The sequence below is a fragment of the Bubalus kerabau genome, chromosome 14, assembly GCF_029407905.1.
Source record: "Bubalus kerabau isolate K-KA32 ecotype Philippines breed swamp buffalo chromosome 14, PCC_UOA_SB_1v2, whole genome shotgun sequence".
Lineage (NCBI taxonomy): Eukaryota > Metazoa > Chordata > Mammalia > Artiodactyla > Bovidae > Bubalus > Bubalus kerabau.
This window is the reverse complement of record NC_073637.1, coordinates 72594184-72666272: the sequence shown is the minus strand read 5'-3', so window position 1 is coordinate 72666272 and position 72089 is coordinate 72594184. Positions and strand designations below refer to the sequence as shown.

At 43.9% G+C, this 72089-nt stretch overlaps 1 protein-coding gene and 2 long non-coding RNA genes across 9 annotated transcripts; 2 read left to right on the top strand and 1 right to left on the bottom strand.

Moving 5' to 3' along the window:
* Positions 1 to 35474: 35474 nt before the first annotated feature.
* On the bottom strand, positions 35475 to 46046 carry LOC129627070 (uncharacterized). Its single transcript, XR_008702405.1, has 4 exons — positions 45699 to 46046; positions 43470 to 43631; positions 39088 to 39402; positions 35475 to 38392 (listed from the first exon to the last, which is right to left on the bottom strand). It is a non-coding gene; the product is annotated as an uncharacterized LOC129627070 (long non-coding RNA).
* LOC129627071 (uncharacterized) lies at positions 44171 to 50669 on the top strand. The gene is made up of 3 exons (XR_008702406.1): positions 44171 to 44607; positions 47019 to 47110; positions 47323 to 50669. It is a non-coding gene; the product is annotated as an uncharacterized LOC129627071 (long non-coding RNA).
* An 8147-nt stretch (positions 50670 to 58816) lies between these two features.
* On the top strand, positions 58817 to 67351 carry PDP1 (pyruvate dehydrogenase phosphatase catalytic subunit 1). Of its 7 annotated transcripts, XM_055546664.1 has the most exons (4): positions 58820 to 58975; positions 59777 to 59811; positions 62558 to 62694; positions 63268 to 67351. In XM_055546664.1, exon 4 carries the CDS (start codon positions 63312 to 63314, stop codon positions 64926 to 64928), a length of 1617 nt encoding a protein of 538 aa, XP_055402639.1. In that variant the 5' UTR covers positions 58820 to 58975; positions 59777 to 59811; positions 62558 to 62694; positions 63268 to 63311; the 3' UTR covers positions 64929 to 67351. The 7 variants fall into 7 exon arrangements, with proteins under 7 accessions (XP_055402637.1, XP_055402635.1, XP_055402639.1 ...); XM_055546660.1 differs by lacking the exon at positions 62558 to 62694 and having other exon boundaries at positions 58819 to 58975; XM_055546665.1 differs by lacking the exon at positions 59777 to 59811.
* The last annotated feature ends 4738 nt before the right edge of the window (positions 67352 to 72089 follow it).

Sequence of the window (72089 nt, the reverse complement as noted above, 5' to 3'; positions counted from 1 at the left end):
GTGAAATCAAACGAATTCCATTTTAGTTTTTAGACATAATGGGTCAGTTAACGTCTTAGGGGATCTACATTAACACTTGCAAGAAATACAAAGTTCTGAGAGGTTCTAAAGAGTATCCTAGCAACCTAGAAGTGTTAAGGGAATTTCCAACAGACTATTTGGAGAAGGAAATGGCAACCCACTCCAGTGTTATTGCCTGGAGAATCCCATGGACAGAGGAGCCTGGCGGGCCATGGTCCGTGGGGTCTTGGAGAGTCAGACACGGCTGAAGCGCCTAAGCACGCCTAAGTTGAATATCAGCATCCCGGTATTGGAGCTGGTGCTGCTGCGCTGCCTTTACGTCACATGACCTGAGACACGAGGTACACGCGGACAAAGGATCAGAGTCCCCCGGCGGGGGAAACATGCGACTTCTCATAACACCATCTTCCGTCCTTCTGCCACAAGCACTGACCACTTGGCACTCTGCCCAGTGCAGTAGCATCCCCGGGCCAAGTGGGCACAGGGCGGCCATGCAGGGTCTCGTGGTTCCCGGCTCTCTGCGGCTGCCTCCACAGGACAATCGAGGGCACTGTTTCTCTGCTGTTGGCTTCAGACAACAAGAATTCTTTGTATGGAGGACTGTGGCCAGTTCATCCAACCCAAATTGACTCTTGCTTTGCTCTCTCTCTCTCTCAGATGCTCTGGGGTTTGCTTTTTTTTTTTCCCCTCACTTTTTCTGGTATTGGTGTGTCTTACTTTAATATCTCAGCAAGCCTAGAACTGACCATAGAGGCTCGCCAGGGGCATGCCCACTCCGCAATCAGTTCTCCTTGCTTAGTTTTGCTTCACAGCCCTGGCGCTCCCATCCTCCCCCTCAGCTCTCTTACTAGAAAGTGTGCTAGTGTTTGGACTCTTTTCTCTTCCTGGTACCTCACTTCCGGGCTGCCGCGAGCTCTGCCATCTCTTCCTTCGAAGAGCCTCTACTTTGCTCTTGCCTCTTCTTTCCAGCGCTCCCACCTGCTGCAGCCCCTGGTTTTGCCTTCCAGGAAGCTGAGGCTCCTCCGACAGACCCCTTTGCCTCGGACACCACCCTGAGCGGTCCACACTGTATTCTGTTGCAGGAGGTCTTCCTGAAACAGCGGCTCTGCTCAACCACGCTTGTGTTTAGGAACCCCCGTTGCTTCTCTTCCCTCTATGTGGATGATGATGCTGGTGATGGTAGCAACGACCTCTACTGCATATCAAGCGCTTATTACACGCCAGGGAAAACTCTTTATACATATACTATCTTTACTTCTTACAATAGCTGTGCACTCATCTCTGCTGTACAGGTAAGGAAACTGAGAATCTGTGTGCTTAAATGAATAGCCCAAGATCTCACAAGTCAAAGGCAGCAGAGATTCAAGGCCCAGCCTATCCCCACCATGTATGTGCTATGTCACACTGCTTTCAAAGCGCTCGCGTGGATTTCCAGTTCTGTTCTAATGTTCACAGGCCCTTCTGATCTAAACTTATCTCCCACTGTTCTCTGAGAGGCATCTTAGCCTCAGGAAAGTCCAGTCTCTGTCCCTCATATATTCTGTACTAAGTCCCTCCTCCTTTTATTTGCCTAGTATAGTTCTTATCCCAAGAATGCCCTCCATTCTAATTTCTGTTCACCAAGGCAATGGCACCCCACTCCAGTACTCTTGCCTGGAAAATCCCATGGATGGAGGAGCCTGGTAGGCTGCAGTCCATGGGGTCGCGAAGAGTAGGACAAGACTGAGCAACTTCACTTTCACTTTTCACTTTACTGCATTGGAGAAGGAAATGGCAACCCACTCCGGTGTTCTTGCCTGGAGAATCCCAGGGATGGGGGAGCCTGGTGGGCTGCCATCTATGGGGTCACATAGAGTCGGACACAACTGAAGCAACTTAGCAGCAGCAGCAGCAGCAGTACTCTATAATTTAATATTTCAGAAGTTAAATGTGAAAACTAGTGTAAGGTGCAAAGTTTAGGAAGTCCTTCTCAGACTGTCAGGTCAGTTTCTCTCCCTTAGTTCTTGTCTCATCACCACAAAGATTTGGAACAATGGACTAAAGGGTTTTAAACAGACAAGTCACAGCTCAAGCAGACAGATCTTTTGTTTAAGCAAACACTCCCTGATGTGAGAGTTGGACCATAAAGAAGGCTGAGCACCGAAGAATTGATGCATTCGAATTGTGGGGCTGGAGAAGACTCTTGAGAGTCCCTTGGACTGCAAGGAGATCAAACCAGTCAATCATAAAGGAAATCAACCCTGAATATTCACTGGAAGGACTGATGCTGAAGCTGAAGTTCCAATACTTTGGCCACCTGATGCAAAGAACTAACTCATTGGAAAAGACCCTGATTCTGGGAAAGATTGAAGGCAGGAGGAGAAGAGGGCAACAGAGGATGAGATGGTTGGATGGCATCACCAACTCAATGGACATGTGTTTGAGCAAACTCTGGGAGATAGTGAAGGACAGGGAAGCCTGGTGTGCTGCAGTTCATGGGGTCATAAAGAGTCAGACATGATTTAGCAACTGACCAACAACAATCCAGAGACTGTGGGCTGGCCTCAAAGGAGTTGTAACAATCCCTTTTGGCTTCCCTTTTTATGTTTTTTGTCTCCTCCTCTTGGTTCTGTCCTGTGCAAAATAGGGCTTGTACCAGCCACCAATCAGGAAAGGGAATGCAAATCGACAGAGGCTCAAGGATGGTTGACAGTTGCAAGTTAAGTAACAGCAGGTTCTGTTGCACATGTCTTTCCCATAATTCAGCCTGTTATAATCAGATGTATGTAGATATAGAATATTTATGAACCAGTAATAGGCTCCTAGGTGCCTAAGCTTACTTGAGGAAGCCCCTGTAGTTAGTTTGTATCCAGTGTGTGCCTAGGGACATGTGCAGGAGCCAGAAAAGTCTTTGTGGTTATTTTTGTAGCATATCTGTGAGCTCTCCTGGGCTGGTCTCAGGTGGGATTTAGACATCAGCTTGCATCCTTTTAGGCTAGGCCACCCCTTATTGCTCATGCCTAACTTCCTGCCTAATAAGACCAACAGATCTGTGTATGGATTTCATTTTCCGGCTGTGGGACCTCACAAACACTAAGCTTATTATCTTACGTGAAGCTGAGTTTCTTCATCTGGAAAGATAATAAGAAACGTCATTTGCCAGGGTCATTAAAAATTTAATGACACAGAAACATGTAAAGCTCTTTCTGAGGCCCAGCACTTGGCAGTCCCTATATAACAGTGAGTTTCCTTTCCTCTTTCATGTCAGCACTATGACTCATACTTAAAAAACTGCCACAAGAGATTAACATTAGTTCATGTGTTTTCAGTTGTATAACAGGATGTTGAGCTGTTCATTTTAATGGAGACTTAAAAACTCAAGAGAAAATATTCCAAGTATCCGGAACCAATTTCAGGACACTAAAACCTCATCCCAAAGGGAGAGAATAGAGAGTGAAAGATTTATGATAAAAATTTCTATGAAGTGAAGCTAGGGACTCAGATGTACACCCATGTTCAGAGCAGCATTATTCACAGTAATCTAAAGAAGATAGTAACCCAAGTGTCTGTTGACCAATGAACAAGTAGACAAAATGTAGTGTACACATATGATGGAATAGTATTCTGCCTTTCAAAGGAACTTAGAATGCTAACACATGCCACAACAGAAAGGAACCTTGAAGACATTATGCTAGGTGAAATAAGCCAGTAACAGTAGGGAAAATATTGCATGATTGTAGTCAAATGAGGTTCCTGCAACAGCTACATTTATAGAGACAGAAAACAGAATGCTGGTTTGGGGTTGCTGAGGGTAGTAAAAATGGACAATCTGTGTTTAATGGATGCACAGTTTCAGTTTGGGAAGATGTAAAAGTTCTGGAGGTAGGTAGTGATGTCAGTTGTACAACAATGTGAATGTACTTAATGCCACTGAATTGCACACTTGAAAAATGGTTATAGTCGGGACTTGCCTGGTGGTCCAGTAGCTAAGATTCCAAACTCCCAGTGCAAGGGGCCTGGGTTCGATCCCTGGTCAGGGAACTAGATGCCACCTGACACAACTAAAGAGTTCACATGTCACAACTAAAGGTCCCACATGCCACAACTTAGAAAGATCCCATGTGCTGCAACAAAGGTGGAAGATCCCACGTGTGGCAACTGAGATTTGGTGCAGCCAAAACAAACAAACAAAAACCTTCTTAAAAAAAAAAAAAAGTAAATTGTCGTGTACTTTAACCACAAGAAAAAAAATTTTGATGAAAATAGAATAATTCTATAAAGGATTTTTTCTGAAGGAAAGCTTTGGAGTGTAATGAGGACTTCCAGCAGTGGTTGGAAACATAGACTGGAGCCTGGCTCTTGCCTTAGGGAACCAAGGCAGCCTGTGGCTGCAGAGCAGAGGGCTGACTTTAGAAAGTACTTTTCCCCATCCAGATGCTGTAATCTCTGATGAAGTCCCAGAAATGTTGCAGTATAGCACCTGGGTCCAGAGCGTGCAAAACCATCACATAAGAACTTCTCTGTCTTCCTCTCCCTTCCCTCCTTCCTGAGCTTGTCCTGGACAGTTGTGGTTTATAGTCACAGTGCTGAAAGGCAGGAGGATTTGGGTAAGGAGAAGCTGCCCAGACCCCAGGGCAGAGAGCTGAGGTCCTACCTGGCAGGTATGGAAGCTAGACCTCTAGGAAGTCTTGCCTTTCGATGAATATTGCAGCGTTAATGTAGTGAACGAAGCTTCCTAAATTCTGAATCAGGACGGGGTTTTGTGATAAAGCGATCAAGGTATTGTCCATCCTTAAAAGGAATGAAAATAACCAAAAGGTGAAAAAAAGCCAAAATGTTCATCAAAAAATAAATAAAATGTGGATGTACATCGTGCAAACATTTTTTAATTTTTTTAAATTGAAATATAGTTGATGTACAATATTATGTTAGTTTCAGGTGTACTACATGGTGATTTGGTATTTGCATACATTATGAAATGATGACCACAATAAGTCTAGTAACCACCTATCCCCTACAAAATTATTACAAAATTGACCATATTTCTTTTGCTACATATTACATCCATTTGGATGATTTATTTTATAACTGGCGGTTTGTACCTCATAATCCTCTTCACCTAAGTTTGCCTTCCTACTCTCCCCCCCCTCCAAAGGCAGCGACCCTCCTTTCGTTCTCTGTATCTATTGGTGGTGGCGGGGTTTAGTTGCTAAGTTGCATCTAACTCCTTGTGACCCCATGGGCTGTAGCCCTCCAGGCTCCTCTGTCCATGGGATTTCTCAGGCAAGAACTCTGGAGTGGGTGGCCATTTCCTTCTCCAGGGGATCTTCCTGACCCGGGGTAGAACCCACATCTGCTGCATTGGCAGACGGATTCTTTACCATTGAGCCACCTGGGAAGTCCTGATGTGCATATATACATATTCTTCTTCCTTCCTTGACTTTTGTCCATCTGAAAGCTCTAGGAAGGAGAGATTTTCTTTCTTTAATCTATGAGTCTGTTTTCATTTTGCTTTGTCCTTAGATTCCACATACAAGTGAGATCCTATGGTATTTGCTTTCTCTGTCTGACTTATTTCTCTTAGTATTATACCCTCTAGATTCATTTGTTTTATTATAAATGGAAACATTTCATTTTTTTTATGGCTGAGTAATTTTCCATTGTAAATGTACATCACATCTTCTTTATCCGTTCGTCTATGGGTGGGCACTTAGGTTGCTTCCATGTCATGGTTATCGTAAATAATGCTGCAATGAGCATGGTGTGCATATCTTTTCAAATTTGTGTTTTTGTTTTCTTCAGATAAATGTCCAGAGATGAAATGATTGGATCATATGGCAGTTCTATTTTTAATTTTTCGAGGGACGTTCATAATGTCTTCCATAGTGGCTCTACCAGTTTACAATGCCACCAAGAGTGCACAAAGGTCCCCTTTTCTCCACATCTTTGCCAACACTTGTTACTGTTGTCCTTTGGAGGATAGCCACTCCAGTAGGTGTGGGGTGGTATCTAGTTTGTGGTTCTAATTTGCATTTCCCTGGTGATTAGTTATATTGAGCATCTTTTCATGTGTCTGTTGGCCATCTGTATGTCTTCTTAGGAAAAATGTCCATTCATATCTTCTGCCTACTTTTTGAATTGGATTGTTTGTTTTTCTAATGTTGACCTGTGCAAGCCCTTTATATATTCTGGATAGTGAAAGTGAAAATTGCTCAGTCGTGTCCAACTCTTTGCAACCCCATGGACTATACAGTCCATGCAAATCTCCAGGCCAGAATACTGGAGTGGGTGGCCTTTCCCTCCTCCAAGGGATCTTCCCAACCCAGGGATTGAATCCAAGTCTCCTGCATTGCAGGCAGTTTCTTTACCAGCTGAGCCACAAGGGAAGCCCAAAATACTGGAGTGGGTAGCCTATCCCTTCTCTGGCAGATCTTCCTGACCCAAGAATCAAACCAGAGTCTGCTGCATTGCAGGCCAATTCTTTACCAACTGAGCTATCAGGGAAGCCCATATTCTGGATATTAACTCCAGTTCCAGAAAAACATCTATTTCTGCTTTATTGACTATGCCAAAGCCTTTGACTGTGTGGATCACAATAAACTGTGGAAAATTCTGAAAGAGATGGGAATACCAGACCACCTGACCTGCCTCTTGAGAAACCTATATGCAGGTCAGGAAGCAACAGTTAGAACTGGACATGGAACAACAGACTGGTTCCAAATAGGAAAAGGAATACATCAGGCTGTATATTGTCACCCTGCTTATTTAACTTATATGCAGAGTACATCATGAGAAACGCTGGACTGGAAGAAGCACAAGCTGGAATCAAGATTGCAGGGAGAAATATCAATAACCTCAGATATTCAGATGACACCACCCTTATGGCAGAAAGTGAAGAGGAACTAAAAAGCCTCTTGATGAAAGTGAAGGACGAGAGTGAAAAAGTTGGCTTAAAGCCCAACATTCAGAAAACTAAGATCATGGCACCTGGGCCCATCACTTCATGGGAAATAGATGGGGAAATAGTGGAAACAGTGTCAGACTTTATTTTTGGAGGCTCCAAAATCACTGCAGATGGTGATTTCAGCCATGATATTAAAAGACGTTTACTCCTTGAAAGGAAAGTTATGACCAACCTAGATAGCATATTCAAAAGCAGACACATTACTTTGCAACAAAGGTCCATCTAGTCAAGGCTATGGTTTTTCCAGTAGTCATGTATGGATGTGAGAGTTGGACAGTGAAGAAAGCTGAGTGCCGAAGAATTGATGTTTTTAAACTGTGGTGTTGGAGAAGACTCTTGAGAGTCCCCTGGACTGCAAGAAGATCCAACCTGTCCATCCTAAAGGAGATCAGTCCTGGGTGTTCATTGGAAGGACTAATGTTGAAGTTGAAACTCCAATACTTTCGCCACCTCATGCAAAGAGTTGACTCATTGGAAAAGACCCTAATGCTGGGAGGGATTGGGGGCAGGAGGAGAAGGGGACGACAGAGGATGAGATGGCTGAATGGCATAACTGGACTTGATGGACATGAGTTTGGGTGAACTCTGGGAGTTGGTGATGGACAGGGAGGCCTGGTGTGCTGCGATTCATGGGGTCAAAAAGAGTTGGACATGACTGAATGACTGAACTGAACTGAGATATATCATTGCAAATATCTTCTCCCACACACTAGGTGGCCTTTCCATCTTGTTGATTGTTTCTTTCTCTGTGCAAAAGATTCTTAGTTTGATGTAGTCCCATTCATTTATGTTTGCATTTGTTTCTCTTGCTGTGAAGACAGATCCAAAAATATATTGATAAGATCAATGTCAAAAATTATAAACTCTTTTGCATGTAGCTGTCCAATTTTCTCCATACCATTTTTTGAGGAAGTTGTTTTTCTTTATATATAATCTCTTTGTATATAATTACCTCCTTTTTAACAAATTAACTGACCGTATACCCTTGGGCCATTTCTAGGCTCTCTGTTCTGTTCTGCTGATCCATGTGTCTGTTTTTGTCTCAGCCCCATACTGTTTTGATTACTGTGACTTTGTAATATAGTTTGAAAACAAGGAGCATGATACCTCCAGCATTGCTCTTCTTTTTTCAAGATTACTTTGGTTATAAGAGGCCTTTCATGGTTCCATACAAATTTTAGAATTATTTGTTCTAGCTTTGTGCAAAATGCCATTGGCATTTTCACAGGGATTGCTTGAAATCATAGATTGCATTGTAGAATGGTTATTTTAACAATATGACTTGTTCCAATCCATGAGCACACTATAGCTTTCCATTTGCTTGTGTCAGCTTTAATTTCTTTCATCAGTGTCTTATAGTTTTCCAAGGACAGATCTTTATATCCTTAATTAGATTTATTCCTAAATATTTTATTCTTTTTGATGCAATGGTAAATGGGATTTTTGTCTTAATTTCTCTCTCTTATAGTTCATTGTTAGCATGTAGAAAGGCAACATATTTCTGTATATTAATTTTGTACCCTGCAGCTTAATGAACTGGAAGTCCCAGTTGTCTCCTGCCTCTTCAAGAGGCTCTCCAAGATCAGAAAGTGGGTTTAAACCAGGCGCCTTTTAAATTGTTAACTCTTGTGCTGGGACTGAGTGTGAGATTATGCGTGTGTCCTTTAAAAATGGAGTCTCTGTTTCCTCTGGCCCTCTGGTTGTCTTGAACATAAGTCAAATGTTCTGGGGGCTGACCTTTCCAGTGTAAGACCCCTAGACTGAAGACCCCTTTATGGAGCATGGACCCCTCCCTCCTTGGTGAGGACTTCTATGATTATGTTCCTCCCACTGTCCGTCATTAACTTGGGGGTTTGGGTCCTGACCATACTGCATCTCCACTCGTTTTATCAGTCTCTCTGCTTCCTTCTTTATGTCTTTCATTGTGGGGAATATTTTCTGCCAGTCTCAGGATCATTCTTATTGATGATTGCTCTGTAAATAGTTATAATTTTGATGTGTTCATGGAAGGTGAGTTCAGGGTCTTCCTACTGTACCATCTTGACCACCTTCTTGAATCCATCAAATAAAACACTATTTAGCATTAAAAATGAATTAAATTTAGAGAAATCCTACAAAATACTACATCAATGACAAGTCTTGAAGACATTAGGCTAATGAAAATAAGCCAGGTACAGAAGAACAACTATTTCATGCTTCCACTTACATGAAGTATCTAGAATAGGCAAATTTTAAAAGCCAGAAAGTAGACCAGAGGGCTGGGAGTAGGAAGAATGGTCAGTTAGTTTTTAATAAGTACAGAGTTTGAGATTGGGAAGATATAAGTTCCGAAGGTAGATGGTGATATTCACAATACTGTGAATATAGTTAACACCACTGAACTGTACTTTTTAAAAAATGGTTTAAATGGTACATTTAATGTTTATGTCTATGTATATTTTGCCCCAATATACAAAATACAGGGGGGAAAAGGTAGAGAAAAGTTATGGGGCCTGTCCAAATTTCTACCTAGTGGTAAGAGAACTGCCCACTCTGAACAGGCTTACAGGGCCAGGGAGGGACACAGATGAAGCTGTGGTTGGCTTTACACCACCTGAGTCCTAGTGGTTCAAAGTGTGAGTGATACAACTTCTAGAAAATCCTACTCAAACTGACTTAAACTAGAAAGCAGATGTGTTGGCTTAAGTAACCACTGTATGCAAGTATTTCTCAAACTTTCATGAGCCTCAGAAGCACTTACAGGGCTTGTTATAACACAAATTGCTGTACCCCACCCTGGAGTTCCTGGCTCAGTAGGTCTGCAATGCAGGCTGAGAAGTTGCATTTCTAACCCATTGCCAGGTGGTGCTGAGGCTACATCTGTAATCACTGATGAGGGGCTCATGTATCATCTGTGTCACTGGGGCTCTGACTCAGACTCTCTGCTAGTCTCTTTTGTCTGACCTCCATCTTTCAGCTTATCTAAAGGCTGGTTTTGCCCACAAGAGCTAAAGCATCTGCCTCAGTTCCAGGCCTCAAGTTCATATACAACATAATCCAAAGCAGGAGAAATGCCATTTGTCCCAGCATTCCAGGCACAAGCCTAGTTGGGTCTCTTCAGATCTGATGCCTTCACAATGAGTTACTCTGCTCAGGGTATAGAATAGTGGGTTGGCTTCTACTCAACACTGGGCTGAGCGGAAGTATGAAGAGGGGACTAGATGATGGGGAAGTAGTCAACATACATCCACAGTCCCAGGAGAAGTGAAGCTCAAGGTGGGCAGAGGTTAGACCACATGTCTCCTGATAAGGAGCTAAGAATGGAACTTGGAATTAATGGGCAGCTACTGAATCATCTAATCAGAGGTCTGATAGAATCAATTTCAGGAAGTTCACATCAGCAAACGTTTGGAACATCGACTAGGGGGAAGCAACCTGGAAGGTAAAGAGAGAAGCAGGTCACGGTGGTTCCCAGCTAGCTCCGACTTGCACCTGTCCTTTAGAGCATTAAACTGGGTGTTTAATGGTGTTCCCCACCATGGTGTACCCCCGGGTATTCCTCACCTCCACTACTACTCTGCTTTTTCTTTCATTTTTTGTGCACGTCTCACCTTCTAACATGCCACATACTTTACTTGTTTTGGTTATTATTTCATTTTTAAAAAATTTGTTTATTTGGCTATGTTGGCTCTTAGTGGCAGGATACAGGATCTTCACTGCATCATGCGGGATCATTTGTTGTGGCACAAAAACTCTCTGGCTGTGACGTGTGGGTTCAGTAGTTGCAGCACAAGGGTTTAGAAGCTCTGTGGCATATGGGATCTTATTAGTAATTCCCAGTTGATGCTTTTGAATTGTGGTGTTGGAGAAGACTCTTGAGAGTCCCTTGGACTGCAAGGAGATCCAACCAGTCCATCCTAAAGGAAATCAGTCCTGAGTATTCATTGGAAGGACTGATGCTAAAGCTGAAACTCCTACTTTGGCCAGCTGATGTGAAGAAATGACTCCTTGGAAAAGACCCTGATGCTGGGAGGGATTGGGGGAAAGAGGAGAAGGGGACAACAGAGGATGAGATGGCTGGATGGCATCACTGACTCGATGGATGTGAGTCTGAGTGAACTCTGGGAGTTGGTGATGGACAGGGAGGCCTGGTGTCCTGCAATTCATGGGGTCGCAAAGAGTCGGACATGACTGAGCTACTGAACTGAACTGAACTAGAATATTAGCTCATTAGAGAGAAAGGGACTTTGTGTGTTGGTTTCCATGCTTTCTTCCAGTGCATGACACATAAGATGAGGCTCAAAGAAATGAACTTCATAGGAGAACTCACCCCTTTGCAAAGCCTGGTTCTTTTGCCTGGGTTCTCTGCTCCCATCCCGCCTCTCAGACTTTGCAGATTTTACCAAGGCTTCCCATTCCTGACATTCTTCCCTGATTCCCAACCATGAGCTGCCAGTATCTGCTCTCTGTGTTTCCCTAGCATCCTCTCATCATAGTGCTTTGTAACTGCTGCATCCTTTCCTGCCTTTCCCATAAACTCCCATCTCCTAGGGGGCAGGACAATGATCTCCATACGACACGATGCCTGATGTGTTAGAGCATCCATAGAAAGTGGTTGAATTAGTGAGCTGATGAACAGTTACAGAAATGAGGAAATACTGCTCAATTAATACTTGTTACATAAAAAAAGGGCTTTCCAGGTGGTGCTGGAGGTAAGGAACCTGTCTGCCAATGCAGGAGACATAAGAGATGCAGGTTTGATCCCTGGGTTTGGAAGATGCCCTGGAGGAGGGCGTGGCAACCCACTCCAGTATTCTTGCCTGGAGAATCCCATGGACAGAGAAGCCCGGTGGGCTACAGTCCATAGAGTTGCAAAGAGTCGGACATGACTCAAGTGACTTAGCACACACACACAAATGAAAAAACAGAATGCAAAACACAAATGTCTCTGCGAGTTGGTTGCCTATGTAGCCGTCCAAATACTCCGAAACAGCAAACAGAAAAGATGACGCAGCTTTACTGAGTTCTACCTGGCTTATGTCTTGTGCTCACAGTCACTTGCTCTCTTGACTCATTAATGGCAAAATGCTTCTCTCAAACTGTCATTTGAGAGTCTCTGACATAAGATCTGAGCTCTTCTTAGCAGCCACGATGCATTTGATGAAGGACGAAACCAAATCAGTTCTCTCTGTGGCTGCAGGACTGCAGCTTCCATGGAGCCAGGTGACACCAGGTCCATGCCTGCAAGGATAAGCCCGCTAAGCAGCCTCAGTGGGGCTGCCCATGCTGGAGCCGCCCATAACACAAAGACCATGCTCAGTACTTTCGTTTCCTCACCCAGTTGTATTTTCCACAATTCCCTAGGGCTTTGTTTCTTTCTTCAAACTGTACCTAGAAAGCCCATCTGGCAAGGCCAAGTGCCCTGGGTCTGTCTTCCTCTCAGGAAATTTTCTGTTTTCATGAAATTACAGATATTTTACAGCTGGAAAGAATTTTCAATACCAGGTCAACCACAATTTGTCACACATAATAGATAAAAAACACTAAATTGGAGGCTTTATGATGGCAACGCAGCATATTATCAGTGTTTCTGATTACAGAAAAACTCTCTTGTTTGTGGCCTGAATTTTACTCCAGAATTCTAATAGCAGAAGTTCGGATGGATCACAAAAAGAAGACTGATCCTGGATGGGGGAAACCGTTCTTTCCAGACACCAAAGCAGTCGGTGCCTTCAAAATCCTGCTCAAAGACATGCTACCCCAAGAAGCCTTCCCTAATCATTCCAGCCCACAAGGACCTTCCTGTCCCCAAGCAAGACAGTGCTCAGTTAGAACCAATTTATAATGTCGTAATATCTGGCATTTCAGCATTCTCTGCTTCACGGGCATGCCTTCTCCTCTGTCTCCTGAGTCGAAGTCTGAGCTCTTTGAGAACAGAAACCATGTAAATATTTATTATAATCCTCACAGTGTAAAACACAGCTTCGGACACAGGATAACTGCTCAATAAATACATGTAGATTGATAATCACTGGGGGAATAAAACCCCATGCAATGCCATGACCTGTCTGTGATGAGGCAGCCCCTACCCTCTTTGCATAAGGACATTTTAATAAATGATCGTGCACTCAGTACTGAAATTGATCTGCATTCAATATCAAAAATGATCTGAGACCTCTGAACAACTTACTCTACTGTTTTCTTTGGATTTTGTTTTATCCCCTAAAGAGTCAGACAAGATTTTTTACTTTATTAAAGATAATTACATTTTACTCTTTAAATGAGCAAAGCTTTGTTGAATGCCTACAATTTGCAAAAAAAAAACATGGTTTCAGGTAATTTGGGGATGCAATGAGAAATACAAACTAACCTCTGCCCTCAAAGAATTTCGTCTACCAGCAGAGACAAATGCGAAAATAAATCAATGTAAGAAAAGGCAGAATAAGATAAACTGCTTGAAAGAAGTTGAAGCAAAACACACTGGAAACAGAAGAATCATGAGAATATAGAATTCAGGATTAAAAGGTCTTTAAAAATTATCTAATATAACTCTCCAAAGGCTACTCGAATCCCTCTACAATATGATCAAGTAACCATCTATTTACCCCAAGTGTGAACAGCCCCAGTGATAGATCTCATTACCTCCCAGACTCATAGTTCTTTTTTTTTGGCTGTGCTGGGTTTTTTTTGCTGCTCAAAGGGGCTACCCTCTAATCGTGGTACACAGGCTTGCCACTGTGGTGGCTTCTCTTGTGGAGCTTGGGCTCCAGGGTGCACGGGCTTCAGTAGTTGTGGTGGGTGGGTTCAGTAGTTGCAGCTCCCTGACTCTAGAGCACAGGCTCAATAGTTGTGGTGCATGGGCCTAGTTGTTCCATGGCACGTGGGATCCTCCCAGCTCAGGGATCAAACCCAAGGCTCATATTGGCAGGCAGATTCTTTACCACTGAGTCACCAGGGAAGGAGAAGGCAATGGCACCCCACTCCAGAACTCTTGCCTGGAAAATCCCATGGACAGAGAAGTTTGGTGGGCTGCAGTCCATGGAGTTGCTAACAGTCAGACACGACTGAGTGACTTCACTTTCACTTTTCACTTTCATGCATTGGAGAAGGAACTGGCAACGCACTCCAGTGTTCTTGCCTGGAGAATCCCATGGACGGAGGAGCCTGGTGGGCTGCCGTCTATGGGGTCGCACAGAGTCTGATACGACTGAAGTGACTTACCAGCAGCAGCAGCAGCACCAGGAAAACCCCAAGACTCATAGTTTTAAGCCTAATGGTTTTTTTCTCCTATCAGTGGATACATGTAAGATCAAGTGCCTGACCGTTGGGGTGATTACTGGGGTGCAATCCACTGGGGTGCAAAGTCCTATTCTATATAGCCTGAGGCACACCTATCAGTGGGTTTCCCAGGTGGCTCAGCGGTAAAAGGATTTGCCTGCCAATGCAGGAGATGCAGAAGACATGCATTTGATTCCTGGATTGGATCCCCTGGAGAAGGAATGGCAACCCACTGTTGTATTTTTGCCAGGAGACTCCTATGGACAGAGGAGCCCCGCAGGCTACAGTCCATAAGGTCACAAAGAGACAGACATGACTGACGTGACTTAGCATGCGTGCATGGATGTGAAAAAAATTTAATATCGAAAATGTCTAACTACTATTGGAGTCAGAGACCTATCAGATAGAGGAATCATTAGGAAATCTGCTGGCCACTCGGGATCTCACAAGGTGGAATCACCACTGTTCAGTATCTTCCCTTTACATTTTCATGTCCAGCAACTTGGTTTATTCTGTTCTTTCATGGTGAAGCGGGCCTGGGCATTGTGAATGACATTAACAAAACTTAGAAAGGAATGGTATATAAATAAGAACGCCAAGTACAAGGGTAAAATACAAATCAAAAAAGAAAAAATAATTCCGTCATACAAAAAGGGAGACCCGCCACCCCTCTCCCTTTTGTTTCAGCACTTACTTTAGAAAACTTATAAATTCTTTTTCTGCCTCTCTGAGATGAGTATAAAAATTTTTTTTTTCTTTAAACTGAATAAGCCTCTTGCCAGCTTTAAGACCCAGGAATACTTTCTCAGGAACCTGGGAATCATTTCTGAAAAGTATTCATCGAGGAGGACAAGGCAGCCAGTTTCTGTAGGAGGGTAAGAGCCTAATTTTGGTGGGCCACCTGGCTCTGACTTGCAAACCTACCTCCGGTTACAAGGATGTGAGAAGTTTTATAAGTCCTGAGGATGTAACATAGAGCATGGTGACTGTAGCTAGCAGTACTGTGCTGGATATTTGGAAGCTGCTGAAAGACTAGATCTTAAAGGTTCTTATCACAAGAAAACAAATTTGTAACTATGTGTGGTCACGGATGTTAACTAAACTTATTGCGGTAATCACTTTACAACATATACATATATCATTTTGCCACAAACTGACACAATATTATATGTCAGTTATATCTCAATGAAACTGGGAGGAAAAGGAGATAAGACATTTATTTCTCCTTTGGATAAAGCCAATAGCTAACGTAGACAGTCACTGCAATTACTAGCTAGCAATTATTATGTGTGACAAATAGCATGCAAATAATGAGCTTCATCTGCTTAACTGCATAGGGCGAGGTGTCTCTGCAATCTCCTAGCAGATTGCCTGTGATATGCATCACATCCTGATTGAATGCTTAGTGATAAAAATGTTTCCATTCTCCTTTGCGATTGTGGACAGGTTTGTTTGTTTTTTTAATTGGAGGATAATTGCTTTACAGTGTTGTGATGGTCTCTGCTCTACATCAGTGTGAATCAGGCATAATAATACATAATATATATGTATACAATATATAATATATATGTATACAATATATAATACATATAATCATAGGTGTATATATATATATATATATATATATATATATATATATCTCCTCCCTCTTGAGCCTCCCGCCCCTGTGTATTCCACCCCTCTAGATGGTCACAAAGCACTAGGCTGGTCTCCCTGTGTTATAGAGCAGCTTCCTGCTAGTTATCTATTTCACATATAATAGTGTATATATGTCAATGCTACCTTCTCAACTTGTCCTAGCTTCTCATTCCCCCTCTGTGTCCACAACTGTGTATTCTGTGTCTCCATTTCTTCTCTGTAAATAGGTTCATCAGTACTATTTTTCTAGATATCATATACATGTTAACATATATATTTGTTTTCCTTTTTCTGACTTCACTCGGTATAACAGGCTCTAGGTTCCTCCACCTCACTACAATTGACTTAAATCCGTTCCTTTTTATGGCTGAGTAATCTTCCATTCTATTCTCATCAGGGGGATCGGAGTGCTGGGGGAGAGGGAGAGGAGAGAGAACAGCTGACTTGTTGGAAAAGACGCTGATGCTGGGAAAGACTGAGGACATAGGAGAAGAGGGAGACAGAGATGAGAAGGCAGGATAGTGTTCAATGAACGTGAACTTGGACGGATTCCAGGAGATGGTGAGGGACAGGGAGGCCTGGCATTCTGCAGTCCGTGGGGTCGCGAATAGTCGGACACGACTTGGCGGCTGAACAACAACAAAAATATTCCATTCTATATATGCACCACAGCTTCTTTATCCATGTGGACAGGTTTTGTGGGTTGACAGGGAGTTTTGGTTTCTGTCCCCAGCATGAGTCATTCATGAGCAGTGAGAAGAGCTCCAAGTGCCTGCTTCCCATATTCTCTCTGCATAGGAGAACCTTCAGGGAAGCCAGATTTTGTCTAGAAGATCCTTTGGTGAGTATTCTGGTTTGAGTTGTGTATCCCTCAAAAGATACGTACACAATACAAATGTCCTGACCCCTATAAAGAAGAGAAACAGGGTCTGTTCAGGGGTAATAGAGTTAAGATGAGGTATCAGGGTGTGCCCTAATCCAGTGTGACTGGCATCCTTATGAAAAGGGGAAGTTTGAACAGAGACAGGTATGTCTAGAGGGAAGATGACATGAAGAGGACTGCCTTCTATAAGACAGGGAGAGACGCCTGGAACAGATCCCTCCCCTACAGCCTTTAGAAGAAAGGAACCAACCCTGTGAACATGAAGTCGCTCAGTCGTGTCTGACTCTTTGCGACCCCAAGGACTGTAGCCTGCCAGGCTCCTCCATCCATGGGATTTTCCAAGCAAGAACACTGGAGTGGGTTTCCTTTTCCTTCTCCAGGGGACCTTCTCCACTCAGGGATCAAACCCGGGTCTCCCGCGTTGCAGCCAGACTCTACCGTCTGAGCCAGCCTGTAACCACCTTGATTTTGCAGTTTCTAGTCTTTTCAGAACTGTGACATGATGCAATTCTGTTGTACAGGCCACTTGGTTTGTGCTGCTGCATTATGACCCTAGCTAACTAATACAGTGGGTATCGAGTCAGAGCAAGGCAAGTTTATTGCAAGAGTTAAGTGAAAAATGGAGTTGGGTATATAGACTGAGGTCCTCACTTCATGATGGGAATCCTCTTAGCCTGAGAAAAAGACAGGAGGGGGTCACTGTCCACCATATGGCCTCCATTCTTACCCCCAAAGTACTGAGACACTGTGACTCATCTGCACTTTATGGGATCCTTTTTCTGGCTCCAGCAGACCACTCCCAGGTCATTTGCTCATTTATATACAGGTGTGAATTTATTACAAGTCCAGTGCAGAGCCGTAACTGTCAATATATAATGACACCTTGATAAAGAGTTCAGATCTGTGCTTAGAGATGGCAAGAAACTTTATTCTAAGGTCTCTGCCCCCAGACAGAATAACTCCGCTTAATTATCTGCAAATAAATTTAAAATTCATAAAAATATATAATACCCTTGAGCACTTTTGGAGAATATACTTTTAAATTGAGTTACATGTCTTGAAAATGAAGCGTCATCATACTTTTCTGGCACCTGCAGCATGGAAGCGTCAGGCCAGTTCTCCTATGGTCCCATATGGTGGCTTTGTGTTGGAAACAGGCCTGCAGAGGCCTGGCTTAGTAAACTCCAGCTGCCACAAGAAAAGACCACAGACTACTAGTTTAGCTTAAGGACAAAGGAAGTTTCCACGGTTTCGGAGGCTGGAAGTCCGAGATGAGGGTGATGGCAGGATGGACCTCTGGTGAGAGCTCACTCCCTGAGCCGGGGACGGTGGCCTTCTCGTTGTGAGAGCGTAGGTAAAGTGTGAGGCTGCCTCTGCTCAGAAGGGCAGTCACGTAGTCACCAGACTCCACCCTCATTACTACATCTAACCCTGATTACTGCCCAAGGGCGCATCTCCGTCTATGTCCCGCTGACCGCGGGAGCGTCAATGTTAAGAGTTGAGGGGTGCAAGGATGCAGCTGAGTCCATCGCAGCGCCTCTGAGCAAAGAATGAGCCTCCTCTTCCCTCTGGGCAGATGCAGTCCACACCTGGACGTGGCCTTGTGAGCTAGTTTTGAGTCTCCTTTGGCCCCCCAGCCCCCACCTCTGGGATGCATTTCGGCAGTGTGCAAATTATACCCAGACTGAAAACCGCCAGCCTCTGTAAAAAGAGGTTAATCCACCGTAGCGATCAGTCCTGCTTTCGGTAACAGAATTATGGGAAAGAGGGGTCTCAAGGTAGGTCAACTTTTCCTTGAAGGTTTTTTTTTCACATTGGCCAGGCGGTTTCGTAAGCCGGGTCTCCGTGAGGTACGCTATAGGCTCCAAGGCCATTTGAGGAGATTCTCCAGACCTGGCCTTCCCCGATTACCTTCACGGGTTCTTGTTCTCTGTCTGCCTTTGCTTCGATTTTGTCTCTCTTCAGTCCCCAGCTCTTGGATGTGACCCTTTGACTCGGCATGCACTTCCTCACTGGGGGCCTGAGGGTTTCTCTGGGATACTCTGACCTGACATGTCACTCCGGGCGGGAACTTTCCAGTCCCGGCCTCAGTTTCCACAATCCACACCCGGCTCCGGGTCAGTCAGTCTGTCAGCCGTGGATGGCCCAGCCCCTGCGGCCTTCCCTTCTTCCCTTCTCTTCCCTTCAGGGTGGGAGGCAATGCCGATCATCTCCAGGAGGAGTGGAGTGCGGTGGGACACTTGGGAACTCAGGCTGGTAGCCCCGCAGGTGGAGGTGTGTCTGCTCTGTGCAGGTTGTCCGACCCTGAGATTCAAACATTATGTGTGAGCCATCCTTCTATTTTTAAAACTCTCTGTTAGCTCTAGCACAATCACTATTGGGTTTTTCTGTATCTTTTAAATCCAATTCTTTGATACCCGATCACTGCCTAAAAGTCTTAAAACAGTGATATGTTTTGAAAATTGAGGGGGAGAGGGATAAGTTAAAAGTTTGGGATTAACATAAAAAAAGAAAAAGAAAATTGAAAGTCCTTTCACATACGTATTTTTTTATTATTATTTAATTGTCATAAAGTCTTTGGGAAGAAGGTATTATTGTTCCCTATAGGAGAAACAGATGCTGCAGAAGGGAATTTATAATTCCCATCCAACTTGAGGTTGCTCCCTTAATGCAACCCCCAAATTTTGACCTAAAATTCTGATCCAGTGCCCCTAAAAACAGCAACAAAATCACTGGTAGAGTAACTTCAAGTGCTTCATTTCAGGGGAACATGTATATCAAGCTCTACCTTCTGAGTAACAAAACTGATCTTTATGGAGGATGTATTTCAGATGAATCAGGAAAATGCAGCGTCCAAGGCTATTTCAGGTAGTCTTTCGTTTTTGCTTGTTTAAAATTTTTTCTAATATTGAGATGTAGTCAACATAGCATTAGTTTAAGGTATACACCATAAAGATTTCATATTTGTTATGTATTACAAAATGATCACCACTGTTAACAGAAAGAAAACTTGCACAATGTGAAAGCTGTGAGTTAAGTTTTATTTGGTACCTTACTGAGGACCACAGCCCAGGAGATGACCTCTCAGAAAGCTCTGAGGAACTATTTGAAAGCAGCAAGGGAGAAGCCAGGATATATAGGAACTTTTTTTTTTTCCGGGGAAAGCATGTAGTCAAACTTCAAAAGTACTGCTAATCACTAAGAAGAGGCATCTCAAGTTAATAATTTTACTGCTTTTCTATGTATAAGAAGAGGTAAGACTCTGTGGTCATTTGAAATTTTTCCTTAAATAGGCATCTTAACTATCTATGGGCAAGTATAATTATGGCTTTTTGGGGGGCTGCAGCTAGCAACTTGCATAATCTTTGTTCCTCCGACCAGGGATCAAACCTGTGCCCCCAGCAGTGGAAGTGGGGAGTCCTAACCACTGGACCATCAAGGAATTCTCAGGGAAAGTATATCCAAAAAATAGAATGTTTCCTGTTTTTCTCCATCCTGACTTCCCTTAAGGGCACACAGTCGGTGGGCAGCTGCAGTGACTAATGGCTTTATCCTTGCAGAACTGGAATGGCAGGCAACATTTTTTTTCTTAACAGTACAATAACTCCAGTTAACATCTATCAACATACATAGTTACAAACTTTTTTCCTCACAATGAGAATTTTCAATGTCCGCCAGCGCCCCCCCCCCTTTTAAGTATGCAATGCAGTATTACACACCGTACTACAATATTCACAACAGTCACCGTGCCGTATACTACATCTGCAAGACTCAACCATTTCAAAGCTGGAAATCTGTATCTTTGACCACCTTCACCCATTTCACTGGCTCCCTGCTTCTCAGGTGGTCTTTCTCAATTGTTATCATTTACTAAATGCCATGGGAAATAGATGGGAAAACAGTGGAAACAGTGTCAGACTTTATTTTCGGGGGCTCCAAAATCACTGCAGATGGTGACTGCAGCCATGAAATTAAAAGATGCTTACTCCTTGGAAGGAAAGTTATAACCAATCTAGACAGCACACTCGAAAGCAGAGACATTCCTTTGCCAACAAAGGTCTGTCTAGTCAAGGCTGTGGTTTTTCCAGTGGTCATGTATGGATGTGAGAGTTGGACTGTGAAGAAGGCTGAGTGCTGAAGAATTGATGCTTTTGAACTGTGGTGTTAGAGAAGACTCTTGAGAGTCCCTTGGACTGCAAGGAGATCCAACCAGTCCATTCTAAAGGAGATCAGTCGTGGGTGTTCTTTGGAAGGACTGATGTTAAAGCTGAAACTCCAATACCTTGGCCACCTCATGCGAAGAGCTGACTCTTTGGAAAAGACTCTGATGCTGGGAGGGATTGGGGGCAGGAGGAGAAGGGGACGACAGAGGATGAAATGGCTGGATGGCATCACCAACGTGATGGACATGAGTTTGAGTGAAGTCCGGGAGTTGGTGATGGACAGGGAGGCCTGGCGTGCTGCGATTCATGGGGTCCCAAAGAGTCGGACATGACTGAGTGACTGAACTAAGCTGAAGTTTATTCTAGAAGACATTTTTCATATAAAATGCATTATTTTAATGGATTAGCTCCATAAATAGTGCTGGGTATACTATGTTTACCTTTGGACTCTTCTATATGAGTTGAAAATAAACTTCTATCTTCCTTAAGCCTCATTATTTGGGGATTTTTTTTTCTTATTGTTCTGTTTTGTACGCTCTAACTTATTCCTAATTAATACTTCTTAGGAATCCATGTGAATTGTGTTCCTGCTGAGGAATGTAAATCGTTATGCACAAGTTCTTCTTAAAATATTTATTTAAAAAAAAAGAAAGATGATTGTCTGACTTACAAAGTAGTGGATGGTTTATCCTAATAGATTTTCTGGAATTGTATGGATCCCTTCACGATTGTTCAGTACCGACTCTGAGAGGGTCTCCATACTCCATGAGAGGACGTAGGCAGAGAAGAGAAACCCCCTGCTTTGGGAGCACCTACCATCTAGCTCTGGAAGCAAATGTGTAAAAATCAAACTGTGAAATATAGTAAATATTATAATAGAGATGTAAAAGTGTTACGAGGACAGTTAAGAGAACAATTAACTCTTCATGGAAGGATCCAGACAGCTTCATGGAAGTAGCACCATTTCTCCTGCGTATCTGGAAGGATTAACTAGTGCTTCATGGGGACTAAGCAAAGTCACAAAGTAAAGAAAAAGTCCAGCAAACAGTCCTCTGTGGCTGGAACACATGGAAACTAGAGAGGATGACGAGATATGTCTGGAAAGGGCCCAGGAGCCGGATCCTATCATCACTGACACCTCCCTAAGGAAACTCAGGAAACTGTTGGTGGCTGGGGTGTGATGGGTGATTTTCTGTGTCAACTTGACTAGGCCATGAGGTGCCCAGATATTTGGTTAAATATTATTTCTGAGGGTGTCTGTGAAGGTGTTTCTGGATGAGATGAACTTTGGAATTGGTAGGCTGAGGAGCACAGATGGCCTTCTCTGTGGTGGGTTGGCCCCATCCAAACTAGTGAGGGCCTGAAGAGAAGAAAAGGCTGAGGAATAAAGACTTCTCTCTCTGCCTGTCTACGAGCTGGGACATTGGTCTTCTCTTGCCTTTAAACTGGGGCTTACATCACTGGCTGTCCTAGTTCTCAGGCCTTGAGACTCAACATAATCGTGTGACCCAGTTCCTTACAGCAAGTCTCATTACACACATGTGCACACACGCACACACGTGTACCTGCCCCATTGGGCCTATTTCTCTGGAGCAATCTGACTAACACTGGGATAGCCCTGTCACCCTGTCCTTCTCATTGGCTTCTCTCCTTCCCAGTGACTTGGTATTTCTAGCCAGGTTGTCTTTCCAACATGTACCAAAGCAGGCCTGGCTCTCTCTTGATAATCTCTAGCTCCTACCTACTTAGAGTTCCCAATGCCTCATTTCAGTCGCTCAGTTGTGTCCAACTCTTTGCAAGCCCATGGACTGCAGCACAGCAGGCCTCACCAACTCTTGGAGTTTACCCAAACTCATGTCCACTGAGTCGGTGATGCCATCCAGCCATCTCATCCTCTATCATCCCCTTCTCCTCCTGCCTTCAATCTTTCCCAGCATCAGGGTCTTTTCAAATGAGTCAGCTCTTTGCATCAGGTGGCCAAAGTACTGGAGTTTCAGCTTCAGCATCAGTCCTTCCAGTGAATACCCAGGACTCATCTCCTTTAGGATGGACTGGTTGGATCTCCTTGCTGTCCAAGGGACTCTCCAACACCACAGTTCAAAAGCATCAATTCTTCAGCACTCAGCTTTCTTTATGGTCCAACTCTCACATCCATACATGACCACTGGAAAAACCATAGCTTTGACTAGATGGACCTTTGTTGGCAAAGTAATGTCTCTGCTTTTTAATATGCTGTCTAGGTTGCTCATAACTTTCCTGCCAAGGAGCAAGCGTCTTTTAATTTAATGTTTGCAGTCACCATCTGCAGTGATTTTGGAGCCCCCCAAAATAAAGTCTGACACTGTTTCCACTGTTTCCCCATCTATTTCCCATGAAGTGATGGGACCGGATGCCATGATCTTCATTTTCTGAATGCTGAGCTTTAAGCCAACTTTCCCCTCTCCTCTTTCACCTTCATCAAGAGGCTCTTTAGTTCTTCTTCGCTTTCTGCCATAAGGGTGGTGTCATCTGCATATCTGAGCTTATTGATATTTCTACCGGCAATCCTGATTCCAGCTTGTGCTTGCTCCAGCCCAGTGTTTCTCATGATGTACTCTGCATAGAAGTTAAATAAGCAGAGTGACAATATGCAGCTTTGACGTACTCCTTTTCCCAATGCCTACTCTAGAGTAAAAAGTCCTTCAGACTCTAACTCCAGCCTACTGGTTCAGCCTTCTTTCCTCTCTTTCTCCAGTACCAACATGACCATTTAAACCAGTTATGGTCTCAGAGGCATTTGTGCCTCTTGCACCCACTGTTCTCATTGTCTGGAGGGTCCCTTCCCCTTTCTCTCCCCAGCTGGTTAACCGCTGGTTAGCATCCAAGTGCCACCTCCTCAGGAAATCCACCCCTGATTCCCCAGAGGCACGCAGCTGAGCCCCATTCCATTCTGTGCCTGCCTGCACTGTGGCGGGCATTCCATCACACTGCACTGGTTCATGTAGTGTCCATTTCTACCACCGGGCAAGGCTTCTCAAGGGCATGAACCGTGACAGTTGAAGTTTCTGATCCTGAGGGCCCAGCATGCAGTAAGGACCTGAGTCCCCAGGTGCTGAAACATCTGGGCATGAACATCTGGATATAAGGATAGAAGAGGCAAAGAAAGTAAGCATGACAGTGTAGACCCCAGTTTTCACAGCTCATCCTCCTCTTTAAATGTCCTATTAAATGAACATTATGAACTCCTTTCCTGTCAACGTTTTACACTGTGTTCCAACAACAGCCAATACTCAGCTACGGGATTGTTTTCATAACATTTTATTTTATTTTATTTTTTTATCAAGTTTCATCCAGTTTCCATTTGGGCTTGAAGAACCTTGGCTAATTTCAGACACTGCTATTCTCTCTCTTTCTCTCTTCTTATGCTCTTATTTTGTACTAGAGAAATTTCAAGAACTCATTCTGGTGTTTTGGGGACATTCAAACATAGCATTGGTTAGTGTAAAGTTAACATTTTAGGGAAGGCAGAATTTCTGAAAACTGTCCTTTGATATTTTGAGAAAATACATGTTGGAAGTTTTAAAATTCAAGTTCTATAACGTGTGCCAGAGTGAGGAAGTTATCCTTTTAATTAAAGTTGAAAAAATAAGAAATAAAGATTAAGGAGCAGGTAAATTTCTTGTGAGTATAGGATCTTTCGAAACTGCAGCAGGGGCAACAGAAATTGGTTTAATGATTTTAAAAGCAACACTAAGACTGAAAAATATTTTTAACATTTCTAGCAGACAAAAAGAGTTGGCCTCAATGTTTTGCTGCTGAGCAATTGGGAAAATGAGTATTTCCATTGTGGCCAAAAGCCTACACATTTCCTTTATGACTCATCTCGTGTCTAAACTCTAAAAGCCTGACATTCAGAAGAATGGGGAAGTGCCACACCCTCATTTCCAGTTAATTCTGTCAGTGTAAAGTCAGACACACTTCAGGGAAAGTTTTGTTCTGACCTGACAGTTCAGAATGTATTTTCTAGGGCCCTTGATATTTGGGATTAGGAGTAATTTTCATCTCTAAATTAAAAAAAAAATGGAGACATTCTGTTGTATGTAAACAAACAGCACCAATCCTTGACACATATACCCCTTCTTGCTTTCTATACTGTGGACTGATATAAACATCAGTATCCTGACCTTGGGGAAGTAATTAATATTTCTGACCTTCATTTTCCTCATCTGTAAAATGGGAACAATATCCGCCTCATTAGTTTGTTGCCAGAGTTAAATGAGTAAACATATGTAAATAGCTTTGCACACTCATTATTCAATAAAGAGTAGCTGTTGTGGTTGTCGTTGATATTATTAGCAATGTAATGGAAAGAACATTGGCCTGGAAATCAGAAAAGGCTGAGTTTTCCCAAAGGAACTGCTTAACCAATAATCTATTTTAAGCAATATTTTCTCATCTTAAAATGAAGAGTTTGGCCCGGATAACTTTCCAAATTTAGTATTTATGACTCTATGAATAAACTGGTCAGAATAGTAAAGTCCTCTCCGCTCTATCCCTTGAAGTTCCTGCATCTTTCCTGAAATATTCTTCAACCACATGTGAGTTTTGTGTCTGAAATTCCTTGGAGCTCTCGTGTCTGAACTCCATGCTGGCCAGTTCTGTGTGGGTGCACAATAGCTCTGCAGAACTGCAGAGGAAATAATTTTTAAGGTAATGATTTTTAAATCCAAGGACATAATATTTAGAAAAGTTTTTAGTACTAGTGGGTACACAGATAACATTCAGACTTGTCTTCAAGAGATACTGTTCATTGTCAGTGAGAGTGGAAGATCAATGCCTTTATGCCACAGTCCTGGATGAAATTTACCCATTTTAACTTGGAAGCAAAGAAATTTTCACCGGGGGAAATAAAGTTCTCAGAATGACCCCTGGTGAGGGCAGACAGCCATAACAGCACAATAACTGCCTCTTGCAGCTCTATGGTTTGCTGCCTCTGGAAAGCCCTTTGTCATACATTATGCCCTTCCACCCCCACAACAACCATATATGGTAGATATTGATGGTCATGATTTTGAGCAAGCTCTGGGAGTTGGTGATGGACAGGGAAGCCTGGCATGCTGCATTCCATGGGGTCGTAGAGTTGGACACGACTGAGCGATTTAACTGAGAGATGCCATGATTATTACCATAGCTAAAATAAGGAGGTAATATCCAGAGAGGTTGTATGACTTCCCTGGAGTTGCATGGCTCACGGGGCATGTGCTATGCCAGAGAGAACCGTGGCTTACTGGGTGTGGAAGGCACCTAGACACCCCCTTCCAACTGCATCTGAAACACAGTGATTCTGTCTTCCCCACTGGTCTTCTTGGAAACTGGCGTCTCTGTCAGATAAAATTAAGCAAAGCTAAGATCTACTTTGGTAGATCAAACAAGGATCTACCAGATTGGCTTCTCCAGCAGGTGTGCTGGAGGAATGCAAAGGGCAAGAGAGGGGGGACTAGGCCCTCCTTCTTGTGTGTATATCATATGATCCTGATCAATAAACACTTTTAAAAGGGCAGTCAAACAACTTGCATTCCAAAATGCACAAAAATCACCCACAGAGAGTCACACTCAGTTCAAAAGCAGTCATCTAGGACATTTAATGGAGAAATTTATCTGCTTATTATAAAGGAAAAACAGCATTTTATTAATTGAATAAATCAAATGCTGCAAGAAGAAAGTCAGGTTCATATATCAGGAGGAAGATTAATCTTGGCCTGTTCATAATTCTGCTTAGTCACTTTTGCAGATAGAAGATAATGGCACACAATTTGCCTCTCTACTTGGGTTTGAAAATGAAATGATTCCCTTATGGCTTGTCGTTCTCACATTCCTGAGTTTGCCCTTTTCCCACTGGACTTGGGAGTAGAGAGCAGTGGCTGGCAAGTCTGGGGGTGGTGGTGGGCTTGCCCATCATTTACTCTGAAAAAGGATTGCAGACAAGCATTTTTGGGTCTTGAGCCTTCAAGAAGCTGGACTCGATGACCCCAGAGGGCCCTTCCAGCTGGAAAGGCAGAGATGTTCCTTTCCCCTTCCTGGGAATCGGCCAGTTGAGAGTGTCCAGATCATCCTTTAGCTTCTGGCAAGGATCATATAAGTCCCACAAATAAAGAGAGAGAAAGATGAACCCCCCAGAGAAACTCACCCTACTTCCCCCTCACCTTGTCATAGTCAGGTCCACAGTCTGATGGGTTGGTATGCATATTTCGTTGTTTGCGAGTAGGTGTCTTAATTCCCCAGAGGGAGCAAGGTTTGGGACAGGTGTCTCCCAAGGTGCCCACCCACATGTGAGGACCCTCCCAATGGTGTGAGGCCCAGAGGTGCACAAGAGTACACATGGCTCCACAGCTGGTATATCCCTGAGCCCACTTAACCAGCTTGCCAGGAATCGGGATCCCTTTGTTCCAGCTCTAGAGAAAGCCCTCAAACTGGCTCTTTTTCACTCCTGGTTTCAATCTGTTCATCTTTGCAAAGCCTGGCTTATCAAGATCCAAAGGCATCTGAACAAGAAGCCTATAGCAAGATTGTGAACACGCCACTGTCAACCAAGGGGCAGATTTTCAGGGGATGTTGATGTCCACTTATCCAGGACCGACTCTAGGCAGGAGCAGTCCTGCACTTAACCTTGAGGAACTGTGAATTCTATTCCCACTTTACAGCTGAGGAAATAGACTCGATGTGTAGGCTATGTTTACATGGGTAGTAAAAGTCAGAGGCACCTGCCTTTAACCACTGAGCAGCATTGCCTCTGGAAGGACTAGAAGAAGGATCAGAGCTTCCAACTGGAGACAGAGCTTCTGAAACTGGAGACAGGCTCATCGGCATGCTTGAGTGCCTCTTCATTCACTTACTTTCTAGCTGCCTCCCCATCCGCTCAGAACTGTACCCTATATGCTACAAATGCAATAGCCCCATGACTCCTCTTAGAGACTTTAGGAAATAAAACACTGGCAAAACCTGGAAGGAAGAAAGTTTAAAAGATTCATAGGGTGTGATGGGGGTCAGTATCAAAATGTGTGTGTGTGTTTCATGGGGATCTTGGGGGTCAGTAGTAAAGTGTGTGTGTTCGTTTCATGGAAGTGCATATGGAAGTGTGTGTGTGTGTGTGTGTGAGCCTGCAGTAGGGGCTGGCCTCTGTACACATGAGGCAGGGAGCAGGCCCTCCCTGGCCTCCACAGCTCCAGTGAAGCCTGCCTAGAATAGCCTTGGCCTGGCTCTGGCCTCATCACGTTACAGAGCAGCATGTCCATCCCTCTGTCCGCCCAGTGGCTTTTCAGCCTCTCAGCTGTCCTTTCTCTCCTGACCTCCCCACCTTTGCTGTGGATTAGCTCCCAGCAGATAGATGGGTTTGTACTTCCCCAAACCGAATCCCAGTTCCTCCCCTCCCGCTTGCCAGCAGCGCCTTTGGACGTCTGCTCTGGTTTCCGCCTCTGGTCTTTGAAGCACCTGCTGTGCCTGCTCTCTTCCAAGTTATTAAGCAGAGGTGTTAACTGAGGACAGCCTAGACCGGGGCTCTGGCTTGATACCTCCCTGGAGGCAGCTCCTAGCTTGTCCCTGCGATGGGCACCAAAATGCCAATGCTTAGCTGCTCAGGCATGTTCTGAATCCCCAGCTCTGCCACCTGGTTAGTGCTTTACTTCCTGCTGCTGCTAAGTCGCTTCAGTCATGTCCGACTCTGTGCAACCCCATAGACGGCAGCTCAACAGGCTCCCCCGTCCCTGAGACTCTCCAGGCAAGAACACTGAAGTGGGGTGCCATCACCTTCTCCGTTATTTCCTGAGTCTCAGTTTTATTATCTGTGTTATGGGTACAGTAATTTCCTCCTCGAAGACTTGGAAGCAGTTAACGAGATAATGGTATACAATACTCAGTAAGTGACAGCTACTGAAAGAGTTCCAGCTATCACTGATGGATTCATCGTTACTTGACATGTTTCCACCACTCAGGTGACACAGATCTTCCTTCATTTTCCTGTCCCCTCTTCAGTATCTACACTTTAAAAAAATACACCATCCCAATAACCTTTACAAAGGGATGTTATCACCCCAGTTTATAGGTAAGGAGACAGATCACAGACAGGTTGCACCACTTTCCCAAGGTCGCATCGTGTGGTAAAGGCAACTGGGATACATTAGTTCCCTCTCTGACTCCTTCAGGAAACGTTTACTGGGAGCTTCTGGTGCCAGGAACTTTGTTAGGGGTCGCAGAGACTGTGGTGATCAGACATGGGCCTGAGCAGGGACCCAGACAAACGGGAAAGCAGTCCAGTACTTGGCTAATGACAGAATAGTAGACAAAGGTATCAAGACAAGGAGCCAGGGACCCGGGTACCCCCCAAGTAGTAGGGCTCCAGAGCCCATGGCTTTTTTCATCACCTCGGAGTTGACACAGTGCAAGCTGGACTGTGTCCTGGGGTCTGGCACAATGGGGCACATTAGGGGAGAGAGTCGTTCAGACAGGGGACAGAGGAAGCAAGCTAGGAGACCCCATGGGGCAGGCGGCCTCATTCGAGATGGGCTCAGAGGCCAGGACTCCGGGAGCAGTTCTGAAGGCCATTCACCCTTCACACCCTCCAGCTGCCACCTTTCTTCCAGGACAAGGAGACCCTCCCCTGGAGCCCCCTGAAGACCATCTCTCTCAGCTCTTTGGTCAGAATCACATCATAACCCTGTGGAATCACCACGATTGACTTAGGACAGCAAAACATACTCATAGGCTATGGGGGGTGGGGGTGGTGCCCTGTGAAGGCGAAAGCAAAACGGGGGTTCTGTTAGCAAGGAAGAGGAGCTGCCTAGTAGGTGACTGGCCAGTGGTCTGCTGCAGCCATCCATTATTATTAGTCTTATTTTGGTTTTTGATTTAAATGTTTGGCTAATTTTTCTCTCCTGTGTTTTGGTCCATATTCCTCCTTTTTGGTGACTGGGGATGTTGAATACCCCCAGTTCACTATTCTGAGCATCATTTTTTTTTTTTTTAGTTACATTGAGTTCTAGACTTAGGAGGCTTTGAAAAATGGACTGAATTGATACTGGTTACTGGGCTGTATTTTGGAAGGCACATTTTGGATAAATTTGTCTGATTTATCTTTTAATTCTGAAAGCAAAGTGCTGAAAAATGTGATAGTTGCTCAGTCCAGGCTCCTCTGTCCATGGAATTCTCCAGGCAAGAGTACTGGAGTGGATTACCATTTCCTCCTTCAGCTGAAAAACATTGCTGGCTAACTTGCCAGCCTCCCATTTTAGTTGTTTGGCCACTGGTTACACTCATTTCGTCTCTTAACGGGCTACAGAGTAGGAAGAGGACTAGAACCTCTAATTAGGATTAGACAGGTGGAGGGACCTTTGTAAGGCCACCGTAGCAAGTTTAAGGCTTCCAGGCTGCAGACTTGTCACTAATTACAGGGTGATGAGCAAAATAGTCTGAAAATGACTATGGCAGCTCACTCTGGTTGCCTGGCCAACGAGGTAGCAGGCCTCAGAGAGGTCTTTCTTTCAACAGAAATGCTACATCCCAGCTCAGTTTCCCATGGGACCAGTAGCATCCTTTCCCTGCAGCATCCTATGGACCATGGCTGCTGGCTTTCCCAGTACCCCTGTAAACAGCCGGCCCCCCAATCCAGATTACCTTGATCAAACTGCCTGAGTTTTCCCTCACTGACAAACCGACTGTTTTACACTTGCTTTATAGAAAAGCAGAATAAAGAGAGATACTGTTCCTCTATTGGAACATAAACCCACACTATATTTCTTGCCTGTCTCTCTGTGGGACCGTGGGAGGCAGGGAACCTGGTCCTCTTTCTGTGTAACCTGCCTTATAAATTTTCCCTTTCCCCAATAAAGTAAGTGTTAGTCGCTTAATCGTGCCCGACTCTTTGCAACCCTATGGACTGCAGCCCACCAGTCTCCTCTGTCCATGAGATTTTCCAGGCAAGGATACTGGAGTCAGTTGTCATTTCCTTCTCCAGGGGATCTTCCCAACCCAGGGATCGAACCCCAGTCTCCTACACTGCAGGCAGATTCTTTACCGACTGAGCTAAAAGGGAAGCCCTTCCCCAATAAAGCCTATTCCTTAACCCAAACTGGGTGAGGTTGTAGAATTCATTCCAAACCTGATGCACAGTAGGTGGTGACTCAGAAGGGACTCAACTAGTGCACAATTCAGACACCTGCCTTTTTTATGTAGGTTGGAGGAGGGAAGTGCCATTCAATTGTCCCCACAAATGCAAAGCTATTAATATAACAATGCAGGAAAAAAAAAAAAAACTTGGGCAAAAATTATTTTGTCCTTATTTAAAATTTATGCTTTCAAGTTATATGTATGTAATACAATATATAAATGCATTCATTTCAGTCACCCTAACTTCCTTTTGCAACAAAATAGAGTGTGTATAAATAAATACATATGAATAAGGGACTGTGTGGATCACAATAAACTGTGGAAAATTCTGAAAGAGATGGGAATACCAGACCACCTGATCTGCCTCTTGAGAAATTTGTATGCAGGTCAGGAAGCGACAGTTAGAACTGGACATGGAACAACAGACTGGTTCCAAATAGGAAAAGGAGTACGTCAAGGCTGTACAGTGTCACCCTGTTTATTTAACTTATATACAGAGTACATCATGAGAAACACTGGACTGGAAGAAACACAAGCTGGAATCAAGATTGCCAGGAGAAATATTAATAACCTCAGATATACAGATGACACCACCCTTAATGGCAGAAAGTGAAGAAGAACTCAAAAGCCTCTCGATGAAGGTGAAAGTGGAGAGTGAAAAAGTTGGCCTAAAGCTCAACATTCAAAAAACGTAGATCATGGCATCCAGTCCCATCACTTCATGGGAAATAGATGGGGAAACAGTGGAAACAGTGTCAGACTTTATTTTTGGGGGGGTTCCAAAATCACTACAGATGGTGACTGCAGCCATGAAATTAAAAGACGCTTACTCCTTGGAAGGAAAGTTATGATCAACCTAGATAGCATATTCAAAAGCAGAGACATTACTTTGCCCACAAAGGTCCATCTAGTCAAGGCTATGGTTTTTCCAGTGGTCATGTATGGATGTGAGAGCTGGACTTTGAAGAAGGCTGAGTGCCGAGGTCCAGCCCCGGCTGATCCAGGGTATTCGAAGGGGAGACGGTGTCGGAGACCTATTTATGTATTTATTCATCAAAGATATAAAGAGTAATAGAATGAGGATAGCTCAGTAGGAAAATTCAGTGGAGAAAAGAGGCTGAATAGCTTGGTTTACGCGGAAGATCAATATAACCTGTGACACCAGGTTAGTTCTGACCACGGAGGCCGCAGGCGCCCTCTCGAATAGCAGAAGGTGCCCCACCTTAGACACCTTCTCAAGTGGGTCTTAGAAGCCCAGGCAAATAAATGGTCGCAGAGGATATCCGCGCTCCAGATGGAGACTCAGCTGGAAATTGAGGGGAAGAATGACATGGGGAGACCAAGCTTTGGTGAGCAAGGCCCGTAGCTTTATTTTCAACAGGGGCTTTTATACCCTAAGTTACACATAGAGGATAATAGGGGATGCAAATTCAGCAGTCTTTGATCCTTATCAAAAACCAGGGTTTCTTTCCTGCAAATTTATCGTATACAAATGGTTTAGGTGATTTACATCATCTTCTGGCCAGAAGGCCTATTAACATTTTATGACTCTTGACAAAGACTTATTTTCTCTAAGAGTAATTATTTTAAGGTTTGGCGCCATCTTCCAAAGGTGTTAGATAAAATTGCATTCCTATAGGGCGGATGTGTAATGGGTTTACAACAAAGGAAAGAATTTATTACCTTAAGGGTCTAAAGTTGCTAACACTAAGGCCACTATTTATATTTTTTCTACATACCAACTATATTAATTAATACATATTCAAGGATACAATACAGGGGATGTGAAAACTTGGCAACAAGCATTGGCTCATCAACGAAATCTTTTACTAGTTTTTATTCTGACAGTTTCTAACTCTCTGAGAGGCTCTAAGCTATTTGAATATCTTAAGCTTCTCATGCCCCTCGAGGCTGGGAGACTGTAAACAATTGTATGCATAGCTGTAGGAGTCCAGGTAAACTTGTCAGGCGAGTTAGAGAGCTATCTGAGGGGTTTGGATTTAAACACTCCTAATTGCCCAGGAACTTTATTAATTGGAGCTCTAAGTTAACTCTTTGACAGAGAGAGCTAGATGGTGGGGGGGACAGCCCCCAGTAAAGTCAGAGCTGAGAGCACAAAGCAATAAAGTAGGCAGACTCTGGTTTTTTGGAGGGTAGATGCTCCAGAATATCTGGGGGGACTCCTGAGGCTCGATCCCACCTTTGCGTATGCCGAGCCTCCTTCCTCATGACCTTTGTCACGAGTGGAATGCCTCACCGGCTCCCGGAAGCTGAGCACCGAAGAATTGATGCTTTTGATCTGTGGTGTTGGAGAAGACTCTTGAGAGTCCCTTGGACTGCAAGGAGATCCAACCAGTCCATTCTGAAGGAGATCAGCCCTGGGATTTCTTTGGAAGAAATGATGCTAAAGCTGAAACTCCAGTACTTTGGGCACCTCATGCGAAGAGTTGACTCATTGGAAAAGACTCTGATGCTGGGAAAGATTGAGGGCAGGAGGAGAAGGGGACGACAGAGGATGAGATGGTTGGATGGCATCACTGACTCGATGGACGTGAGTCTCAGTGAACTCCGGGAGTTGGTGATGGACAGGGTGGCCTGGCGTGCTGCGATTCATGGGGTCGCCAAGAGTCGGACATGACTGAGTGACTGATCTGATCTGATCTGAAGGGGGTTATATGTTATTCATCATTTTATCTAAGACTTCTATGTTCTTTCTGCTTTCTCTTGTCCCCACATGTGCAAAACATTGACATTACTGCTTTCAACAAAATCCGGGCCCTGGCTCTCAGCCTGAGTGTGTTAAGCCCTGCAGCCAATAAAGACCAAGATTCCACATACACACACACACACACACACACACACACACCACTCATTTATTCTCTGGCAGCTGTTCATCAATGCCATTGCAAAAGAAACTTGATTTCCCTAGTGATTCTAAATATTGAGATTCTAGGGGCATCTGGGAACATTATTCCTCCCCAATTCCTCTGATTCTACAACTTCTCTCATGTCTCCACTGAAGTGACCTAAAACAAAGTAGTTTTTAGTAAAAGAGCAGGTTTCTCAGTGAAGTATTAACTGCCCTCATGGGCAGATTACTTTGGAACGTTCTCCAGCTTAGTCCTCTTCTAAGTCCTCCCCTATTTGCAGATCTACCTCTGGTCTTAGCCCCTCCCTGAAGCCTCTCTCTGATTGAGGGCTCCCACATCTCCCTCTCTAGCCTTTGTTGCTCGTGTATCAGCATGGCTTAGACATCATCACTGAGTAACGCACACAAACTCACATACTGGCTTAAAAACAGGAGCGATGACTTTCACCTGAGTGTAAGTGTTGAGTTCCCTCAGAGTCCTCCAGTTTACCCAGGAAAGGGTGTCTTGTGTGTTCTTGCGAGTAAATCTCTCCTGCTTTGACCTGCTGAGGCTGTGAGTCCCTCCTGCACATTCCATCAAAGCCTGTGGCTATGGCCTGGTTGCCATCCCAGGCCAGTTTCCTCTCCCATGTCAGCTCTGGTCCAGGAGCAGACCGGGTTCAGCCCAACACCCCCCTATCTCCAGAAGAGACCAAAATGAGGAAACTCCCTTCATCCTCTAAATCCCCATGTCTTCCCTAGAAACTTCCCTGAAACTCTGTTCTTATTACTGCAGCCTGTTCTCCAGGTCTTGGGTACAGGTTGTGGGGGCAGGGTTGGGCCATCTGAGGGACAAATAAGGGCTGTACTGAGGTGGAACCGCCCCCATCACTGACTTAATGACTTTGAACAATCTTGAACTCTCCTCTCTCTTTCCTCAAGATGAATTGTCACTTCCTTTAGGAGTGGGCTGGGCAATGCACAGTGGCCCATAACTCTCTCTTCCTTTCTCAGGCAAGACTGAATACTAGGGAGATTTCAGCTGATGCTATCAGGATGGCACCCCAGTTTCCAAATAAAAACAAATGGAGGCTACTTCCCTTTTGTTGTTCATTCCATTGAGAGGTAGAGCCTTGTCTCTTCACCTCTCTGCACTTGAGCCTGGCCAAATGGTTGGCTTTGGCTAATAAGAAAAGTTATGACCAACCTAGACAGCATATTAAAAAGCAGAGACATTACTTTGCCAACAAGGTCCATCTAGTCAAAGCTATGTATCCAGTAGTCATGTATGGATGTGAGAGTTGGACTATAAAGAAAGCTGAGCACAGAAGAATTGATGCTTTTGAACTGTGGTGTTGGAGAAGACTCTTGAGAGTCTCTTGGACTGCAAGGAAATCCAACCAGCCCATCCTAAAGGAAATCAGTCCTGAATATTCATTGGAAGGACTGATGTTGAAGCTGAAACTCCTATACTTTGGCTACCTGATGTGAAGAGCTGACTCATTTGAAAAGACCCTGATGCTGGGAAAGATTGAAGGTGGGCGGAGAAGGGGATGACAGAGGATGAGATGGTTGGATGGCATCACCGACACAATGGACATGAGTTTGAGTAGACTCTGGGAGTTGGTGATGGACAGGGAGACCTGGCGTGCTGAAGTCCGTGGGGTCACAAAGAGTCAGACATGACTGAGCAACTGAACTCAACTGGATGACACATTAGCAAAGGTGACACAAACAGAGGCTTGAAAAGAGCTGTAAATTGGGATCTGCTCTCATTTGCTCCTCTTGGAACCCAGTGGCCAGTGAAAAGCCTGGGGTGGCCTATTGGATGCTGCAGACACGTGTCACAGTTGCCTCTGAGCCATAGTCAACTGCTAGATATGCGATGAAGCCATACACGTTCAGTCAGCTCCTGGCTGAACGGCCAGATGAGCTGAAGCCACATGGGTGTGCTGAGGCAGGACCAGCAGAAGCAGCACCTCGCTGAGCTCAGTTCAAGTTGCCAATACCCAGAATTGTGAACTACTCAGTGATTGTTTTCTTAGCCAAAACACACATTTTGGGATTGTTACACATCAATAGTTAACTGACCTATTAATGGAAGGGCAGAAGAGGGAATATAGAACTGATGGAATAAGTATCCACAGCTGATGGATTAAAGAAGATCTAAGGTCTCGAGCAATGACTGAGCGACTTCACTTTCACTTTTCACTTTCATGCATTGGAGAAGGAAATGGCAACCCACTCCAGTGTTCTTGCCTGGAGAATCCCAGGGATCGTGGAGCCTGGTGGGCTGCCATCTACGGGGTCACACAGAGTCGGACATAACTGAAGCGACTTAACAGATAACAGTTAACAAGGTCTTTTTCAGATACTGAAATTCTAAGATTCGTTGAGAAGATCTCAATGTCAATAACAAATAAAAGGCACATAATTTAAATTTACAATTTCAGACCGCATCTGCTCTTCCCTCTGTTTTATATTATAAATCTCATAGATACACAATGTGTGACCATAAAGAACTATGACTGATAATCACTGCAGTGATCTCATTACTTACTGCTGCCAAGGCAGGGCCTTTTCTGAGTTGTGGACTTTGTAAATGTTTACTTCACATGATTCATGTCTCAATCTTGGATAAAAGCTATCTGCATCAGAAAAAATGAGTTGAGACTTACGCATGAATTAATTTTTTAATAAAAAGATATTGAAATCACTTGCACAGTCACACACACCCATAAAAGACTGCAGCCGCTGTAACACTAAAGGAAATTACCTCCAGGCTCCCATCCAGGACAATGCAATTTCAGCAACTAAGACAGAAGCCTTGAAAATAAGAGCTAACACCGGAAATGATGACAAATCCATAACGCCCATTGCTGAAGAGCGGCAAAGGAAGACCAGAGTGATAACGACACAGTGTGAATTCCAAGTGTTTTTACCTGGCACTGACGGCAAGTGACAGAACCTGCTTTCATAATGACAGTATAATTAAATCATCCATGGTTTATCCAAATGATTTCTGAAAGCCAGGAAAGAAAATAGCGCAATTGGATTTTGGAGAAGATTCCCTTTGGCTGAGGTTTCTGTTTCGTGCCCACAAGTCAGAGATTTCTAATAGATGGGACACGGCCCTGCCCTGGTTTACACATCTGGCATCCACCTTAAGTCACACGTGGGGAGACGCAGGAATGAGGGAGACGCAGGAGGGAGGCAGACGCAGCTTTGTGCATCAGTCACGCTGAGGACTGTGGGTCTGCAGCTCTGGGAAAATGTCCTCTTTCAACTCTGCGATCAGTGCTTTCCCCTCCTGCGCTGTGACACAGTTTTCTCTTTGAAGCACAGAGACATCAGGAGACGGTTGGTGGTTCTCATCTCCATTTACGCTCCCCCTACCCTCCTCCACTTGCTGTCCTCCACACCCCGCCCCCAGCCCACCTCCTGGGCCTCAAAGAGAGTCCTCCTCCAGACACGCAGGGCTGACCCATCACGAGGCACGGCCACCCTTACTCATTACAGAACATTCTCTCTTCTTATCTTGCCTTTTTTTAGCCTGAAGGACAAAGACGGAGAGGGGAGTCTTGATTTTCCTTGTTAGTCTGCTCCAGCTGGCAGCCTTGCCAATCTCTAATATCAGTTGTGATGTGACAGTTATTTTTTTTTAACTCTAGCATCTCATTTTATGCGATTTTATGGGTAACAGGATGGGAATTCAGCTTAGAAAACTTTTAACAAACAATCATTCAACAATAAAAATGAGGACAAAAAGGATGACTATGACAAGCAAAATAAAACAGCCCCTGCTATGCCAAGAACGTACACTAATCATGTTTCCAAGGGACACGCTTCTTATCTGTTTAATAATGATCCGGAACCTCCTCATCACGTCTCTCTTGGGCTCTTTAGTTATGCAAAGCTGACTCATGTCTGAACTTAGAACAGTGGACACCCAGAGCCTCAGACTCTGAGCTTCAGAAGGGACCTCAGTGTGCATTCTGGTTGATTGGGTCCACCGCGTCCCCCACACATGTTGGGAGTTGGAGAACAAGAATGAAGAGGGTTATGGGTTGAACTGCATCCCCTGAAAAGATGTGTCAAAGCCTTAATCCCCAACACTTGTGGATGCACCCTTATTTGGAAATAGGGTCTCTGCAGATATAATCAAGCATCAGATGAGGTCATTAGGGTGGCCCCAATCCAATACAACTGCTGTCCTTCCCAGAGGAGGAGGGATCCTGGGACAGACACAGGAGAGGAGAACACCATGTAACAGATGGAGGCAGAATGCGAAGGGCTGCAGCTGTGAGCTTAGAGAGCCAAGGACTGCTGGCAACCCATCCGAATCCAGCAAGAGGCAAGGAAAGATGCTCCCCTCCAGGTTTCAGAAGGAGCCTGACCGTGCCGATACCTTGATTTCAGACTTCATTCTCCAAAATGGTGAGATGAGTGAGACATCTCTGTTGTTTCAAGTCACGTGGTTTGTGACACTTGTTTCAGCAGCCCTAGGAAATGGATACAGAGAGTTAGGCAAACTGCCCATGATCCCAGGGTGAGTGATGCCTGAGGACACACCAGAGCACAACCCTTGTGAGTCCCACTCCAGAGTCAGTCCACTGTCCTGGCCTTTATTCCTCTGAGGCATCATAGCTAAGTTGTATGCACATGTGTTTTCTTACATCTTGTTTTTGTTCCGGATTTCTATAATTTCCCTCAAACAGACTTCCCTCACCTCTCCCTTTTTTTGTTTTGAAAAACTTGAAACATAAAAGTTGAAAGAATAACCCAAGGAACACACATATTTCCTACACCTAGACTCACCAATTAACATTTTGCCATGTTTGTTTCTCTCTCTCCATGTTTTGGGAGCCCTTGTCTTGAGCCCCTTGAAAGTTGCAGCTCTCAGGACATTTCACACCTAGAATATTTCAGCACGAATCTCCTGAATTCTGAATTCTCCTGACCAAAGACATCCTCCTTCATAATGCTCAGAGGCAAGGAATTTAGCAGCAAAAGGATAATCAAACACAGATTATATTAAAGTTTCTCCAATTTGCCCCCAAATGTCTTTTATAGATATTTTTTTTCTTTCTCCCCTCCCTTTCCCTCTACTCTCTCTCCTTCCTTCAGTGTCCTTCAGCACTGTATCCCCCAGCTGCCAGGTCTCTTTGGTCTCTTTTAATTTAGAGCATTTACCCACCTAGGTTTTTTTCCCTTTTTGGTCTGGCTTTCATAATGTTGACATTTTTGAAGAGTCCAAGCCAATTGCCTAACAGAATGTCCCACCATCTGGATTTGTCGGCTTATTTCCTCATGATCAGATTCAGGTTAACCATTTTCTGGTACGAATATTCCCAGGTGAAGCCATGCACTTTCCACGGCATCTCAGGGAGAACCTCAAGGCAGTCAATAATTACTGTGGCTGCAGATGCTGGGTTCACTGGTGATGGTGTGGCCCGTCTGGTCTCCCCACTGGAAACGTACCATTCTTTTCCTGTTGTCATTAATGAATTGTCTGTGGGGGATATTTGAGAGAAGACTTGTCCTTAACTACTTAATACAGTACATCCAGAGTTAACAACAAATGCTGACTTGGTATTAGATGTCACTCCACAACTGAAATGCAATACCTAACACGCCCTGCTTGATTTACCACATGTTTTTCATTAAGAGTTGAAGGGGGAGTTAAGGTTAAAATCCTCCTTCTTTACAAACCACCTGCCTATGGAAATCAGATGGTCATTCTCATAGTTTCACCAGCACTTACAATATTATCCAGGTATTGGCCTCAGGCAAGATTTCAGACTACCTAAAATTGACATTGAAAGTTAAGAAGGCATACCCCCCAAAAGTTAACTATATCAAATAGTTAACTTGTTGCTGCCGCTGCTGCTAAGTCGCTTCAGTTGTGTCCGACTCTCTGCGACCCCATGGACTGCAGCCTACCAGGCTCCTCCGTCCATGGGATTTTCCAGGCAAGAGTACTGAAGTGGGTTGCCACTGCTTTCTCCCCGTTAACTTGTTAGGTAACCTCAGTGCTCAAACCTGAAAATTACGTTAGGTAAATGAAAATTTTCTCAGCCCATCAGTATCGCAATAGTCCAAGTATCACGGATAACACAGGTCTTACATGGTTACACTTGCGGCAGCGTGGTATTTTCCTTGTTGGCTATCACACAGGACATGAACTTGAGAAAGCAGGACAAAAATAGATCTCCAAAGCCATGTCAATCATCTTTGAGAGGTCAAAACTCCTCATGGCTTTAATTGAAAGTTACTGCTGTGATAAGTAGTATAAAAGAAAAACACACCTACGTCTCTGCATGAATATTAAGCAAGGTGATTACGAAACATCAGCCACGAAGGCCACCCTCAGGGACTTCATAAGCCACTAAAGTTTGGTTCTGCTGTGAATTCCTGTGGAGTTTTTTCTGCAGTGATTTCCCCCCTGGACTGCAGGTGCCATGAGAACAGGGATTTGTTTGGTCCTGTTTGTCCTCCGGTATTCAGAACGGTGGGCTTCCCCCATGGCTCTGCGGTAAAGAATCTGCCTGCAATGAGGAGCCAGAGGAGACACAGGTTCGATCCCTGGGTCAGGAAGATCCCCTGGAGGAGGGCATGGTAACCCACTCCAGTATTCTTGCCTGGAGAATCCCTTGGACACAGGAGTCTGGTGGGCTATAATCCATAGGGTCGCAAAGAGTCGGACACAACTGAAGCAACTTAGCACGCACGCATACTTTCAGAAAGAACAGTATCTGGGTGTCCAACAATTACTGGTTGAAGGAATGAATGACTCAAATAGTGCTCATCAGGTTAGGTCAATTCAACACTTCTAAGGAACCAATGAAACCTCGTGGACCTTTTATTCTCTTTTTTCCCTTAATTTATTTTTAATTGGAGGATAATTGCTTTACAATGTTGTGTTGATTTCTGCCATACAACATCATGAATCAGCTGTAAGTATACATGTGTCCTCTCCCTCTTTGTTTTCTTTTAATTACAAAATTTGGTGCTAAGGTGTGGAAAGGGCCCTTTTTAGCTTCTCTATCCCAACTTCCAACAGCTTAGCTGGCCATTTCAGGGTGGACAGCATACCTCTATGTGCCAGACTGGGTCACAGTTCTACCCCTTGAAGCCCATGTTTCTCTCTTTTTTAAAATACAGAATAGGAGCCAGAAAGGACATGGAATATTCCATCATCTCATCCTCTCTTGTGTGTTTATCTCCTTCTAATATATCCATTACTGGGTTGCTAAAGGTCATGGGAAGAGTGAAGCCTGTGGATTATTAATAGAATACATAATTCGCTTAAATAACATTTTTTTTCTCCACATGACATAAAATTTGTATTTATCTCCTTTAACATTTGAGAGTTAAGCAGAATAAATGATCTGCCCTATAAACATAATTTCATTGTTCACGTGCAGATGCTTTAGTTTCAAGGAAGCTGAATCAACCAGCGCACATGGTCACTTGAATCAGGACACTCCAGACACAGAGAGGGGAGATAGTGCAGAGCCAAGGACAGAAGGGCCAGGAGAGAGGCTCTTCTCTCGGGAGGAAGTGACAACAATAAAAATTTAAATATAAGAAGAATAGTAATAGCTTGTGCTTATTGCATGCTTATTACTTCTGTTTACAACAGCCCTTTGGAGTAAGGCTATTATTTCCATTGAAGAGAGGAGAAAATTAAAGCTTAGCAATGTGGTGACTTGACTGCAGTAATGAGTGAGCAAGAATTTGAATCCTCTGACTTCAGAGCTTCTTACTTCACCACACACAGGGCTGCTTCCAAATGCACAGTAGAAGAGCCTGCTATTTACAAGTGTTGTCTTGCAAATTTTCTGGGAAATCTTTGATCATTTTTTAAAGCATTTTTGCTGGAAGGAATCCTGTAAGATCACTGCCCCAGAGTTCAGATAGGGAAATCCCTATAGTATTCTTCTTAAATCTAATACCTTTTGATATTATTCAGCCCTTTTATCATCTTTGTCATTCTCCTTGAATCCCTCTTCAAAGATGATACATTCCCTAAAATTATGGATATAGCTCAACTCCTGAGAGGCATCCATTTGCAAATAGATGAAAAGCTTTGCCACTGTAGGTGAGATGAACAAGGTAGACTGACAACGTGGCAGGTTAAATATTCCATTACCACTGACCTGCTCAGACACACAGACACAATGGCTCACTCTTCTGTCCCCTGGTGAAAAATCAGGGGAGAAAAGGGGCCCATATATACAAAGGTTACTTTTTAATCCAATACCCGGAAAGAAGTAGAAGGTTTACAATCATCAAGCTTAATCTTATCTAAACTTCTGAAGATTTTATACAGAGGGGTGAAGGTTGAGGGGATGGGGATGGGAATCCTTCTAAAACCAGTATTCATGTTGGCAACAGCAGCTCTCCAAAGCTACAGTTCAAATTCTGCAGCACTGTGGGCACTTTTTTTTTTTCTCTTACACCCACCCCCCTCCACATTCCCCCAGACACATACTAGAAAAACATTCAAAGCCAGTTTTTTTTTTTTTTTTTTAATTTTATTTTATTTTTAAACTTAACATAACTGTATTAGATTTGCCAAATATCAAAATGAATCAAAGCCAGTTTTTAAATGCAAGCATACATTTTTTTCTTTCTCGCAAATTAGTTTCCCCTTAATGTAGATATTGTTAAACCACTGACAGGCAAACAGCAAGAATGCCTTTACATGAGTATCTCTTTCTTCCAACCCCAGCACAGATATAACCATCCTCACAAGGGCTTCTAGCCGTTTAGGTTTCAAGGACCAATAAATGAATGCACACAAGAAAATTTGGATGATGCTAGGTTGCCAAGTTTCATTTTGCAATGAAAGAAAACAATAATATATATTATCATCATGTCTTCATGAAGTGAAGGACATCACAGGAAAAAGAATGTCAATACATAATTTCATGATAAATTAAGATTTTTTTAATCTTAAAATTAGCTTATGGAGTTTTGTTTTTTTTCTCACTCTGCCACAAGTCAGTGAAAATTCTATTAGAGACTAGCACTGGTCCTGAGACCAACATTTGGGGGCCACCAATCTAAGAGAGGTCTTTCCTGGTAAAATCTTCCTCCTCCACCACTAATCCCCTTCTTTCTCCTCAAGGATTTTGTGAATACTTCTGCTATCTCACATGGTTTCATAATTGTTCCTGTTAATATTTACCTAGCAGCTAGACCACAAGTTTTTAAAGGTACAAAGCTGTGTCTTAGCTTTTTATCCAATTAGAGAACATAGCACAAAGCCTAGAACACTCTAAGAGAATTTAACAAATCAATTTGTACTTAAATCAGTCAAGGCTAAAGAGAAAATTCTCTCCCTAGACCAAACTGATCATCTCATTTGCAAACTGGCATACCACAAAGTCCTGGAGGGAGGTCACAGAGATGTACAAGAAGTCATAGCAACATTCAAATACCACGGGCGCACAGCGATGGTTTGCAAATTTTAATTGAAGTTCAACACCACTGTTCTGAAAAACAATCTCAGGAAAGAAATCGGTTTGGGGCTATGTTTAAACATGGAGACTGACATCAATTTATACATACCTCAAATGAAAATGGAATTTCCAGAAACAGAATAGAGTTAAGAATCAAGAGGTGGGGCAATAGTCCGCAGCAGTTCAGATCCTCTTTGTTCATTTGTCCAGGTGGTTTATTGGTGAGTCATGGATCTGAGGTCTGAATACCAAACACTGAGCCGGCAGTTTCCTGAATCCAGGAAAACAACACGTCCTAATTTATTACCCTGACAAAATGTGGCCACAGATCAGCAATGCAGTAAAACATATGTTCCATAAAAATATCTTTATAGATTTTCTCATTACACTAACAAACGAGGGGTGGAATCACCTTATGGAGGGGGGCGGGCAGAATCACTGAAAACTTCCATCCTTTATATACCCATGTCTCCCATGAAGCAAAGAGTATAAAAAGTGGGAGCACTTACAATTACTATCAATTGTTTCTTGCACTACCAAAGTCAGAGGCTATCAGCCTATATAGTGTCATGTTAGCTATTACTCTCCACTTCTTAGTGGGACCCGACAGTTAGATCATTTAGTGTTGTCTTATGGATTAAAATCAAATTTACTTTTAGCAGCGATTAAATAGTTATGAGGCAATACAAAGCTTTATGGATGGAACTGTGGCAGCATTGGCAACTCGTAAGCAGAATCAGAGGAAGAAAACTGAAGCCCAGAGCCTCCTCCCTTGCTGTGCTCATTCACCTGTTCCTCAAGCTGAAAAGGGGGGGGGGGGGGATGAAAGCAGCTCTGGGGACCAAACTGGAGCATATCCAGAGCCAGTGCTTTTCTAGAAGCGACATCCCGCAGGCTCAGCCACGCTATTTCCTCCCTGAGAGCGACAGCTTCCAAGGTGGCCTCCAGCGATCCTATCCCTGGGACTCACGCCCTTGCGGACTCCTTTCCCTTTACCAGGGTTGGTTTGTGTGACTGGTGGAAGACGAGAGTGATCGTCACTTCTGAGATTAAGTTATAAAAGACTTTGCAGCTTTCAGACAGTTAGAGCCCCAGCAGACGGCTCGACTGCAACCCCACCAGCCCCGGAGCTAGAACTACCCAACTGAGCTGCTCCCAGACTCCTGACCCTCAGGAATCAACTGAGAAATTATGTGTTTGTTGGTTTAAGCTGCTAGTTTTGGAGGGGATTTGTTACCTGGCAATAGGTAAGTAGTACACCCACTGTGATCTCCGGCAAGTTAAATAAATTAATTGAGCCTCTGCTTCCTCATCTATAAAGTGGGGGCTGACGTAAATAGAAATATATTTATAATTATTGTCCTTTGTTTTGGAATTTAGGACTGCCTTCAGAGATACATAAAATACAAGGCAGCATAAATTAAAAGAGGAGGGAGGATAGAAAACCAAGGGGAGGGAAAAAATAAGAAACAGGAAAGAGGCTAAAAAATTATATATTACACACAACTAAAATTGGGCCACAATTATGGATCTGAAACTTAGCATAACTCCTTCAACTTCCTCCTGCCTCTGCCAACCCCACCACACCACACACACACACAGGGTCATGTGTTAATTGCATTCAGAGTCCAAAAATTTAAAAAAGAAATTCAATTATTTAAGAGACATATAATTATCCTTAGAGCTAATGTGAATGAGAATTTTCCTTGGGCACTCCCTAAAGCAGATACTGCGTGGGGTACAAGCTGAGGCCTTCAAACGAGGGATAATTTAATGAAGTGGGATGATACACATAGTGTCTTGTATCAGGCTGGCCTGTCGTAAGGCTTGTCCAACAGTGCCTGCTGTTAATACTACCATTCAGAGCAAAGTTTTATCAGTACTACAGCTCCCTTCCAAGAAAAGTTTGCTCTCCACAGACTACAACTCTTGACTTGCCATTCTCATCAACATTAAAAATAGCCCATTTTCAGCCGTAAACTTAATGGGAACAGTTGCAGGAAATCCTGGATATTCCAAATTGTTTCTCGTCTTCCTTCCATTGCACTAAGAAGCTCAGTGGACATAACTGTCTGCCCTCATGTTCACAAAGCTGTGGGCCTCCCCTTTAAACCCTTTCTTGTTATCTCACTACCAAGTCTTAATGTTTTCAGTAATGTCTCTTCCCATCTGATTTCTTTTATATTTTTGCTGCCACTGCCTAGCGCTGAGTTCTGACTCATGACTCCCGGATGTAGGCAAGAGCCCTGTATTAGTCAGTTCTGGCTGCTGTAACAAAAATATTGATACAATAGCCTGGTCAGCTTAAACAGGAGATGCTTATTTCAGTATTTCTCACAGTTTTGGAGGCTGGGAAATCCAAGAGCAAAGTGCTGATTGATTCTGCTCCCTGGTGAGGGTGTTCTTCTCTGGCTTGTAGATGGCCTTCTCCATGTGTCCTCCCATGGCAGAGAGAGACAGAGAGGGAGAGAAAGCTCCCTGATGTCTCTTCTTAGAAGGGAGCTAATCCCATTATGAGGGCCCCATCCTCATGACCTCATCTAAACCCAAGCACCTCCCCAAGCCCTACCTCCTAATCCATCTCACTAGGAATTAGGGCTTCAAGATAAGAATCATGGGGGACATTTCAGTCCATATCAAGTCACAGTCTTTCCCAGCAGAGCCAAAATTCATGACTGTAAGAGCACTTTTTCTGTCTTCTTTCATAAGGATTTAGTCAAGCATCAGCCTGGGTTCAGACTGCAGGATGAGAAAGCCTGACATCCTTGAAATTAAAGAACCTTCAAGAAACAAGACCCAACCTTCTGCCCCAACTCTAATTTCTGTACTTCACCCATCATAGCTCCTCCACTCTCTTGCTCCCTCTTGTCTCTGAGCTTTTTCTGTACTGTGAAACCTAGGATGCAACACTGCCACCCCCTTGCTGCAACCAATTCCATTCTTTAAACCTAGTTCAAATCCTAGCTGAGAATTGAGAGTCTGAGTTGGAAGGACTAACGATCACTCTGCCCAACCTTTAATCTCATTCATGCATCTATCCACCAAACCAACATTCATTTTGTACCTTCTGAGCCAAGTTAAAATGAACATGACAGATTCAGACCAGAAAGAAGTCACAAGTTGCACAGGGAGACTGGAATGCAAACGATTACAATGTAAATACAGCGTTTAAGGCCTGAAGAAGTGCTTTGGGAGCACATTCTTTGACACTTGTCTGGATTCTATTTGAATACCTCCAGGGACAGGAAACTCAGGTAGCTCATTCCATTTCAGGAAACTATAACCATGTAAAATTACTACATTGAGTTTAAATCTAACTTCTACACACTTATTCTAGTGGTGGCATTAGTGGTAAAGAACCCACCTGCCAACGAAGGAGACGTGAGTCATGGGTTTGATCCGGGTCGGAAAGATCCCCTGGAGAAGGAAATGGCAACCCACTCCAGTATTCTTGCCTGGAGAATCCCATGGACGGAGGAGCCTGGTGGGCTACAGTCCACGGAGTCGCAAAGAGTAGGACACGACTAAAGCGATTAAGCAGTTTAAAACTCCAAAGATTTCAGAGATAAATCTAGATTTCTTTTCGTATGTCTGTCAATTAGGTATTTGAAGATCACACCATAAATATCCCCAAACTTCTTATACTTTGTGATTCTAGGCTCTTCGCCCTGTTGGCTCTCTCCTTTGGCTCCACTGAAGATTTTTTACACCCTTCAAAATCTCCAGGGGATTTACCAAGGATTTACCAAGGTGAGCCCCTCCTTTGTTCTCATCTTAATGCAACCTAAGGTCACATTGCCCTTTTGTGGAGGGAAGGAGGTGACCTTATTACTTCTCATGGATGATCAAAATTTTCTTTTTTTCTCCCTCATTCATCTAAGTGACCTCTCCTCTTAAATGACTCATATTGGGGCTTGTTCATGCTATCTTGTATTATCAGCAAAAAAATTTTTTTTTGACAGAATACCAAACAATATAGGACAACAAATAATGTACAAATTTGGGAATAAACACAACAGAGCCAGCAGATACCCGGCACGTGCCCGAACAGCAAGGTACAAAGGAAATGCAGACTTCTCCAACGAGGCCTCAGGCGAGTAGGAGCTGACGGTGGTCATCCTGCCCAGGTGACCCGAACAGGCAGCCAGGGGCCATCACACAGGAGCGAGTCCACACAGAAGGGCAACGGGACAGCCATTGGAGGCTGACTAAGACAGACTCCCAAATGCTGCACAGAACTGAAATCACATGTAACGTGTAAGCTCCATACCAACTTGGGGAGCAGAGCACAGTCCTCGGGGACAACCAGAGGCATCTCTCACTTGTAGCCACACTTTGAAGCAGCTCTTTTACATGAAGACATAACGGCAAAATCAGCAGTATTTTCTATCTTCCTAGTTTACGTACCGACCATCGTTACTCATCAGAAGCAAATACTGGAGGAAACTTGAGGCCCTGGCACTGTGACCACGGCAGATGCGTGGGACTTACTCTCTTCTCTGTTAAGAAGAGGGGAAAAGCCCATTTCCATTGTGTCTGAGCAGCGTCACCAGCCGTTGATGGCAATGGGTCCGGGACCCCAGACCCTGCCCAGGGCTGCGTTACTGAAGAACTTCATACATTTTAACAAACATTCCAGTCTTTTCCCTTCAACTTTCCTATACTCTGGCAAAGCTTACATTTCTAATATTTAGCATTAAAAAAAAACCTGTGCCCGCAAGAAACAGTAAGTGAAAGTGTATCTCCCATACCGACTGTGACCCCAAAACTCGCCCCATAGAAGCACCCCCAGAGTGGTGACGGTTCTCTCTGTGATTGGAATGAGGGGGGGTCAACACCTGGGGTTAAGATCCCCGTCTAGACAGAAAGCAGGCATTCAGGTCACAAGTTGGGAGAAAATTTCATAGGAGGGAGAAAAAACAAAAAGGTAAAAACAAAACCCAAGTCCCTCACCACGTGGGCCTTTTACCCAAACAAAGGTAGGAGGGGATGGGCCAAGGGAGGCTGGGGACCGTTGCCGTGGTGGCGCTCGAGTGCATCAGAGCAAAGTCCTCCTAGGGAATGTCCTCGGTGTCCGAGCCTGCCTGCCGATGGGCTTGGCCACACCTGCACTGTTTGACAGCAAACACAGCCTGGCGCCACAAGGGGATGGGGGCTCTAGAGGCCGCCCCGCCCACCAAGAGGCAGCTGGCCACGCTGGAGGCCCCCCTTCTGCTGTTGGTGTCCTCTCCAGTCGTGTCCTCTGATGGTCATCCATCTCCAGCTGTGCTGGGGCATCTGTTTCATTAACGGGTTGTCCATCAAACCTGAACTGAATCCATCTCATGGACAAGCCCTGGCTCTGGCAGGAGGCCTTCATCAGCTTGCAGAATAGTGCGTGTATCTTGATCTTAAACTGGACCCTGGAGCCAACTTGCCCGGCCACCTTCAGGTTGATGTGGTCCTTCTCCATCTTCATTCCCTCCTGGGGCTTCTCCTTTGGACATGGCTGCACTCGGAGGGCAGTGGGACAGCAGGCAGCCCCTGGGGTGAGCAACTCACACTCTTGGCCTGCTGCTCTCCCACCGCAACCGCCTCAGCTAATTTTTTAATGTATAAATCTGCTGGGAGGGATTGGGGGCAGGAGGAGAAGGGGACGACAGAGGATGAGTTGGCTGGATGGCATCATCAACTCAATGCACATGAGTTTGAGTGAACTCCAGGAGCTGGTGATGGACAGGGAAGCCTAGTGTGCTGCGGTTCATGGGGTCACAAAGAGTCGGACACAACTGAGTGACTGAACTGAACTGAACTGAACTGAAGCGCTTTATAACTCAACATTCAGAAAACTATGATCATTGCATCCAGCCCCATCACTTCATGGCAAATAGATGGGAAAAGAGTGGAAACAGTGGCTGACTTTATTTTTGGGGGGATCCAAATTCACTGCAGATGGTGACTGCTGCCATGACATTAAAAGATGCTTACTCCTTGGAAGGAAAATTATGACCAACCTAGACAGCATATTAAAAAGCAGAGACATTATTCTGCCAACAAAGGTCCATCTAGTCAAGGCTATGGTTTTTCCAGTAGTCATGTATGGATGTGAGAGTTGGACTATAAAGAAAGCTGAGTAACGAAGAATTGATGCTTTTGAACTGTGGTGTTGGAGAAGACTCTTGAGAGTCCCTTGGACTGCAAGGAGATCCAATCAGTCCATCCTAAAGGAGATCAGTCCTGGGTGTTCATTGGAAGGACTGATGCTGAAGCTGAAATTCCAATACTTTGACCACCTGATTCGAAGAACTGACTCATTTGAAAAGACCCTGATGCTGGGAAAGATTGAAGGTGAGAGAAGGGGACAACAGAGGATGAGATGGTTGGACGGCATCACTGACTCAATGGACATGAGTTTGAGTAAACTCCAGGAGTTGGTGATGGACAGGGAGGCCTGGCGTGCTGTGGTCCAAGGAGTCGCAAACAGTTAGACACGACTGAGTGCCTGAACTGAACTGAAGCGCTTTACTCAAACAGAAGAATTCTTGGCAAAATCACTGCAGATGGTGACTGCAGACATGAAATTAAAAGACGCTTACTCCTTGGAAGGAAAGTTATGACCAACCTAGATAGCATATTGAAAAGCAGAGACATTACTTTGCCCACAAAGGTCCGTCTAGTCAAGGCTATGGTTTTTCCAGTGGTCACGTATGGATGTGAGAGTTGTACTGTGAAGAAAGCTGAGTAACGAAGAATTGATGCTTTTGAACTGTGGTGTTGAAGAAGACTCTTGAGAGTCCCCTGGACTGCAAGGAGTTCCAACAGTCCATTCTGAAGGAGATCAGCCCTGGGATTTCTTTGGAAGGAATGATGCTACAGCTGAAACTCCAATACTTTGGCCACCTCATGCGAAGAGTTGACTCATTGGAAAAGACTCTGATGCTGGGAGGGATTGGGGGCAGGAGGAAAAGAGGACGACAGAGGATGAGATGGCTGGATGGCATCACTGACTTGATGGATGTGAGTTTGAGTCAACTCCAGGAGTTGGTGATGGACAGGGAGGCCTGGCATGCTGCGATTCATGGGGTCGAGAAGAGTCGGACACGACTGAGTGACTGAACTGAACTGAAAGATACTTTTACTATATCATTCGTATTTTCCTTTAGTAAGTATATGAATGAATGAACAAGCGTTAAGAGCAAAAAGCACTGTGAAATGCAGAGCCACAGCCCTTTCTAAAAGATGTCCACACCACAGTCCCTCAGAACTGTATGCTGTGTGCTCCATGACAAGGGGGGATGAAGCTTGTAGATGGATGTACAGTTGCTAATGAACTAACTTTAAGATAAAGAGATTATCCTGGATTATAACCCGATGGGCCCGATGTAATCACAAGGCAGAAGAATCACAGTGAGAGTGACCTGAAGATGCTGCTGTCTCCCTTTGAAGGTGAAGAAAGGAGCTGTGAGTCAAGGAACTGTAGCAGCTTCTAAACACTGGGTGAGACAGGAAAACAGATCCTCCCCAAAGCCTCTGGAAGGGAATGTGGCTCTGCTGACATGCCTTGATTTTAGCCAACAGAGACCCACGTTAGACTTCTGACCTCCAGAACTGCAAGGTCTGTGTGCCGTTTTAAGCCATTGAAGTTGTAGTAACTTGTTACGGCAGCAATAGGGGAGTCATTTCGGTGCTACCACTTTGTGCTATTTGCCAGCCATCATTTTGCATTTTCTTTTAGATTATCATTATGACTTTGACTGTGTGGATCACAATAAACTGTGGAAAATTCTGAAAGAGATGGGAATACCAGACCACCTAACCTGCCTCTTGAGAAACCTATATGCAAGTCAGGAAGCAACAGTTAGAACTGGATATGGAACAACAGACTGGTTCCAAATAGGAAAAGGAGTACATCAAGGCTGTATATTGTCACCCGGCTTATTTTCACTTATATGCAGAGTACATCATGAGAAATGCTGGACTGGAAGAAACACAAGCTGGAATCAAGATTGCCGGGAGAAATATCAATAACCTCAGATATGCAGATGACACCACCCTTATGGCAGAAAGTGAAGAGGAACTCAAAAGCCTCTTGATGAAAGTGAAAGAGGAGAGTGAAAAAGTTGGCTTAAAGCTCAACATTCAGAAAACTAAGATCATGGCATCTGGTCCCATCACTTCATGGCAAATAGATGGGGAAACAGTGGAAACAGTGGCTGACTTTATTTTCTTGGGCTCCAAAATTATTGCAGATGGTGACTGTGGCCATGAAATTAAAAGACGCCAACCTAGATAGCATATTGAAAAGCAGAGACATTACTTTGCCCACAAAGGTCCGTCTAGTCAAGGCTACCCTATGGTTTTTCCAGTGGTCATGTATGGATGTGAGAGTTGGACTGTGAAGAAAGCTGAGCACTGAAGAATTGATGCTTTTGAACTGTGGTGTTGGAGAAGACTCTTGTGAGTCCCTTGGACTGCAAGGAGATCCAACCAGTCTGTCCTAAAGGAGATCAGTCCCGGGTGTTCATTGGAAGGACTGATGCTGAGGCTGAAACTCTAATACTTTGGCCACCTCATGTGAAGAGTTGACTCATTGGAAAAGACTCTGATGCTAGGAGGGATTGGGGGCAGGAGGAAAAGGGGATGACAGAGGATGAGATGGCTGGATGGCATCACTGACTCAATGGACATGAGTTTGAGTAGACTCTGGGAGTTGGTGATGGACAGGGAGGCCTGGCGTGCTGCGATTCATGGGGTCACAAAGAGTCGGACACAACTGAGCAACTGAACTGAACTGAATCCTTACAACACTGTTTAGATTTTTAAAGTGTTGAAGCTATTGGATATATTTGGAAAGATTACCCAGCTAGTAAGCTAGGATTTGAACTCAGGTGTCTCTGGCTCCAACTTATGTTCATTTTATAAAATCTCAATGCCTTAAGAAGGGATAAAATCACAACCCAGATACTGTACTGTAGTATATTCTGATTAGACTTCTGGAGTCCATTATTCCTAGCAGAAACTGGACACATAATTCGATAACTAACATTCTTCTTGTCTTCTTTCTCTCCTTGAACTTTCACCTCTCATGTGGATACTGATTAAAAAGTGCTTTATTTTAAACTGAACATATAGCTTTAAATAGATTAAATTTTTTACTTTGTATATCAACTATAGCTTATTACTAGGGTGTGAACTGAATATATTAGGTGGTGATATTGTTCAGTTACTAAGTCACGCCCAACCCTTTGTGACCCCATGGACTGCAGAATGCCAGGCTTCCCTGTCCCTCACTATTTCCGTTTGCCCAAGTTCATGTCCAGTGAGTCGGTGATGCCATCCAACCATCTCGTTCTCTGCTGCCCTCTTCTCCTCCTGCCCTCAATCTTCCCAGCATCAGGGTCTTTTCCAGTGAGTCGGCTCTTCACATCAGGTGGCCAAAGTATTGGAGCTTCAGCTTTAGCTTCAGTTCTTCCAGTGAATATTCAGGACTGATTTCCTTTAGGATTGACTGGTTTGATCTCCTTGCAGTCCAAGGAGGACTCTGAAGAGTCTTCTCCAGCACCACAAAAGCATCAACTCTTTGGCATTCAGCCTTCTATAGGTATACATGAGGTATTCACCTACAAATATTTACATCTAGTTTCCAAGGAAAATATGCTTTTATAATAGCTGATCTCATGGGGTAATGGGTGCAGTGACTTGAAACAGGAACTCGGTCCTTGTCTTCTTTGAAGAAATAATTCAGCACAGAGACAGATTGTGAAGCAGTGAAATCATTTATTAGAAGCAAAGTAGTGTGGAAGAACACACAGGTGGAGCTTCAGTGAAGTGTGGAATGAGGATTGTTTACATGGTTTATGTATGGACAGTGTTCCAGATTGTCTCTGACCAGTCATCTTGCTTGTCTCCATATTTGGCCTGACTCAGGGCCCTCTCTGGTGGATGTGCACTCATCTCTCAGTCAAGATAGATTCCAGTGTGAAAGTTTCTGGGAAGTTGGTGGGACATATTATGGGCTAGTTCCCTCTCCCTCCCTTGAACCCCAAGGACCTACTCTGTGCCTGTGTGGCTGGGAAATTCCCTTGACCACAAGAATGAGAAAATGTGGTTGCTTTGTGTTTCACTTTGTCAATCAGAGTCTAATGCTCCTGCTAGTATCTTGAGGTGTCAGCGGGGGACCAGTTGTGGCTGCTCAGCTAGCTACAACTGTTTTTCCTGAAAAACCATAACCAAACCCTACAGTGCTTTGACAAGAATGGCTATTCAGTGGAGACACACTTATCTGTGCAAAACTTATTGCTGGTTACAGATACAGAAACATGGGTGGAAATTCTGCAATTATAAGGATATATTTTACCTTCGGGTCCATAATGAAAATGTGAAAACTTTCTGTACTTTGACACGAGTTCATTACTGAGCATCTATTCTGTGCAGCGGTCACTAAAGCATAGCGCCTCAGAATGTAAGACGGATACTGTGCTACTTCCTATTTATGTAAGCAGTGCAAATCACCCTCAGTGAGATTCCTCTTCTGTGAAATGGATATAATGGTAAAACCTACCTTTTATGACTGTTATGAGGATACAGCCAGACAATGCACTTAGAACAGAAAACAGTATAAAGTAAGCATCCACTACCCCTCAGTTCTCACTATTATGCCAAGCTGCAGGTATATATGGATGTATAACAGTGACATGATCCATGCCTGTCCTTGGGAAGCTTATACTCTTATAGTTATGCTGTCCAGGTAAGCAGAGAATTATAGTTTTAAAGAAGTGTGTAGATCAGCAGCTACTATTTTTGAGTTCATAGTGTGGGGGCTTTTGCTGAAGTCTGCAGATTGGCATGGCCTGCTTCAGGGGCACTCATGACCTGGCACCTACTGTAATGTGCTCTAGATCCACCCCAAGGTCTCAGCTCCCCTGAAACCTTTCTGAAACCTTTTACCTTCTGTATTCTGGAGAATCATCTATAGAGACACACTGAATAAAAAAGTGTAATTTTTCACTGCCTAGTTGTCTGATGGCTAGACAATAAAACCCCTTCCCCCATGCACATCATCCTTAATATTCAAAGACAACCCCATTAGCAGGGATTTCTCAAGGAAAGCAACCCCAGATACCTACTTTCCATATTCGTTGTCATGTTAGGTCAATGCAGGAGATTTTTGCTTCTAATTTGGCAAGAGAACAATGATACATATATTTCCCTCAAACTACTACTGCTTCATGAATTCTGATGAGGATGGACTACTTTTAAAATATTAAATAAGTCTGAACACACCTATAACCTCTGACCCACAAGAAATGAGCCACAGTACATGATCTGCTTCTTTCTTACAGATGATTTGTTGATTTCAGCGCACAACTCCAAATAATTTAATTTCAAAGCAATTCTCAGTGCCAGGATGAATAAAACAAGTACCTAATGCTTAATAGTAAATACTCGCTGATTTCTTATCTAAGACCTGGAGGGAAGAAGGAGCTAAAGATTGTCTAGCAGCCTCTCTTTCCTCTAATCGTTGATTTTGGCAAAGGCCACGGTTAACTCACTAGCCATCAGGCGAACAGCATCGCAGACCCACTTGCAAGTCTATTTTAAGCTTCCTGTCTGGCACCACTGAGATTCTGCTGGACCATCTCCATGTTGTCACAGCTAACCTCCAATAACCCAAAGGTTTATATCATCTACCCATAAGAATACCAGGCCAATCTGGCTAAGCACTTGCTCATTTCCAGGTTTATTCTAGGGCAAGAAAATGACTATGTGTTAAGGGTCTAATTCAGGTACTGACTTTCATTTTTGGTGTTACAAAAAGCATTGTGTTAACAAAAATAGGTATTTTTGCACAGTGCTTTCTTTGTACTGGAGTATTTGGGAAGCCCCCTCCTCCTCTCTCCTTGCCTGCCCTTAACAAAAATTCTGGGTTATTTGGTGCTATTTTTCCACACCTTCCAATGTTAAAGTGTCAACAGGTGTTCTGGTGGCTAAAACAGTCTGTGAGAGCAGCAAACCCACAGACCTGCTCTGGCCTTGGCCAGATGGCCATGTGATAAAAAGAGCACTTCTGAAGCAAGCCTATTCACCTGGTGACCAAAAGGAGCTCCATCTAGAGACAGGAAGAAAGCCAGACCAGAGGGGAACAAGGCTGAGATACTTAAGAACCTCCCCCAGTGGTACAAGCACTTGGTTCCTGTGCAGGACTATAACTTTATTTACAACATACACGTCACAGAAGCATATAACTGCAGCTAGAGAACAAAACTTACACCTCTGAATGAATTTATTTCATAGGCATTACTTTGGGGGATCCTTTATTTTGATTCCAGAAATACCTTGGCAATGCCTTCAATTCTCAGGACAAATTCTTTTGACTATATTTAGTGGTGGCAAATGTCGATTTTTTGAGAGTAGGTGTTATTTTCAGAAATAGGTTGTTCAAAACTAAGAATATTAGCATGAGAGAATCAATACTATTTTGGTATAAAAACCAAGGTGCTAACTATAGTAAAATAAGTTGGATTTTCCTGTGCAGATCCAAAAACAATTTGAAAAGGTAATTTTTAAAGGGCTCTGACTAATGGCAATACTGGTGTTGAATAAGGTATATGCTACCAAGGTGATCTAAAGAGGTCATTGCTATGGTCCTGGAGTCTCATGACTCTATTTTCACAATAGAAAAAGTTTTGTAGACAGCAAACTAACCTAGTATAAACTTCATTTCTGAGTCCTCAGGCAGAAACTCTCAAAATAAAAATCCACTTATATTCAACTACCTGGTCTCCATGTCTGTAAAGCAGGAGCTAAGAGGTAGTGACATTCCTCATGTAAATAAATCACCTTAACCTGATATCCTAAGTTTGTAAGACTCCCAGGGACGGGGGAGCCTGATGGGCTGCCGTCTATGGGGTCGCACAGAGTCGGACACGACTGAAGCGACTAAGCAGCAGCAGCAGCAGCCACTCTATTAATAACCGCTTAGTATCTAGCTGTATAATATATTCTACTTGAGTGTATTTATCTCCTACTCTCTGCTGCTGCTGCTAAGTCACTTCAGTCGTGTCCAATTCTGTGCGACCCCACAGACAGCAGCCCACCAGGCTTCCCTGTCCCTGGGATTCTCCAGGCAAGAACACTGGAGTGGGTTGCCATTTCCTTCTCCAATGCATGAAAGTGAAAAGTGAAAGTGAAGTCACTCAGTCGTGTCCGACTCTGTGGGACCCCAGGGACTGCCGCCTACCAGGCTCCTCCATCCATGGGATTTTCCAGGCAAGAGTACTGGAGTGGGGTGCCATTGCCTTCTCCCTCCTACTCTCTAGGAGTCCTTAATAAAACAAACACACTGACCTGGACTTGTCTATAATATTAATAATAACTGATACTTACATAGCTCTTACTACTTACTTGTACTTTCTTAGCATGATATATATATATATTAACTCACTTAATACAAACCTGTGAGGGTAAAAAGTTTTAAAATATTACTATTTTTATTCCTATCTTATATATGAAAGAACCGAGCCAGGAAAAAGTTGCCCAAGACCACGTAGCAAGATGCAAAGCTGGGACTGGAACTCAGGTAGTCTAGTTCCAGCTGTGTTCTTCCTCACTTTGCTATACCACCCCATACAGCTTCTATGAGACTATAGAAAACAGATACTTAAATCAGATACTCAACAGAATGAAAGACCATGAAAAAAATACCAACTTATGGGAAGCTCATTTGAGAAGTAAAAAAGAGGGGTTGATGTGAAGCAGATAGGCCCATGTAAAATGGATGAGGGCCACATAAAAATAGCCACAAGAGTTCCGTGGGAAGCTTGGGGCTAGGCCAAAATGCCCTCTATTTAGAGAATAGAGGAGGCAGTTGGAAAGATCTAGCAGCTATAAAGAACCAATTCCTGGCACTGTTTTGTGTCTATAAAATTTCTCCTTTAATACATAAAATCAGATAGTGCAAATTAATAAAAAACAAAACTCCACAATACTGTTAATATGACAGCTTTTTATAGCCTGCGCACATCACTTTGGGAATTTTATCGGCTCGTAAGCAGATATGCTTAATAAGTCAGTTAACTGTTTTTAACAGTAGACAGGGTGGAGAAGGAAATGGCAACCCACTCCAATATTCTTGCCTGGAAAATCCCAGAGACGGGGGAGCCTGGTGGGCTGCCGTCTATGGGGTCGCACAGAGTCGAACACGACTGAAGCGACTTAGCAGCAGCAGCAGAATAAGTGCAATGATCTGCCTGATACCATCTCCAAGGAAGTTTTCAGAAGCCACTATCAGTGACTCAGTTCCCATAAAGAGGAGATTACCTATGGACAGAAGCAAGTGAAGCAGCCCCTGCCATGTCTACCCTTTAACCAAGACTGCCAACGCCACCCCAATCCAGCTTAACAGAAGTGGAAACTGAGGCTCACGGAGCATAAGTGACTTGGATGAAGGTCCTGACACAGAAAGTTCAGGGATCTTCCCATTTTCGCATTGTGCGTTCTACCCTTTTCTTATTCAGGGCAAATAAAGACTGATTTCAAAGCCCTTCAGAAAACGTGGTGTGCCTACAATGCGGGAGACACGGGTTCAATCCCTGGGTCGAGAAGATCTCCTGGAGAAGGAAATGGCAGCCCACTCCAGTACTCTTGCCTGGAAAATTCCATGGATGGAGGAGCCTGGTAGGCTAAAGTCCATGGGGTCGCAGAGTCGGACACGACTGAGCGACTTCACTTTCTTTCAGAAAAAGTGAGCACACACACCTACTCGACAGAGTCAATAATTCCTTCATCACAACTTCCTCTGGCTGCTGTTCAGGCCGCCTTTCTCTTGCTGGGCCCTGAGACATGTCCAGAAAACGACAGAAAACATGCTCCAAAGTCAACGCTCCGAAAAGAATCCCATGCACCAGGCCTCAGATACCCCGGGGTCCTCTCATGCCTTGTTATTCCAGGTAGGGCCGTCTCTGGGAATTTAGTTTCCCGTTGGGCAGGGAGCCTCCCCTCGCAGCCCAAATCTACGAAGCTCCAGCCCACCCGTAAGGAGGGAAGGAGGCTCGCCGAGGTGCCGGGGCGTCGTGGAAGCCTGCCTGCGGGAAGCGGCCGTTCACGGGCCCCGCCCGCTCGGGGACGCTCGTGCCGACCCCGGCGCTTCCTCCCTCCCGGCCCTTCCGTCAAGCCCGCGGGCACGCGCAGCCCTCCCTCCACCCGGCTATAGGGGGCGCGGGCGCGGACGCGGTCACGTGAGGCGGGACCGCGGAGCCAATGGGCAGCTCGCGCGGAGTGGACGGGCGTGTCTGACCCTCGTGACGTCACAAAGCGGGCGGGCAGCGCGCGGCTCTTCCGCCCCCACGCGCCGAGCTGCGGCCCGCTCTGCTGCGCCCCGCCCCCTCGCCATGCGCACCCAATGGGAAGGCGGGAAGCGCTCGGACCCGAAAGCGCGGGCGGGGCAGGGCGGGGGCCCGGCGCGGCGTAGGGGGACGGGAGGGGGCGGGGCGGAGTGGGCCGGCCTGGGGCCCGGGGCGGCGCTCCTAGGAGTCGCGGCCGCTTGTGAGGAAGGACCGCCGGGAGGTGCCGCCGCCGCTGCCGCCGCCGCCGCCTCCTCCTCTTGAGAAGAGGCGGCTCCTCCCCCTGCCTTGTCCGGTTCGTATTCCCTCACCCCAGCGCCGAACCGCCCTGTCCGGAATCCTCCTCCGCCCGCCCTAAGTTGTGAGGCGGGCGGCCGGCACGCGTGAGGAGACGAGCCTGGGGGCGCCAGGTGCGCGCTCGAGGGGCGTTGGGGCCGCGGCGAGCGTGACGGCGCCGGGGGACTGCCCGCGGGGCTCCAGGGCCGGGGGGGCGGGCCCGCCTCGCCCGCTGGCCGCGCCCGGGGCGCCGTGAGGGCCGGCGCGAGGGTGGGTCCGAGGCAGGTGCGGCTCAGGTGGCGCGGAGGCGGACTGCCTGAGGATTCCCCCCTCACACGCACACCCTGGGCTCAGGGTGACCCCGCGGGCCGACCCTCGGTTTTCGGGTCGGCGGCCGGCGCAGCGTGGGCGGGCGGAGGATGCTACGCTCCCGTGGGCTCCGTGCCGGGGCTGGATGGACGGGCCGGTCCCGGGGCGCGCCTCCGCCGGCGTCTGGGCCCCCGCCGCCTCCAGCTGTAGCTCCGCGGCTCCCGAGGGGTGGGTTTGTTGGTTAGGTTTCCGCCCTCCTTCCCACCCCCGGTCTTGCGCCTCTGTCCTCTTTCCCCCACCCCACCTCACCTCACCCCACCCCACCCCACCCCACCTCCTAGCCCCATTCACCCGGCTGCAGCGAGACCTCGCCCCTCCTCCGCTCGCGCCTCCCCTGCCGACGCCTCCTCTAACGAGCATCTCTGCCTTGCTTTTCAATGGGCCGGTGCCGCTGTCGCTGCTGCTCTCCGCGCGGGTTGTGGATGTTGTCGGCTCCGTGTTGTGATGACAGGAGAATGTGTGTGTGTCCCGGGCCCAGACGAATTGGTAGGTATTCCCTTAACTACCTAGCGTTGGGTACCCAGGGAGGATGATGACTGATTTTGCGTGTGGATGGTGTTAGGTGGGTTTGTGTGGAATGAAGAGGTGAGGTGGACAAAGGGATCCTGCCCCAGGATAGCAGTTGATTCCTTAAGTGAGTGCCATTTTCAGGTAGGGTACAAAGGAAACTGATCAAACAAGTGTTGACTTGGGGCTTCGGAGTATTCCAAAGGCAGCAGGTTTCTTCATTCATGTAGAGATAACAGGAGCTGTGAAATGGCTAAACGTTGCCCCAAAATGCTGAAAAATCGCAGAGAGTCTTTATGCGGGGTGTTTAATGCAATCGGATTATATAAACTGGGGTTCTGACACATTTAATGATTAGTAAAGCATTTTTTTTTTTTTTTTCCATTTACACCAAAAGCTTTGCAAAGCTAAAGAGCTCTGGAGTCGGGGCAGTAATTGCATTCTCTTAATTAGTTTGTTCTGAGAGTTTATTGATAAAGTGGAATCATTTCCTGGCACAAGCCCTGCAGAGTACATCAGTAAGAATGGATGGATCTCTTTCCTGTTTCTCCTTACAGCTTATTTTTCCTTATTAGTCACTGGCAAAATCTGCCTAAGACTAAGATGTTGTACCTAAGGTGGCCAAGTCGGGATCATGGGATCGGAATTTTTAAGTGAAATAGTGGCCAGAAATAACTTGAAGATTTGACGGTGCTTCAGTTTACCACAACTGTACCTTGCTGCTATACTTACTGCTGCATCAGAGCCCTTTAACTTCGTTAATTTAGCAAGTTGTCAACAAGAGTTTTGATTTCATGGACTTTTGTTGTTGAATCACAGGATATTCAGAAGGATACTCAAGAGTGTTTCGAATGTTCACTTATGGTTTATGAAAGCATTCGAAAGTACATTAACTTCCAGGAGTAACTGGTCTGATAGAGAGAGTATGTCACTTGTACTGGTGGTGAACGAATGCTCTTTAATCACAGAGTAGGTAACTTCCCTAGGAATTTGACTTTGAGAGGCATGTTGGGAATCTCAGTCCATATGCTAAACCCCTGAGTAATTGAAAGATCGAATTAATAAAATTGACTCTCTGCTTTTTTGTTTTTAATCTTGAGAATTTATGCCTGAAGGAAAAATGTATGTTACTTGAGTGCCTGGTGTTTGAATTTATGTATTCAAAGCATCTGCTGCGTGAATCAGTTCTTTTGCCAAAATAGTTCATTTTGCAGTCAATTAGAAAAGCAGGAGGATTGTCAAAACAAAAGAATTTAAGGAAAGTGTGGGTTTCCCGGTCTTGTTATTTCTTGATCAGATGTCAAATAGCCCAATTCTGTTACACATCTGTCTCTCAAACCCCGCCTCCAAACACAAACAGTACTTGGATTCAACCTGCATTCCATACAGAAACACAGGTATTTTTTTTCCTCTAAAATTCTTACATAGTAAAGTAAGCTTAAATGCAGACATATATAAACTTACAGAGAAAATTTATTTTCATGAAAATTGGTATGTTTCCATTTTTAATAATAGAAATAATCTTCATACAAAACATGAAATGAGTCCATGTGCTTTCTGCATACAAACCTAGCAAGAGATACCGTTCGTATCTGAAAGCCAATGTCATGTGGCCCAGCGTTGTAGCACATCTCCTGGCTTAGTCATGTACACTTAACCTTTGGATGACTTTCAGGTATTCAGTTTAAAGTGCTGTTATTTAAGTGGTTATTCTTGATAGATTCCTGTTCTTCTGGAATTTCTGTCTTTCATGACTGCCTTTCAGACGTTATTTAGTTATTGCTCTTATTTCCAAAATTCTATTCATTACCTTCTCTTGCCTAATCTTGTTTTCAATTTTGTAAACAAATTTCTTCTTAAATAGTGCAGTTAAAATAATGGTACATTCTATCACATGCAAAACGGGTTCCATATGACTGGCTTACACAGTGCTTATTACCGAAGCAAACTCAGTGTTTGCTCCCTATATTCCACTTATCATTTTTCTAACTGTTTTTCTAAAGAGGGTATGTGAAAATAATGTAATATATAGCTAATACTCTGATACTTGTAAAAAATTTTCTTAACGTGTTCAACCTTAGGAAGAAATAGTTGATATTAAGGCTCAAGTGATTTTCTATTCCTTATTCCTTTTTGTTTATTGCATTTGTTTCCCTATTTAAGATATTTCTAAAGCCTATTTGTTTATAGGCCAGTTGAATACTTTGAGGCAATACCTCAAGAATTCAGGGGAAATATGTGTTACAAGAGGGATTCTTTTCTTGTATAGATTACCGGGCTTATTGATACATGTTTAGTACATTTTCTAGATAAATGCTCATCAAAATATTTTCAGTGTTCCACTTCCAGATATAAGTGATACGATTTTTCATTTATTCACGAGTATAATGCTCTACCTTTTTAAGCCAAACCGTAGAACATTAGACTACTGTTTCACTGTTTATTAATTTCCAAAGGCAAATAGATAACCATTTTTTAAAATGTAAGAGAATATTTTTCTACGGGTGAATTCTACTTGGGGTCCATAAAAGATGAAGACCATATTTATGTAGCTTTCTTTTACGGCTGATAGGCAGAGGAAAATACTAATAAGTAAATTAAGTTCCAGAACTGAGACCATTTATGTTACTAATAAAGTTTTAGAGCTACTAAAATACTTGGTTTTTTTTAATCACAAAAAATACAGTAAAATTAATGAATAAATGAAAGCTGCCCGCTTTTCCAGGATTATTTGGTGACTTGGTGGCAGACCTGTGTCCCTAAACTTGCCAAATCGGCACAGTGGTCTGGAGAAGCATTGTTTGCAAGACCATCTCCTGGATGCAAGGAGGGCATTTTGGAACTTCTATTTTTATCCATTATGTAAGATTTTTCTTGTACGTGTTAATTATAGTAACATGTATATATTGTACAAATAATTCATGAATACACACAGGTCGAGGCTGCATCCAAACACATTTATGGTGCTATCCAGATGTATCAAATGCTAACCATTGACCATGGCTCTAGAAACAGGATCTTCATAAATGGGAAAAGTCCCTGTGCAATATGGGAGACCCATGGCCTTTTTTAAGGATAAAAAGAAGGGTGATTGGCCAGGTAGACTGCCACTGCATAATGTTATATAACCTTCATCTCCGCTCTTCCCAGCCAGATCTATTGTACATTCTGCCCAGTTTGTGCTGCATAAAGAACTACAAAGAGAAAAGTAAAGCTAGAAGACAGTTTGCCCCTGGCTCCATTAAGTAATCGAGTGCACTTAGCAGAGTATATCCTGTAGAGATAGTACATGGTATATGTGTAAAATATAGTACCTTAGGAGGCACAGGGCACTTGTAAATTCACCTGCTAAATATCTGTTATGAAAGCAAAAATAGATTAAGTAATCTGAATGTAACTTTTTTCTTTGTGCGTACCTGTGAAATTGCTGTCTAGGAATCCCGGTCAGAAGTTCCAGCCTGCCACTGTTCTCTGATGCCATGCCAGCACCAACTCAACTGTTTTTCCCTCTGATTCGTAACTGTGAACTGAGCAGAATCTATGGCACTGCATGTTACTGCCACCACAAACATCTCTGCTGCTCACCCCCTTATATTCCGCAGAGTCACCCGAGATACACACCCCATCCGGCGTACGCTACCTTTTACAGGCCAAAGGAGAGCTGGTGGCAGTACACCCAAGGAAGGAGATACGCTTCCACACCGCAGAAGTTTTACCTCACACCTCCCCAAGTCAATAGCATCCTGAAAGCTAATGAGTACAGTTTCAAAGTGCCAGAATTTGATGGCAAAAATGTAAGTTCTGTCCTTGGATTTGACAGCAATCAGCTGCCGGCAAATGCACCCATTGAGGACCGGAGGAGTGCAGCAACCTGCTTGCAGACCAGAGGGATGCTTTTGGGGGTTTTCGATGGCCACGCAGGCTGTGCTTGCTCCCAGGCAGTTAGTGAAAGACTCTTTTACTATATTGCTGTCTCTTTGTTACCCCACGAGACTTTGCTGGAAATCGAAAATGCCGTGGAGAGCGGTCGAGCCCTGCTGCCCATTCTCCAGTGGCACAAGCACCCCAACGATTACTTCAGTAAGGAGGCGTCCAAGTTATATTTCAACAGCTTGAGGACTTACTGGCAAGAGCTTATTGACCTCAACACTGGGGAGTCGACTGATATTGATGTTAAGGAGGCTTTGATTAATGCTTTTAAGAGGCTTGATAATGACATCTCCTTGGAGGCTCAAGTTGGTGATCCCAATTCTTTCCTCAACTACCTAGTGCTTCGAGTGGCATTTTCTGGGGCCACAGCTTGCGTGGCCCATGTGGATGGCGTTGACCTTCATGTGGCCAACACTGGCGATAGCAGAGCCATGCTGGGGGTGCAGGAAGAGGACGGCTCTTGGTCGGCCGTCACCCTGTCTAATGACCACAACGCTCAGAATGAGAGAGAAGTGGAACGGCTGAAACTGGAGCACCCAAAGAACGAGGCCAAGAGTGTGGTGAAACAGGATCGGCTGCTTGGCTTGCTGATGCCTTTTCGGGCTTTTGGAGACGTCAAGTTCAAATGGAGCATTGACCTTCAGAAGAGAGTGATAGAATCTGGCCCAGACCAGTTGAATGACAATGAATACACCAAGTTCATCCCTCCTAATTATTACACACCTCCTTATCTCACTGCTGAACCAGAAGTAACTTACCACCGATTAAGGCCACAGGATAAATTTCTGGTACTGGCGACTGATGGGCTGTGGGAGACAATGCACAGGCAGGATGTGGTTAGGATTGTGGGTGAGTACCTAACAGGCATGCACCACCAGCAGCCAATAGCCGTTGGTGGCTATAAGGTGACTCTGGGGCAGATGCATGGCCTTTTAACAGAACGGAGAGCTAAGATGTCATCAGTGTTTGAGGACCAGAATGCAGCAACCCACCTTATTCGCCACGCTGTGGGCAACAATGAGTTTGGGGCTGTTGATCATGAGCGCCTCTCCAAAATGCTTAGTCTTCCTGAAGAGCTTGCTCGGATGTACAGAGATGACATTACAATCATTGTAGTTCAGTTCAATTCTCACGTTGTAGGGGCATATCAAAACCAGGAACAGTGAGTGGGTCTTACCAAGGCAATTCTCAAATAGATTTAAAGGGCAGATAGGTTTTTTTTTAAAGATAATACTATAGTAAATATTTCCAGTGGGTCATTCTCAGCATTTCCCTATTTGATACTCTAGTCTGCCAGGTAGTCCAAAGTGACTTTGTAGCAGAGTGGCAGGATCCTGAGAGTCTCATTCTGCTTAGTTCGGACCTCACAGCACCTGCAGTTGAGGCCCACCAGTTCCTTAACTGCAAATGGCTTACGACATTGGCTGCTTTTATCACTCTTGAGAAAATCAGGATGACCTGGCAAACAGGGTTTTGAATAGGCCCAAAGCAGTGAACTTGCTGGGTGTATTCTTTTGGTAAAATGAAGAAACATTACTGTTCACACCTGCAGACCCCTTTCATCACCAAGATTCCAGTGTATATGAGAACATATATTTATTGCATGATTTCCTGGATGTACAACCTGTGCATTATTCATGAACTTTATTTTAACCAAAGGTAGTTTTCAAATCCACTACTTTAAGCCATAAAGGACCGAGAACCAGGCAATCTGAATTTGTCATTGTGTGTGATCATTTGACTTGGAATGCTTCTTAAATGAGAAAACAAACACTAGCCCTTCACCTGATTACCTAATGTAGTTGAAAGATTTTCTATTTTGCCAGGCACTTGAAGACAATAAAGGTGTTTTATCTCCTCTATTGGTGTTAAATAAAGGGAAAAAAAAGTTTAGTTTATATTAATGAAAAGCTTTATTTAGTTTGAAATAAAAGATCCAGAATGAAGAGAAGAGACTGATGTTCAATTATTGTCATCTACAGCCAGCACGTCACTCTTATCATGTAAACCCCTGAAGTGTGGCATGCTTTAAGTGTGTGGTGGGTAGACTGCTGCTGAGAAATCATACTTCTAATCTAGTAGTGGTAAGAATTTTTGTCATGTTTGGAATTTTAAGGATGACATATTAAAAAAATTTACATAATTTGGGGGAATAAAGTTTAAGTATTACCTTCAGGTGTTGAGATGAAGTTTTTTGTTGTTGTTTTTCCCCACTTAGGTGTAGGTCAGTTTAAATAATTGGTTTAAAGATTACTGAATGCTTTAAACATATTGTAGCTTATAAATAGAAATGTTAAGATACATACATAAGAAATTTTTTAAAGTAACTATTGTGCATGCCTGCTGCTTAATGGAACACTTAATAGCATCAAATATTGTTTGCAGCAGTCTCCGTAATTATATGCAGACCCTTCCAACGCTGTATCAAAGTAAATGAAAATAAATATATTCAGATTGGCTTTTGGGGAGCTTATTTGATATGCATCAAATGGCATTGTGTTCCTGTGTTTAATGGTGATTCGTGTACAGCTGTGCATATATTTCATCACTTATTCTAGCATCACTGTTAAAAGAATGGCTATGACTATGTACAATTTTCACATAAGTTTTAATACAGAACATGATCAGTTTTCCCTTGTGTAATTAGTTGAGGGGTGTTTGGGAGTCCTTGCAGATTTCGGTAGAATACTGAACTAGATATTCAAGGACTCTGGACTGTGAACACCGAAGCAAGGTAGAATTGGCTGCAGAATTTATTCCAATTGAAAATAGACTCTGGAAGATTGCCACTTACGAGACCATATAATGTTTGTTTTCTGAGGCCTTTTTTTTTTCCCTCCTTGAGTCACCTTGGAAATTTTCTCCCAGGTGGTATTTTGGAGGGGGAAAAACTATTATACTATATACTTATTTATAAATGTTTTGACAGAGACTTCATTTTTTAACGGAATGTATGTAGAATACAGTAGCAGTTAAAACTCATTTTCAGGCTACTATTTGAACTTCTCTTGAACACCTTTACTAAAGAGTTCCATATTATACTTAGTAAAGTCTCATCTCTATATAGTACAGTATATATAAATTTGGTTTCTTTTGATCATGATCAAGATAGTAATTCTTATTATTACACCAGAAACTTTGTTATTATTACACAAGAAACTTGGTCTGCAGTCTAAAAGCCTGTCGTGTTAAGCCTGTAGTATTAACAGTGTGGAAATGAAAATAATTGGATGTTAGAAATTTGAATGTATTATCACCTAAAAAGTTTTGATTTTATTGTAATTGGTTGTCACTGTGATGTGATATCTAGAATTAAAGAATACATGTAAACTTCCATTGTATTTAGCTTTTCTTAAACATTTTTAATTTATACTTTCTAACGTGTCATTTTCTGTATATAGTCAGTGGCTCATGGTATTTATATGTCCTTAGCTAGTTAAATGTAATGGTGTTATGGTACACAGTACTTGGAGGGAAAAAAAGTCTTACAAAAGATTTATCTGTTTGAAGAAATATGAAAAGTTTATATATTATATAGTGAACAGAAATGCCCACAGTGAATTAAAGCTTCGTATCTGCTTTCTGAATGAACGACCTGTGTTGTTTTTTAATTAATAGATTCATTAGATGCTTTCTATGGTGATAGGTGGAGAAGGCGATGGCACCCCACTCCAGTACTCTTGTTTGGAAAATCCCACGGACAGAGGAGCCTGGTAGGCTGCAGTCCATGAGGTCGCTAAGAGTTGGACGCAACTGAGCGACTTCACTTTCACTTTTCACTTTCATGCATTGGAGAAGGAAATGGCAACCCACTCCAGTGTTCTTGCCTGGAGAATCCCAGGGACGGGGGAGCCTGGTGGGCTGCCGTCTGTGGGGTCACACGGAGTCGGACACGACTGAAGCGACTTAGCAGCAGCAGCAGCAGTGTGGTGATAGGTTATATTTAACTTTAGGATCCTCTAGATAGATAGCACTTTTAAAAAAAACTGGGGTATACTTTACATTCAATAAAATGCACAGATTTTAAATGTGTAATTTGAGATTTGGTAACTACAACCCCAGTAAAGATACAGGACTTTTCCATTACTCCAACAGAAAATTCCCTCATGCCCCCTTCTGGTTAATCCTTCCCCATAGAACTATTCTGACTTCTGTCACAATAGATTAGTGTTACTTGTTCTAGAAATTCATATAAATCATGTAATATTTACTCTTTCATATGTGACTTTTGTTCATTTTTTTTGAGATTCACTTATGTTGAGTGTATTCATAGTCTCCTTACTAACAAGTAGCATTCCATAGTATGAATAGAACAGTTTATCCACTGCTGATGGGCATCATCGGCCCCTTCTCCCCATTAAAAGCTAACTTAGGTTACAAATTCCCAGAGATATTATTTGATTGAAGTGTAGATTTAACATCCAAAACATGATGGATTACAAGCGAGTTTTATGTTTCATACCTTAATGGTAGGACTTTAAAGAAAAAATGCCCTTTAAACAAGCAATGAAAATGAAACTTGGTGAAAAATTTGGAGATTAGAGAGCATTCCTTAGCTAATGACTTCTCTGTATCTTTCCCATTGATAACTTTATTGAGTTAACAGTTCATTAACTGATTGAACCAATGACTATCCTATAAAAAATAGATAAATTATACCTTGGTTTTTCCTGTTTGCTTTTTTTTTTTCTTATTTATCTTTAATTGAAGGATAATTACAATATTGTGTTGGTTTCTGCCATACATCAGCATGGATCAGCCATAGGTATACATATGTCCCCTCCAGTTTTTGATGGTCTTGGCTTATTACTCCCATCAGCCATAGCTAGGATTAGGGATGAGAAAGAAGTGGATTAAATGCTGACTGTTAAATTGGGACTGGAATAATATAACTCATTTGAATATCTCAGCTTTTTTAAAAAATCAATTCTTCCTAGACAAAGATTTCCTGCTCACTAGTCAAACACATGCCTGAATATGGGTTATCGTTAGCTTTGTCTTTGGGTGTAGCAAGAGGGTCTAGACAACTGCTATCCTTAGTCTGTTCATGAACATACTTTAATTCTGACCTTTTTCATTAATAAAACAACTACTATTTACTGTAGCTGAGACCTGGACATGCTGGGTAAATGGTATATAAATAGACTTTGTTACAGTATGAAGGTCACTATTTGTTCCTTTCAGAAATAAACTTTAAAAGCCAAGCTTAATCCTGCTAAATCCAGCCAGCCTGGTTCTTACAACAAAATTTATACTTGGATTGAATCCTAACAGTATACAGTATTGTCTTCTAAATAGCTTTCAACTTTTAAGTCTTCAAAGTAAATGATTATCAAGAAGGATGAAATTCATGCATTTCATGTTCCATTAATAATGATTATTCAATGCATATACTCTAAGGACCACACAATTTAGGCTCAGTAATGTAGCCAATATTTAGGTTCCTAAAACACATACATGTCTGGTTTTAAATTGTTCTAATAATTTTTTTTAACTTTATCTTGTTTGTCCATCAGTGTTTTCAATTAAGGTCAGGGCCTGTGGATTTTGTTTGTCTTTCTGAGCCAACACAATATTGAATAAAAAATGTTCTGCATCCACTTCATTTTACATTAGAGATGTACAATCAATTTTAAAAGAAGCCTAAGTGAACTTTAAGAAGTTCTCTCCTTCATTTGTCAGAAGTTAACATCTCAATCTAGATGCAGAGAAGTAATTTATTCCAGTAATTTCAGTTTTGTTTTATAGGTAAAAACCAATGATTTCTAAAACTTGAACTAGTTCCCTGTTGCAAAGAATATTCAAACGAAAAAATTAAAGTACCAGGGTACAAATAGGCCCATCACGGGTTTAGCCCTCTAGAGGAGAAGGCTTCCTGTGTTCATTGGGAGAGACCTCAAAAAGTCAGTTTTCAAGTGAGTCAATTGAACCCCCAAAGTCAGCTTATTTCCCCCAGTAAAACTTCGCTGAATGGTCCCCATATAACCCTTGTCCCCTCCCTCAGCTCCTTTTACACAGGTTGGGAGAAGTATTCCTTTGAGGACCTGCCAAGCACTTTAGCAGCTATTTGGAAGTACCTGGCACCTGGTTCCAAAATAACAGTATTTCATGTTGGTTCAACTTCATACTCTGAGGGGGGTTTAAGACTGTCTTAGAGTCACACCTCTCTGCTTGTCTAAGCTATACCCAGGTCACTGGCTCACTCTCTGTCTTCAGCACAGAGTCAACGAAACTGAACAGTCAGACTTAACTACAGTGCACGGAGGTTCCTGGAGAAGGAAATGACAACCCACTCCAGTATTCTTGCCTGGAAAATCCCATGGACAGAGGAGCCTGGCCATGTTGCAAAGAGGTGGACACGACTGAAGTGCCTTAGCATGCACGGGTGTAAGGAGGTTAGTCATCACATTCAGCCCTTTAGAAACCTCAAACCTGGAGTGCAGAGCCACACCAAGCAGCCAAGAAGAGTCAAAGAACCAAAGATTTTTATCTCACCTGTGGTGATTTAATCAGTCTATCTCCTTAAACAATAAGACCGATTTGATTGGCTGGTAGTGTTGACTGAGAGGTCAGCCTTCAAGCATGAAAACTGAGAAGAGTGGGAAATGTGAAACAAGATCTAAGGGGAAAAAAGGAAAGGTGAGGAAAGAGAGGGGTGTGATCAGAGGCAGTAAAGGGGGCAGGGAGCATCAGGTCCTCTGACACCTTGGACCAGTGACAGGGACAAAAACAAAACGGAAAAGACAGCAGGCAGCCGAATAGTGGTGAGGTAAGGGAGTTTAAAAGACATTTTTAAGCCCTTACGAAATCATGGATTTTATGCTTGGGCTGCAGCAGTTGGAGTACAAAGCAGTTTCCATTAGCATGACTATTTCGTCTTGGCTCATTAGATAAGAGGAACAAAGGAAAGTCTTAGGCCATATGTAAAGGGATCTGTGGTGCCCAGATGGACAGATTTCTCAAAAGAACTTTGCTCAGAAATTATTTTTTCTTGCTCTAAATCTGGGGACAGGTTAAACAGCCTACATTTCACCTGATGAAAACAGAAACTAGATCATTAAAGCTCTGGTGTCAGCAGATCCAGAGAGAGTGCGTTACTAAACCAAGCCTCACGACTTGCTTAGAGGGACAAAGATGGCTTCAGGTATAACCAGAAAGTCCAGTGACCTTGAAGCCTTGGTGATACTATCAATAACCACAATCACTCTTTGTGGGGTAATTGCTATGTGCCAGGTCCTGTGGAAAGTATACTGTATATTTTCTCATTTAATCCCGTGCTGCTAGTCTCGTCTGGTTGTTCAGCCCCTTCACTAAACCCTCTGTGCCCTGCTCTGCGCTTGGAAGCCCTGCTCTCCAGCTGCACCTGTCAGGCTCTCTTGTCTCCTAATTCCCATTCCATTCAGCCCATAGGTAGCACCCGCGGGTGAGATGAGAGAGACACTGGGAAATGTCTTCCTTGTTCTCTCCACGCTTCAGGCTGCACCCCCAGCTTTAGCTGCACCTGTCCACTCTACAGCACCTCTTCCACAATTCTGGTTCTCGGTGGGCTCTTCCTCCCTTTCGCCTTTCAGCTTTAGGGATGCTAATGGCTTCCTACTGCTGCTCGTCTCCGGGTGCCTCAACAACCCTTGTTTGTACCCTCATCCTTGCTCACACCTCTGTGAGTAATCCATTCATTTGAACAACGTAACATGAAATCAGTTTCCTGCCGGGACCTGACCAATGTGATCCTTAAACTGAAGTATTATTTCCCCTATTTTACCCAACACAAAGAGGTGAGATAGCTCATTCCTCATCACCCAGCGAACAAAGCCGTATGTGGATATTCCAAAGTTCTGTACGTTTAATACCCACATCACACTGCCTGGTCTCTCCAAATAACCAGGATGATCCCTTTGGAACTGAGAAGACTTGAGGGCTGTCAAATGGCCAATAGCCAAGTAAGCCCTTGGAAAGCAGAGACAAAGATGCTCAGAAGCAGCAGCAAACACCCGTGTAATCGAGCAGTTAGTCTAACATGTAGAGGAATGGAGCCACCCACGGCGTGTGCCAAATGGGGAAAGAATCAGCCATGCATGGTGGTGTCCAAGTATGCAGTTCCTCAGCTCCCCAGTTCACTTGTTGAAATCTCCATGGTGAGAGGTGAGGTAGAAAGATACAAGCCACAGAGAAAGCCTTAGGTGTATATACATTTGAGCCTTGAACGAGGAGGGGACAGGGGCCCCAAACCTCCAAGCATGGTACAAAATCCAGTATAAGTTATAGTCAGCCCTTTATAGTCTCAGTTCACCCGAATCTACCGTTCCTCTGTATCTGTGATTCCACGT

What these genes read in the sequence shown, in the direction of transcription:
- PDP1 (XM_055546659.1), top strand. Translation starts at nt 61,130, where the DNA reads ATGTCAAATAGCCCAATTCTGTTACACATCTGTCTCTCAAACCCCGCC. An exon ending in CATTCCATACAGAAACACAG is followed by an intron (nt 61,230 to 63,267) that starts GTATTTTTTTTC and finishes ATTGCTGTCTAG; the next exon opens with GAATCCCGGTCAGAAGTTCC.